The sequence below is a fragment of the Brassica napus genome, chromosome C5 (genome assembly GCF_020379485.1).
Source record: "Brassica napus cultivar Da-Ae chromosome C5, Da-Ae, whole genome shotgun sequence".
NCBI classification, from domain to species: Eukaryota; Viridiplantae; Streptophyta; class Magnoliopsida; order Brassicales; family Brassicaceae; genus Brassica; species Brassica napus.
The window spans coordinates 17,031,993-17,096,219 of NC_063448.1; the positions used below are offsets into that span (position 1 = coordinate 17,031,993).

A 64,227-nucleotide genomic window follows, 5' to 3' on the forward strand; every position below is an offset into this window, starting at 1 on the left:
TTGTTCATCTGGTGTTTATCTCTTCTTTCAATGTGGAATAGAGTTATATTCACCGGAGATGAAACAGTTCAGCAATACACTAGATCATCAGTTCCTTTGTTCGTGTTAAAGATTACAAGAATCTCTGATCTCTCTCTTGATCCTCAATCCATTCTGTAACTTCATACTTAGTCACATTACAACTTGGTGTGTGATCAAGCCGAATCACTAATAATACACTGGTTAAATCAACACAAACTGATTTAACCTGCAATGCTTAACCGAGATACTTATAGAGAATATGAAACATAGAGACATTTCTTCATATCTTAAAGTATAGATCATTGGTAGTATTTAGAATTAAATGACTTGTGTTTTTTTTTTTTTGCAACACAATATTTGACTTGTGTATTAATTCAATAATTATTCTTCCTGATTTATTTTGTCAACCAGGTTTTAAATTCGAGTTATGATCCGGCAGCGACATTAATATAACACAGTATACTATCTTTATACCAAATAGTCTTAATCAGTATGGTTGAACTGAATATTATCATTATAGTATCTGATCCATTTACTCCAACACATAGGTCTAGTGAATAATGGATATTTGATTCGTATTTGAAAGATGGTTTGTGTTATCACTTGGCTACAAAGATAGCGTCAGAAGTCAGCAAGTGGACTAGCACAAACGATGGGTTATCTACGGTGGACGTTCAGAGCCTTTTCACTTTTCTTTTCAACCCTTTTCTCCTTTTAACTGGTTGTCATTGGAAGCTGCATAGATAATGTTTCTGTGGTTTACTTAGGACAAAAGTTTGCATCAAATGTCACTTCATGGGATTTGTTTATCATCTAGGTTTTTTTATTTTGTAATTATTTTTGATTAAATATTTGTCATCAGAGTTTAGTGAGATAAATGTTTGCTAGCACTCAGAAAAATCATACTTTTACAAGTCAATAAATACCACTTTTATTTGGAATAAACTTTATAAATAAAAGAAAAGCGTAATAAGTGTCCCGATTAATTGTGTGGTTAAATGGAAACTGTTTTAAATCATACTGTGTGGATGTCCATAACCAGCCCATACTAGAGAGAGAGCCGGCGGCCAAGAGAGAGAGAGAGAGCCGGCGCCTAGAGAGAAAGACAACAAACCCTAGTTTGTCTTTTCCTTATTGGTTTATGATTTGTACTCTTTTCATATTTGTATTTCCTTTCTCTAGTCTTTTCATTATTCTATGACGGTGTAATTCTCTCTATATATAAATGGCTTCTTATGTTTAAGAATAAGAAGAATATACAGTTTATATTCTCTAGTTTCACAACACATTATCTGCACGATTACTCTAAGAACCCTAAGCTAAAATCCAAAATCGATAAACCCTAAAACCGTAGCCGACAAACCCTAATCCCGATGGTTCTAGAACCATCCCGATCGCGAACCTTCCCGATCCAAGCTTCTTCGCATCCCGATCAGTTCCAACTCACGGCGATCTCATCTTGGATAGCTAACGTTCCGAATATCAGCTTCAACCTGTTCGTGTCCTGATCTAAGCAAGAACAGCTCGCGGTCTTCTCTTGTCCAATAGACGATCTCAACCAGCTCGCATTCCCGAAGGACAGCTCGCGTTCCCGATCCAACAGACGACGTCTCAACTCGTTCCAGCTAGTTCGCGTTCCCGATCAGCAAGTCCAGCTCACGTCTCTTCTCATTGGTGGTCTATTCAACACATCTGAGGTTAAGCAAATCGAAATCTTAATGTGTTGAAATCGAAACCATAAACCCTAATTCGAAACCTTAATGGTTTTGAATCGAAACCTTAATGATCTAATGATCAAAATCGATTTCCTAAAACCCCAATGATCTAATGATCAAAATCGAAACCCTAAATCCCTAGCCGCATGCATGCATAATGCATGCATAATGCATGCATAATGCATGCATAATGCATGTTATGCATAAAATCGATCCAAACCATTATGCATGCATAATGCATGTTATGATTGAAATCGTTTGCTAGGATTGTTAAACCCATACTTGAATTTGGTTGATTGAATTGATGAACCGATTGAATGTTTTGAGATTAAGGAATCGCCTAGGTTAATTGTTCTCATCTTGTTTAAGACTTAACCTGACCGGCTTTGTTCATATGTTTAAAACCTTAATCGCATTGAATATGATCCGTTAAGTTGATAGTAATTAACACCTTGATGCATTGCTTGATTGCTTGATCACTTAGAAACCGATTGCTAAGATGTATGAACCGATTGCTAAGATGTATGAACCGATTGCATTAAGATCATATAGAAACCATTTGATAAGATTGTTCATACCTTGTCTTGGTCGTGCGGCTTATCTTGCATCATACTCGTATGAACTGAATGCATCATATCTGTTTGGTCGTGTGACCAATTCGCATTACATACATGATTGTCTTGTATAATCATAAGAACACTAAGAACATTATAATCTTTAAAGATCTAAATTATAAAACATATGATTTCAGATGTTGAAAATCAACAACTTGGATTTTGCTGCCCTAAATCTCTCTGGAGATAATTACTTGCAATGGGCACTTGATGCTAAGATCATCCTGAAATCCAAGGGACTCGGTGAATGTATCACCAAAGACAATGATGCTAGTGAGAAAGATCGATACATAGCCATCTTGATCATTCGCCATCATCTAACTGAGAGTCTCAAAGATCAGTATCTGACCATTGAAAATCCATTAGACCTTTGGACAGAATTGAAAGCAAGATATGATCACCAGAGAACGGTGATCTTACCAAAGGCTATGTATGATTGGAGGAATCTCAGGATCTAGGACTATAAGTTTGTGGACGAGTATAACTCAGCCCTATTTAAGATTGTTTCGAAATTGAAACTGTGTGGTGAGGATATAACGGATAAAGATATGCTTGAGGAAACCTTTTCCACCTTCCACACAAGCAATGTGTTGTTACAACAACAGTACCGTGAGAAGGGATTCATGACTTATGCTAATCTGATTTCTTGTCTATTGCTCGCTGAACAAAATAATGAACTGTTGATGAGAAACAGTAAAATGAGACCTCCTAGATCAACCCCATTACCTGAGGCACATGCGGCCACAGAGGCCAAGAAAGAAGCTAACCACGTCCAAGGAAATGGCCAACACGGCCGTGGTCGTGGAAAATGGCATGGACGTGGCCGTGGTCGAAATTCTTTTGGCCGCGGACGAGGAAATCAGTATGGTCGAGATCATGGTCGAGACCGTGACCAAGGGCACTCGTTTGGCCGAGGCCGTGGGACATCATTCAAACCGCAACACTCGACCAAATCAGTGTGCCATAGATGTGATATAGGCAATCATTAGGCTAAGACATGTAGGACTCCCAAACATCTAGTTGACCTATATCAAGAGAGTTTGAAAGGGAAGAATCCTGAAGCCCACATGACATATCAAGATGGTGAAGATGATTTTAATCATGACCAAGACGATCTTATAGATTATGAAACTTCATATTGTCTAAAAGATTGAAGTTGATTTTGATATTTGTGTTCTAAAACTTTTGTGTTCTTTTCTTTGGTGTTTTTCTATGTTGTCATTTCTTTGAACTTGTTTTATTAAACTTAATAAATGAATGATTTTTATGTATGAAGTTTCTAAGTATCATCCTACGAATCTTATTTTAGAAATGAACGAAAACAAGGATGTATACGTAGTGGACAGTGGGTCAAGCCACACGATCTTAAGAGACAAAAGATACTTCATAAACTTAACCCTTAAAAACGCCAACATCTTCACAATTGCGGGTATAGCTAGTCTCATAGAGGGCCACAACCAGGCTAACATTCTGTTGCCTATGGGTACGCATCTTGAAATATCAGATGCATTATATTCACCCAGCTCAAAGAGAATCCTATTGAGTTTTAAGGACATTTGAATGAATGGTTTTCATATTGAGACTAAGGGCGAATGAAACAAAGAGTTCTTTCAGATCTTTGAAATCGCCCAAGGCCATAAGAAAGTCTTAGAGACTATACCTGGACTCTCTACTGGTCTTTACCATACCAAAGTCAGTATGATTGAGGCCAATGCCACATTTAATAAAATAGCCATCGAAAATTTCAATCTATGGCACGACCGGCTTGGCCATCCCGGTTCGACCATGATGCGTAAATTGATCTCGAACACTAATGGCCATACATTGAAAGAGAAACGATTTGTTCCTAAGCATATAACGTGTGTAGCATGTTCACGAGGGAAACTCATCGTTAGGCCATCACCAGTTAAAGTGACTAAGGAAACGATTAACTTTCTGGAAAGAATACAAGGAGACATTTGTGGACCAATGCACCCACCTTGTGGGACTTTAGATATTTCATGGTCATCATTGATGCGTCCACGAGATGGTCGCTTGTCTGTCTCCTGTCGACCCGCAACTTGACGTTTGCGAGGTTGCTTGCTCAGATAATTCGGTTACGAGCTCATTTTCCAGATTTTCCTTTAAAGACTATACGTCTTGATAATGCTGGTGAATTCACATCCCAAGCATTTAATGATTACTGTATGTCCATGGGTGTAACTTTGGAACACTCCATGGCACATGTACATACACCGAACGACTTAGCCGAATCATTTATAAAACGCATACAGCTCGACCATTGCTTATGAGGTCGAGACTTCCGGTTTCTGCTTAGGGACACGCCGTGCTACACGCGGCTGAACTCATACGCATCAGGCCATCTAGTGAACATAAATATTCCCCATCACAATTGCTTACGGGTCATGAGCCAGACATATCCCATCTTAAGACATTTGGCTGTGCCGTTTATGTTCCAATTGCTCCACCACAGAGAACAAAGATGGGACCTCAAAGGAGGATTGGGATATATGTTGGATATGATTCTCCCACGATTATTAAGTACCTTGAGCCAACTACGGGTGATTTATTTAAGGCCAGATATGTGGATTGTCACTTTGATGAATCCGAACATCCAACATTAGGGAGAGATAATAATAAGCTGGTAAAAGAAATTACATGGAATCAAACATCCTTATCTTGGCAAGATCCTCGGACTCAAAAATATGATTTAGAAGTCCAAAAGATTATACATTTACAAAACCTAGCTCATCAATTGCCAGATTCTTTTGCTGACCCGAAAAGAGTGACAAAGTCATATATACCAGCTGCTAATGCACCAATTAGAATTGATGTTCAAGAGGGACACAATCAAGTTGCTAGATAGTCTAGACAACGTTTGAAACGTGGTAGACCAATAGGTTCCAAAGATAAGAACCCTTGGAAAACAAAGAAAGGTGCTGAATCCGAGGTTGGAATCCCAGACATGGCCGCGGCCGATCCTACCCGAGATGTGGCCACGTCCGACCATAAGGATTTAGACATGGTCGATGGTCCTGATGTACCAAACACTGATGCTTGGGACGCCAAACTTCATGGTACTGATGGTCCTGATAATAATGAGATCTCAATAAATTATGTCTTGTCTGGAATACAATGGAACATAAAGAATGTCGACATTGATGATATATTTGCATACAAGGTAGCACTTGAACTTATGAATTTAAACGAGGATCATGAACCCACGTCTATTTATGAGTGCACTCAACGATCAGATTGGATCAAATGGAAAGAAGCTATAAATGTGGAGTTAAATTCTTTAAAGAAAAGATGTGTTTTCGGTCCTATAATCCGAACACCATATGATGTTAAACCAGTTGGATACAAATGGGTCTTTGTGAGGAAAAGAAATGAACATGGTGAAGTAGTGAGATATAAAGCACGGCTTGTTGCACAAGGATTCTCACAGAGACTAGAAATCGATTATGAGGAAACATATTCCCATGTGGTGGATGCTACTACTTTTAGATTCCTGATAAGTCTGGCTATAAGAGAGAAATTAGACTTGCGGTTAATGGATGTAGTAACTGCATACTTATATGGTCCACTGGATAATGAGATATATATGAAAGTACCTGAGGGTATTGAATTGAAAGACAAATCGAGTTCTTGAGAACAACATTGTATAAATTTGAATAAGTCACTTTATGGACTGAAACAATCAGGTCGAATGTGGTACAATAGACTAATTGAGTACCTAGTAAAAGAGGGCTATAAGAATGACCCGATCAGTCCACGTATTTTCATAAAGAAATTCGAAAATAAAGGATTTGTGATCATAGTAGTGTATGTTGATGATCTGAATATCGTAGGAACCTCTGGAGAGATTTTCCAAACAGTTGAATATCTTAAGAAAGAATTCGAGATGAAAGACCTAGGAAAAACAAAATTCTGTTTGGGATTACAGCTTGAGTACATTAAAGATGGAATCCTTGTGCATCAAATGTCATATACAGAAAAAGTAATCAAGAGATTTAATATGGCCGAGTCTCACCCGTTGTCGAGGCCCATGGTCGTGAGGTCCCTCGGCCTGGACACTGATCCGTTCCGTCCTAAGATGGACGATGAAGATGTCCTAGGTCCCGAAATGCCATATCTCAGTGCCATAGGAGCTTTGATGTATCTAGCTAGTCACACACGACCAGATATATGTTTTGCCGTGAATCTATTGTCTAGATAGCTCTTGTCTGACCCAAAGGCACTGGAACATGATTAAACATATTCTTCGTTACCTGCAAGGAACGAAAGACTTGAGTCTATTTTATACTAACCAAAACAAAGAAAGTTTAGTTGGTTTTGCTGATGCAGGTTATCTTTCGGATCCACACAATGCTCGATCACAGACAGGCTATGTGTTTACACATGGTGGAACGGCCATATCATGGCGTTCCATGAAGCAAACGATCGCGGCCACATCTTCAAACCATTCGGAGATCTTAGCTATTCATGAAGCCAGCCGCGAGTGTGTTTGGTTGAGGTCCATGACCCAACATGTCCGAGTTGATTGTGGGATGTCCGAAGGCAAGGATGAACCAACCGTGATGTATGAGGAAAATGAAGCATGCATTGTTCAGCTCAAGGACGGCTACATCAAAGGAGATAGGACGAAGCACATCCTGCCCAAGTTCTTCTTCACACATGAACTTCAGAAAGCCGGCGAGGTTCAAGTGGTCCAAGTGCATTCCAATGACAACTCAGCTGATCTATTTACCAAGTCACTTCCTACCTCGACGTTCAGGAAGCTCACACATCAGATAGGGATACATAGACTGAAAAACCTTTAGTGATGTTCAGAACATGGGGAGTAATACGTATTGTACTCTTTTTCCTTCACCATGGTTTTGTCCCATTGGGTTTTCCTGGTAAGGTTTTAATGAGGCAACATCCAAAGCGTATTACAAACTCTGTATGATTATGACATCCAAGGGGGAGTGTTATAAATCATATTGTGGATGTCCATAACCAGCTCATACTTGAGAGAGAGAGCCGGTGGCCATGAGAGAGAGACAAAGAGATCCGACACCTAGAGAGAGAGACAGCAAACCCTAGTTTGCCTTTTCCTTATTGGTTTATGATTTGTACTCTTTCCATATTTGTATTTTCTTTCTCTAGTCTTTCTATTATTCTATGACTGTGTAATTCCCTATATATATGAATGACTCCTTATGTTTAAGAATAAGAATAATATACAGTTTCTGTTCTCTAGTTTCACAACAGAAACGTAACTATTCCAACGACGGCTCCCTCCGCTTTTTGTCGGTGCTTTATAAAGTTTATGTTGCTATATTACTAATTTGATATCGTTTCTTTTATTTGCAAGCATCATTAACGCCGCATGAATTACTTTCTCTTCTAGAAAATTCATCTGGATATTATAGGTTTACTTTGTTGACATTGTCATTCAAATTTTACTATGTATGAAGTATGAACCTGTTCTAACATGACTAATAATGTATCTAAGGATTGAAGATACACACATATGTTTATAGGATTGTATATATTTGTAACATCCCGAGTTGTGATATATGAAAATGATTAAGAGAATTGATTTGGCTAGTTATGTCACCAAAGTCGACTTATTTTTTCCGTCACGCATCCGTTTAGAACTCCAGAGTTAAAAGTGTTTAAGCTAGAGTAGTGGAAGGATGTGTGACTTATCGGGAAGTGATTTTCGATACCGTGTGAGTAAGACCAAAACACATGAAAATGTTAGGTGGTGATTGCATGGTTAGTAAACAATGATTTTGAGCCTTGGAAAATTAACACACCGACCGTTGGAACAAGATGGGACCCACATGCTGAGAGAGCGGGCATGGGGTGGCCCATTAGTCGTGGGCGGTCGGGGCGTTACAAGAGATATCAGAGCTGGTTAGCCTTCTCGGTTCTGACCCGAGAGGCGTCTTGAGACCTGTCGTGGGGCGCAATGAGGACGTTGCGTTCTTTGAAAGGAGGTGAATTGTAACATTCTGGTTCGTGGTATATGGAAAGACTTAAGAGAATTGATTTAGCTACCTATGTCAACAAAGTTGACTTACATTTTCCGTCACACATCTGTTTAGAACTCAAGAGTTAAGCATGCTTGAGCTGGAGTAGTAGAAGGATGAGTGACCTATCGGAAAGTGGTTCACGATACTATGTGAGTGAGGCCAAAGCACAGAGAAATGTCATGTGGTGATTGTAGGGTCAATAAGTATTGCGATGCGAGTCTTCGGAAAATTGAAGTACCAGATGTCGGATGGAATGGGCCCAAGGACCGAGGGAACGGGCGTGGATGGCCCATTAGCCGTGGGCGATCGGGGCATTACAATATTGTTAATTGTTGGATAGCAAAAATTAGTACACTTAGTAAGTTATGGGTAATGGTCTAGTCATTTTGAGAAATAACTATTCATGTTCACTATTTCAATTTCACTTGAAAGAGGTAATTTATGCTTTAAATATCGTATTATCCAGCCGCTGATAGCCTCAGCCACTAGAAGAGATTATATAGCAAATACCTGAAATTCGGGCAGTTTAAAAAAACTAATCAATGCATTAGGAGTAAATAATTGAGACCCATAATATAAAAGTCTATATATTGCCAACCCTAATTTTGTAAGAGGCCAAGGAAAACATTAAACTCAACTCAGTTAATGCTAATACAAGTATGCTGTAATTCTAGACACGATCAAGCACCAAGAATGCTAGCTATAATAATTATACATACATCCAATCACTGATCTTTTGAGAAATTAGTAAAACACCAGATAGAGATAAGAATTATATAGATAGTCATAACCAGTAATTTATAAGTTCATATGAACAACAAACTAGTATCTTGCTTAAGGGGATGATGAAACTCTTTGCACACAATTAGCAATTTACCAAGAGGAAAAAGCAATCAATACATGATAACGAAATGGGTTGAACAAAAGCAATCAATGTACAAGAGGCCGAAAGAGGGCAAAACAACAAATTTGATCGCACAATCGTTGTCTTACTGAACTCCAAACATGTCTCTTGCGTCTTCTATTTTGCTTTAATATTATAAACGATGCATTAACCATTTGGTTGATATATTTGCGTCTCTACAGACTATAATGCGTTAGAATGTAAAATGATCTACTTGTTCAAATAAATTACTATTAGTCAAAAATTAAATATGTGAATCAGTTTCTACCCAATGCAGATGCAAAGAATAAGATATCGCATCTGCTGGAATTGAAATGCTATATGTAACGGCACTTCTATGAAATTTTGGTTCTTATTGAGTATAGACATACGTATAAAATAATTTTACTCCCATAACGTGGGTGACGTATTGATATTAATCACTAGATACGAAAAAAGGATCTCCAATAAGTTTCAAATTCAAAGTCTACATCACCTTCTTAAATCACATTCACATAATTTGGTTACGACTCTTTATTACTAAATTAGGTTAGTAATTATTTATGTAACCAATCTCTCTAATTGAATTAATACAAATGGCTGTTTACGATTGTACTACCAACTTTATTTTGTCAACTTGTAAATACTTATTTTGGGAATAAATCAACATAACGATGAAGAAGTTGTTCTGGTTACCAGTTTGTGTTTTCCACTGGTAGAATTACATGTTCTCACATAAGAAAAATAAGAAATCACATTTCACTTTGTCAATTTACTATCTAAACCCAATATAACCGATTATTTTTCAAAAAGGGGGGGGGGGGGGGGGGGGGAAACAGATTATTTTTCCTTATAATCACACATTTTCTATTTTTCCTTATTTTTCCTAGTTCCTCCAACCTAAAATGTAACACGGTTTGACAAGGAAAATAACGTATCCTCTAAATTTTCTATATAGCCAGACAAGATAAACACAACAGTCCACATCTTTCCCTTTGGAGAAAACCTCCTCCGTCGTGCCATTTATTGTTAACTGATAGTTGTTGCTTCCTTATCTTGTTCTCTTATTTGCAAGTTAAACCAAAAATTGATTGGGAAGGATCATGTTCTTATAGTATCTTCTTTAATTTGTCAAATAGACATGGTTAGCTCTAAAGCAAATTATCAATTTTCATTAATTTTAAAAGGCAGCCACGTAGGTGCTCAAGTGCTTGCATAGCAAGCTTAGATAGCCAAGCAGTCGTTGATAATAAAAAAACAAAAGACAGCCAAGCAAGCAGTCATAACCGACGTCTAAACAGAAAACATGTTTCTTTTATAATACTATTTTATAATAATATAATAAAAAATGTATAATTAACATCATTTAAACTCATCAGCTAGCTAGTTGTCGCCATATCAATCATTTAATTTTGATACAATTCAGAATTATATATTAATGGTATAAGAAATATAAATGGGTAACAGTATTTTTTGGGTAGCTAACCGATTTTCAACTAACTTCACCTACCTACAACACAATCCAGTCCATTAATTCGTCTTAAAGATTATTGAGTTTTTAGTCATTTTTCTTTAAATAAATATCTGAATATAAAATTAAATTTCAGTTTTCTGTCATTTTAGATTTTAAAAATAGAAACATAAACATTTCATAATTATGACATTTATGAAAATTTATTTTAAAGAAAGAAAACACAACATTTATCTTATTACTTTAAGTTTTTGTTTGACAACATAGATATCAGTTAAAAAAAATATATAGTGATGTTTGGAAAAATAGATAGTAGTAAGTTAGAAAAAAAATGGGTTTATGCTATTAAAAAATTGAATTCCATTACATTATTTTAAAAAGTAATTGACTTATGTTACTTGATATACATATTCAAATCAAAATAATAATTTAAAATTGATTTATATCAAAAATTCAATCAAAAATATACATATATTTAAAAATAGATTTTTACTAACATATTTTTCAATAACTATTATAAAAATGTTTTCAATATATATAAGAAAAATACAATACAAAACCCAATTTCAAACATCATATTAAATTATGGTTTTTATATTTCACATCGAAATTTAAAAATATAATATATATGATTATTTATATGATTGTAGGTATAACATATTATTAATTATAAGATTACTTATTTGACGGCATGTATAAAATACGATTAACATATTTTGTAACCTATGATGACACATATAGGATATATAATAGTGATTAGGGGTGGACGTTCGGGTTTGTTTCTGGGTATGTTTGGGATTTTGTGTTTGGTTCAGATCTTTGAGGATTCGGTTCGGATTTAGATAACCAATTTTAATTATTTTATAAAATTTAAAATTTATTATATTCTTTAATTTTAAAAAAATCTATAAACAATAGAATATATTACATATAAATTTGAATATAACATATGTCAGAGTACCTAACTTAACATATAAATTAGTTTGGTTTAAATATTTGGATAGAGAATTAATAATTATTTAAGTTTTTTGGAGTTTTGAGTAAATTTTAACTATTTTAGATATTTACTTTTGATTATTTGTATATATATTTCAAGTATTTAAACGAACTTAAAAATATTATATATATTTTGGATGTTTTTATATATATTAAATCTAAAAATAATTAATATATATAAGTATATAAATCTATTTGGATACCCAAAATACTTCGGTTCGTATCTGATTAGGTTTCTGTTCTTCAAATACCAAAATTTTGAATAAATCTGATATTTTATCAATTTCGGTTCGGATTTGGTACTATTTATTCGGATTGTGATCGGTTCGGTTCTTCGAATTTGAGTTTTTTGCCACCCCATAACTAGTGACATAAAAAAGAAATAACATCATGTTGTGAAACTAGAGAATATAATCTATGTTTCTGTCTTATTCATAAACATAAGGAGCCCTTTATATTAGAGAATTACACCGTCATAGAATAATAGAAAGACTAAAGAAAGGAAATACAAAATAAGGAAAGAGTACAAATCATAATATAATAAGGAAAATGCAAGATGTCGATTCTCTCTCTCTCTCTCCTCACGGCCGACGCTCTCTCTCTCTAGCATTGTGCTGGTTATGGACATCCACAATATGATTTATAACACTCCCCCTAGGATGCCATAACCATACATGGATTGTAATACGCTTTAGATGTTGCCTCATTAAAACCTTACCAGTAAAACCCAGTGGGACAAAACCATGGTGAAGGAAAAAGAGTACAACACGTATTACTCCCCATGTTCTGAACAACTCGCGGCTGGCCTCATGAACAGCCAAGATCTCCGAATGGTTTGAAGATGTGGCCGCGATCGTCTGCTTCATGGAACGCCATGATATGGCCGTTCCACCATGTGTGAAAACATAGCCTGTCTGTGATCGAGCATTGTGTGAAAAATAACATGCATTAGCAAAATCAACTAAACCTTCTTTGTTTTGGTTAGTATAAAATAAATCCAAGTCTTTCGTTCCTTGCAGGTAACGAAGAACATGTTTAATCCCGTTCTAATGCCTTTGGGTTGGACAAGAGCTAAATCTAGACAATAAATTCACGGCAAAACATATATCTGGTTGTGTGACTAGCCAGATACATCAAAGCTCTTATGGCACTGAGATATGACACTTCGGGACCAAGGACATCTTCATCGTCGATCTTAGGACGAAAATGATCAATGTCCAGGCCGAGGGACCTCACGACCATGGGGCTAGATAATGGGTGAGACTCGGTCATGTTGAATCTCTTGAGTACTTTTTCTGTATATGCCATTTGATGCACAAGGATTCCATCTCTTATGTACTCAAGCTGTAATCCCAAACAAAACTGTTTTTCCAAGATCTTTCATCTCGAATTCTTTCTTAAGATATTCAACTGTTTGGGAGATTTCTCCAGAGGTTCCTAGGATATTTAAATCATCAACATACACTGCTATAATCACAAAGCCCTGGCCAAATTTCTTTATAAAAATACAAGGGCTGATTGGATCATTCTTGTATCCTTCTCTCTCTAGGTACTCACTTAACCTATTGTACCACATTCGGCCTGATTGTTTCAATCGATAAAGTGACTTTTTCAACTTTATACAGTGTTGTTCTCGAGTATTCGATTTGTTTTTCAACTCTATACCCTCTGGTACTTTCATATATATTTCATTATCCAGTGGACCATATAAGTATGCAATTACAACATCCATTAACCGTAAGTCTAAGTTTTCTCTTATAGCCAGACTTATCAGGAATCTAAAAGTAGTAGCATCCACCACAGGGGAGTATGTCTCCTCATAATCGATTCCTGGTCTCTGTGAGAATCCTTGTGCAACAAGCCGTGCTTTATATCTCACGACCTTGCCGTGTTCATTTCTTTTCCTCACAAAGACCCACTTATAGCCGACTGGATTAACATCATATGGTGTCCGGACTATTGGTCCAAAGACATCTCTCTTCTTTAAAGAGTTTAACTCCACGTTTATAGCTTCTTTCCATTTGATCCAATCTGATCGTTGAGTGCTCTCATAAATAGACGTGGGTTCATGATCCTCATTCAAATCCATAAGTTCAAGTGCTACCTTGTATGCAAATATATCATCAATGTCGACATTCTTTTTGTTCCATTGTATCCCAGACAAGACATAGTTTATTGAGATCTCATTATTATCAGGACCTTCAGTACCTTGAATCTTGGCGTCCCAAGAATCAGTATTAGATACATCAGGACCGGCCGCATCTAAGCATTCATGATCGGCCACGATCGCTATTAGGGTTAAGTCCCGGGATTTAGGAACGGCCGCGGTCGTGTCTAGGGTTTCAACAACCTCGGTTTCATTCTCTGCACCTTTCTTAGTTTTCCGAGGGTTCTTATCTTTAGAACCTATTGGTCTACCACGTTTCAAACGTTGTCTAGACTCTGTAGCAACTTGATTGTGTCCCTCTTGAACATCAATTCTGATTGGTGCATTAACAGCTCGTATATATGAGTTAGTCACTCTTTTCGGGTCAGCATAGGAATCTGGCAATTGATTAGCTAGCTTTTGTAAATTATAATCTTTTTGACTTCTAAATCAAACTCTTGAGTCCGAGGATCTTGCCAAGAAAAGGATGTTTGATTCCATGTAATTTTTTTTACCAGTTTACTGCTATCTGCCCCTAATGTTGGATGTTCGGATTCATCAAAGTGACAATCCACATACCTGGCCTTAAATAAATCACCCGTAGTTGGCTCAAGGTATTTTATAATCGTGGGGGAATCATATCCAACATATATCCCCATCCTCCTTTGAGGTCCCATCTTTGTTCTATGTGGTGGAGCAATTGGTACATAGACAACCAAATGTCTTAAGATGGGATATGTCTGGCTCATGACCCGTGAGCAATTGTGATGGGGAATATTTATGTTCACTAGACGGTCTGATACGAATCAGTTCGGCCGCGTGCAAGACCGCGTGTCCCCAAGCTGTGGCCGGAAGCTTAGACCTCATAAGCAATGGTGTAGCTATTAGCTGAATTCGTTTTATGAATAATTTGGCCAAGCCGTTCTGTGTATGTACATGTGCCACTAGGTGTTCCACACTTACCCCCATGGACATACAATAATCATTAAACGCTTGGGACGTGAATTCACCATCATTATCAAGACGTATAGTCTTTAAAGGAAAATCTGGAAAATGAGCTCGTAATCGAATTATCTGAGCAAACAACCTCGCAAACGCCAAGTTGCGGGTCGACAGGAGACAGACATGCGACCATCTCGTGGACGCATCAATGATACCATGAAATATCTAAACGTCCCACAAGGTGGGTGTATTGGTCCACAGATGTCTCCCTGTATTTTTTCCAGAAAGTTTATCGTTTCCTTAGTCACTTTAACTGGTGATGGCTTAACGATGAGTTTCCCCTGTGAACATGCTACACACGTTAGGTTCTTAGGAACAACTCGTTTCTCTTTCAATGTATGGCCATTAGTGTTCGAGATCATGCATCATGGTCGAACCGGGATGGCTAAGCCGGTCGGACCATAGAGTGAAATTTTTGATGGCTATTTTATTAAATGTGGCATTGGCCTCAATCATACTGACTTTGGTATGGTAAAGACCAGTAGAGAGTACATGTATAGTTTCTAAGACTTTCTTATGGCCTTGGGCGATTTCAAAGATCTGAAGGAACTCTTTGTTTCCTTCCCCCTTAGTCTCAATATGAACCGAGGGAACGGGCGTGGATGGCCCATTAGCCGTGGGCGATCGGGGCGTTACAATATTGTTAATTGTTGGATAGCAAAAATTAGTACACTTAGTAAGTTATGGGTAATGGTCTAGTCATTTTGAGAAATAACTATTCATGTTCACTATTTCAATTTCACTTGAAAGAGGTAATTTATGCTTTAAATATCGTATTATCCAGCCGCTGATAGCCTCAGCCACTAGAAGAGATTATATAGCAAACTAGAGGGGTGTCCGCGCTTCGCGCGAAATATTATTTTACTGTTGTTAATCATGACTTTATTGATGATATAATTACGTCTGTTAAGAACATTTGGTTTTTTATTTGTGTTATATAGTAGTAGGTGGTAGGTTAATATATTTTATGTTTGTTTTCTCACTAATGTATTGTTGTGTGTACTTGTTAGTGGTGCAATGAGTCTATGATATAAAGCATATTGTATTTTTTTCATATTTTTGAACATTATTCCTTTAAGATGTTTTTTCCTCTCTCTATATTTTGACATTTAGTTGTCACCATCTATGTATTTCGTTTACCTTTCCAGCGTACAGTGCTTCTCACCATCACCGAAAAAGACTCATCTCCGTGCTTGTTCTTCCTCGCATTCTTTCCCTGTGTGATTATCTAATATTTGTTGTAGATCTTGTTTATGAGTTTCCACTTGTGCGGTTGTTTCTCACGGTTTTGTAGGCTATTCCGGTTAATATTGGGTTTTCTTTTTTTTCTTAGATTTAAGCTGATGTTAGAGACTGCATATCCATGGATTGAGTCAGAGTTTATTCATCTTTGATATTGTCTTCCTTGTCGTTGGCTTTCCGTCGGTAGTCTATACTCGTCGTAGGTTTCAAGATTTGGTTTTTGGTGATCAGACTTCTATGCTCTCTTTCATAACTCAAAGACGGCTTCACAGTTTGCCGATTTCGTTTTGTCTTTCTTTTCCAATATGCTCTCTCATCTCGTTGCAGCTTTCATCGCTGCTCGCATCTCTGGTGTCTCTCAGTTTCGCCATGTTTGCCACTCTAAGTTTGGATAGTGCTTTATTTTTCGTGTATGCTTTGTGAGCTTGGAAGGTTATTTCTGGTCTCAAGCTTGGACTCTAGTTTCTCGGTGATTGGCTTCCGTTCTCCCTCCTTCAGGTTGTTTTTCTTCTTCTTCTGTTTCCCTTGGTATAGGCGTGCAGAATTAGTTTTGGAGCTTTGGTCCATTTTATCAAGAACGTTGTGGCTCTTCGCTGGCATGGATGCCTTGTATGTGCTTTTTTAGTTTGTGAGGTGTTTCTCACCTCTTAGTTGGTAGTTGTGCTTTCGGTACTTTAGGCATATGTATTCATGCTTCGTGGTGGTTTTGGCCTTCTAGTGATTATTCTTTCTCCAACCCACTTTTTTTATTCTTTGCGTTGGTGCTTGATCGTGCTCTTTTGTGTTCGGGGATTACTTTATCTCAGATTTTTATCTTCCTATCATTTTCTAACCTCTATCTGTTCTGGCCAAAACACTATATAGTAAGGTGAAGTAAGTTAGTCTTTGTTCTTGATCTCTTTTCAACTCCGGACTTTTATTGTGTTAGTGTTATTATGACATTTTATTTTTCTCTGTGATTCAAGAGATTTTATGTTTAAATAATGTGTTTTGCTTTAGTTTTTTCTTATTAGTTTGGTTAATTTATGATTTTTAATTGCAAAATAAATATATAATTTGTAACTAAAATAATAGAAAATAGTAAAATTTTATGTTATTTTAGTTGTCAATAAATTAAATATTAAAATATATTTGTATTACTATATTTATCTTTAATTTTAGTGATAAAAATAGATTATCAAACTTCATATGATGATGGTTAGTGCGAGAATGATTAAATAACAAAATTTCTCAGTTCAACACTACCTATCAAATTAAATCATATTCAAACTAATAGAAATGTCTGTCTTTTTATCTTTTTTTATTTATTAATTTATCATAAATATATGATTTTTTATTTAAGTTACATGGATAATTTTTTGATTAACAAAGTAGTGAATTTTCAAAGGAAATGGAAAAGGACACGTGGCAGCAAACCCCCCTGCCACTTGTCGGAAGAAGGGAAGAAGTCTACTTTATATATAAAGATACATGAAATTCGGGCAGTTTAAAAAAACTAATCAATGCATTAGGAGTAAATAATTGAGACCCATAATATAAAAGTCTATATATTGCCAACCCTAATTTTGTAAGAGGCCAAGGAAAACATTAAACTCAACTCAGTTAATGCTAATACAAGTATGCTGTAATTCTAGCCACGATCAAGCACCAAGAATGCTAGCTATAATAATTATACATACATCCAATCACTGATCTTTTGAGAAATTAGTAAAACACCAGATAGAGATAAGAATTATATAGATAGTCATAACCAGTAATTTATAAGTTCATATGAACAACAAACTAGTATTTTGCTCAAGAGGATGATGAAACTCTTTGCACACAATTAGCAATTTACCAAGAGGAAAAAGCAATCAATACATGATAACGAAATGGGTTGAACAAAAGCAATCAATGTACAAGAGGCCGAAAGAGGGCAAAACAACAAATTTGATCGCACAATCGTTGTCTTACTGAACTCCAAACATGTCTCTTGCGTCTTCTATTTTGCTTTAATATTAGAAACGATGCATTAACCATTTGGTTGATATATTTGCGTCTCTACAGACTATAATGCGTTAGAATGTAGAATGATCTACTTGTTCAAATAAATTACGATTAGTCAAAAATTAAATATGTGAATCAGTTTCTACCCAATGCAGATGCAAAGAATAAGATATCGCATCTGCTGGAATTGAAATGCTATATGTAACGGCACTTCTATGAAATTTTGGTTCTTATTGAGTATAGACATACGTATAAAATAATTTTACTCCCATAACGTGGGTGACGTATTGATATTAATCACTAGATACGAAAAAAGGATCTCCAATAAGTTTCAAATTCAAAGTCTACATCACCTTCTTAAATCACATTCACATAATTTGGTTACGACTCTTTATTACTAAATTAGGTTAGTAATTATTTATGTATCCAATCTCTCTAATTGAATTAATACAAATGGCTCTTTACGATTGTACTACCAACTTTATTTTGTCAACTTGTAAATACTTATTTTGGGAATAAATCAACATAACGATGAAGAAGTTGTTCTGGTTACCAGTTTGTGTTTTCCACTAGTAGAATTACATGTTCTGACATAAGAAAAATAAGAAATCACATTTCACTTTGTCAATTTACTATCTGAACCCAATATAACCGATTATTTTCCTTTTTTTTTGGGGGGGGGGGGGAAACAGATTATTTTTCCTTATAATCACACATTTTCTATTTTTCCTTATTTTTCCTAGTTCCTCCAACCTAAAATGTAACACGGTTTGACAAGGAAAATAACGTATCCTCTAAATTTTCTATATAGCCAGACAAGATAAACACAACAGTCCACATCTTTCCCTTTGGAGAAAACCTCCGCCGTCGTGCCATTTATTGTTAACTGATAGTTGTTGCTTCCTTATCTTGTTCTCTTATTTGCAAGTTAAACCAAAAATTGATTGGGAAGGATCATGTTCTTATAGTATCTTCTTTAATTTGTCAAATAGACATGGTTAGCTCTAAAGCAAATTATCAATTTTCATTAATTTTAAAAGGCAGCCACATACTTAAAAAAAAAAAAAGGCAGCCACGTAGGTGCTCAAGTGCTTGCATAGCAAGCTTAGATAGCCAAGCAGTCGTTGATAATAAAAAAACAAAAGACAGCCAAGCAAGCAGTCATAACCGACGTCTAAACAGAAAACATGTTTCTTTTACTATACTATTTTATAATAATATAATACAAAATGTATAATTAACATCATTTAAACTCATCAGCTAGCTAGTTGTCGCCATATCAATCATTAAATTTTGATACAATTCAGAATTATATATTAATGGTATAAGAAATATAAATGGGTAACAGTATTTTTTGGGTAGCTAACCGATTTTCAACTAACTTCACCAACCTACAACACAATCCAGTCCATTAATTCGTCTTAAAGATTATTGAGTTGTTAGTCATTTTTCTTTAAATAAATATCTGAATATAAAATTAAATTTCAGTTTTCTGTCATTTTAGATTTTAAAAATAGAAACATAAACATTTCATAATTATGACATTTATGAAAATTTATTTTAAAGAAAGAAAACTGAACATCTATCTTATTACTTTAAGTTTTTGTTTGGCAACATAGATATCAGTTCAAAAAAAAATATAGTGATGTTTGAAAAAATAGATAGTAGTAATTTAGGAAAAAAAATGGCTTATGCTATTAAAAAAATTAGATTCCATTACATTATATTAAAAAGTAATTGGCTTATGTTACTTGATATACATATTCAAGTCAAAATAATAATTTAAAATTGATTTATATCAAAAATTCAATCAAAAATATACATATATTTAAAAATAGATTTTTAGTAACCTATTTTTCAATAACCATTATAAAAATGTTTTCAATATATATAAGAAAAATACAATACAAAACCTAATTTCAAACATCATATTAAATTATGGTTTTTATATTTCACATCGAAATTTAAAAATATAATATATATGATTATTTATATGATTGTAGGTATAAAATATTATTAATTATAAGATTACTTATTTGATGGCATGTATAAAATACGATTAACATATTTTGTAACCTATGATGACACATATAGGATATATAATAGTGATTAGGGGTGGACGTTCGGATTTGTTTTTGGGTATGTTTGGGATTTCGTGCTCGGTTCAGATCTTTGAGGATTCGGTTCAGATTTAGATAACCAATTTAAATTATTTTATAAAATTTAAAATTTATTATATTCTTTAATTTTTAAAAAATCTATAAATAATAGAATATATTACATATAAATTTGAATATAACATATGTCAGAGTACCTAACTTAACATATAAATTAGTTTGGTTTAAATATTTGGATAGAGAATTAATAATTATTTAAGTATTTTTGGAGTTTTGAGTATATTTTAACTATTTTAGATATTTACTTTTGATTATTTGTATATATATTTCAAGTATTTAAACGTACTTAAAAATATTATATATATTTTGGATGTTTTTATATATATTAAATCTAAAAATAATTAATATATATAAGTATATAAATCTATTTGGATACCCAAAATACTTCGGTTCGGTTCTGATTAGGTTTCTGTTCTTCAAATACCAAAATTTTGAATAATTCTGATATTTAATCAATTTCGGTTCGGATTTGGTACTACTTATTCGGATTGTGATTGGTTCGGTTCTTCGAATTTGAGTTTTTTGCCACCCCCTAACTAGTGACATAAAAAAGAAATAACATCATGTTGTGAAACTAGAGAATATAATCTATGTTTCTGTTTTATTCATAAACATAAGGAGCCCTTTATATATAGAGAATTACACCGTCATAGAATAATGGAAAGACTAAAGAAAGGAAATACAAAATATGGAAAGAGTACAAATCATAATCTAATAAGGAAAATGCAAGATGCCGATTCTCTCTCTCTCTCCTCACGACCGACTCTCTCTCTCTCTAGCATTGGGCCGGTTATGAACCGGGCCGGTTATGGACATCCACAATATGATTTATAACACTCCCCCTTGGATGCCATAACCATACATCGATTGTAATACACTTTAGATGTTGCCTCATTAAAACCTTACCAGGAAAACCCAGTGGGACAAAACCATGGTGAAGGAAAAAGAGTACAACACGTATTACTCCCCATGTTCTGAACAACTCGCGGCTGGCCTCATGAACAGCCAAGATCTCTGAATGGTTTGAAGATGTGGCCGCGATCGTCTGCTTCATGGAACGCCATGATATGGCCGTTGCTTCATGGAACGCCATGATATGGTCGATCCACCATGTGTGGAAACATAGCCTGTCTGTGATCGAGCATTGTGTGGATCCGAAAAATAACCTGCATTAGCAAAATCAACTAAACCTTCTTTGTTTTGGTTAGTATAAAATAAATCCAAGTCTTTCGTTCCTTGCAGGTAACGAAGAACATGTTTAATCCCGTTCTAGTGCCTTTGGGTTGGACAAGAGCTAAATCTAGACAATAGATTCACAGCAAAACATATATCTGGTTGTGTGACTAGCCAGATACATCAAAGCTCCTATGGCACTGAGATATGGCACTTCGGGACCAAGGACATCTTCAACATCGATCTTAGGACGAAACGGATCAGTGTCCAGGCCGAGGGACCTCACGACCATGGGGCTAGATAATGGGTGAGACTCGGCCATGTTGAATCTCTTGAGTACTTTTTCTGTATATGCCATTTGATGCACAAGGATTCCATCTCTTATGTACTCAAGCTGTAATCCCAAACAAAACTTTGTTTTTCCAAGATCTTTCATCTCAAATTCTTTCTTAAGATATTCAACTGTTTGGGAGATTTCTCCAGAGGTTCCTAGGATATTTAAATAATCAACATACACTGCTGTAATCACAAAGCCCTGGCCAAATTTCTTTATAAAAATACAAGGGCTGATTGGATCATTCTTGTATCCTTCTCTCTCTAGGTACTCACTTAACCTATTGTACCACATTCGGCCTGATTGTTTCAATCGATAAAGTGACTTATTCAACTTTATACAGTGTTGTTCTCGAGTATTCGATTTGTTTTTCAACTCTATACCCTCTGGTACTTTCATATATATTTCATTATCCAGTGGACCATATAAGTATGCAATTACAACATCCATTAACCGCAAGTCTAAGTTTTCTCTTATAGCCAGACTTATCAGGAATCTAAAAGTAGTAGCATCCACCACAGGGAGTATGTCTCCTCATAATCGATTCCTGGTCTCTGTGAGAATCCTTGTGCAACAAGCCGTGCTTTATATCTCACGACCTTGTCGTGTTCATTTCTTTTCCTCACAAAGACCCACTTATAGCCGACTGGTTTAACATCATATGGTGTCCGGACTATTGGTCCAAAGACATCTCTCTTCTTTAAAGAGTTTAACTCCACGTTTATAGCTTCTTTCCATTTGATCCAATCTGATCATTGAGTGCTCTCATAAATAGACGTGGGTTCATGATCCTCATTCAAATCCATAAGTTCAAGTGCTACCTTGTATGCAAATATATCATCAATGTCGACATTCTTTTTGTTCCATTGTATCCCAGACAAGACATAGTTTATTGAGATCTCATTATTATCAGAACCTTCAGTACCTTGAATCTTGGCGTCCCAAGAATCAGTATTAGATACATCAGGACCGGCCGCATCTAAGCATTGATGGCTATTTTATTAAATGTGGCATTGGCCTCAATCATACTGACTTTGGTATGGTAAAGACCAGTAGAGAGTGCATGTATAGTTTCTAAGACTTTCTTATGGCCTTGGGCGATTTCAAAGATCTGAAGGAACTCTTTGTTTCCTTCCCCCTTAGTCTCAATATGAAAGTCATTCATTCGAATGTCTTTAAAGCTCAATAGGCTTCTCTTAGAGCTGGGTGAATACAATGCATCAGATATCTCTAGATGCGTACCTTTAGGCAACATGATATTAGCCTGGCCGTAGCCCTCTATGAGACTTTAGAGACTTTTATATCAAAAACTTTCATTCATTAATAAAATAAGTTCAAAGCAATCAAAACATAGAAAACACAAAGCAAAGAACACAAAAACATAGATGTCGAATTCAACTTCATTCTTTTAAACAATCAGACATTTCATACTCCATGAGATCGTCTTGTTCATGATTGAAATCATCTTCACCATCTTGATAAGTCATATGAGCTTCAGGATTCTTCCCTTTCAAACTCTCTTGGTAGAGGTCAACGAGATGTTTGGGAGTCCTACATGTCTTAGCCCAATGATTATCCATACCACATCTATGGCACACGGATTTGGTCGAGTTTTGTGGTTTAAATGATGTACCACGGCCTCGGCCATGACCACGGCCTCCATAAGATTTTCCTTGGCCATGGCCATATGAGTTGCCTCGGCCTCGACCAAACGATTTTCGGCCTCGACCACCACGTCCATGCCATTTTTCACGACCACGGCTGTGTTGGCTATCACTCTGGACATGGTTCGACTCTTTCTTATCCTCTACGGCCGCATGTGCCTCAGGTAATGGGTTTGTTTCAGGAGGTCTCAATTCTCTGTTTCTCATCAACAGTTCATTGTTCTACTCAGCGAGCAAGAGACAAGAGATCAGATTAGCATAAGTTGTGAAGCCCTTCTCTCGGTACTGTTGTTGTAACAACACATTTCTTGTGTGGAAGGTGGAAAAGGTTTTCTCAAGCATATCCTTATCCGTTATATCCTCACCACACAGTTTCAATTTAGAAACTATCTTAAATAGGGCCGAGTTATACTCGTCCACGGACTTGAAGTCCTGGATTCTGAGATTCCTCCAATCATACATAGCCTTTGGTAATAACATCGTTCTCTGGTGATCATATCTCGTTTTCAACTCTGTCCAAAGGTCTAGAGGATTCTCAATAGTCAAATACTGATCTTTGAGACTCTCAATAAGATGATGACATATAATTAATATAGCTCCATATCTATCTTTCTCACTTGCATTATTGCCCTCGGTGATACATTCACCGAGTCCCTTGGATTTTAGGATGATCTTAGCATCAAGTGCCCATTGCAAGTAATTATCTCCAGAGAGATTTAGGGCAGCAAAATCCAAGTTGTTGATTTTCGACATCTGAAATCATATATTTCATTCTTAGGATTTATAATGTTCTTATAATGCATACAAGACAATCAGATATATAATGCAAATTGGTCACACGACCAAACAAATATGATGCATTTAGTTCATACGATTATGCATGCATGATATGCTAACAAGCCGCACGGCCAAACAATCCGAAGATGCATAATGCAAGACAAGCCGCACGGCCAAGAGTATGAACAATCTTAGCAATCGGTTTCTATATGATCTTAATGCAATCGGTTATTCATCTTTAGCAAGAACGATTCTAAGTGATCATGAAACCTTAATAAAACAATCAAGCAATGCATCAACGGGTTTAGTTACTATCAACCTGACGATCAATTAATGCAATTAGGGTTTCAATATGAACAAGCCGGTCGGTTTCAAGTTTTAAACAAGATGAGAACTAATCAACGTAGGCGATTTCTATCGCAAGATAACATTCAATTAGTTCATCAATTCAATCAACCAAATTCAAGTATGAGATTAATCGATCCTATCAATTGGTTCTATGTGATGATAATCAGATTCAAAACATTCAATCACATAAACAATCAAATCAAATTTCGATTAGGGTTTGCATGGTATGCATGCGGATAGGCTTTAGGGAATTAGGGTTTCGATTTTAATCAAGCAATAAGATTCAATTTAGGTTATTAGGGATTGGATCTATTGCCTTAGGGTTTGGTTCTTAGGTTTTAGTTTTACCTAAACCTCAAGTCGGATTGAATGGACCACCGAATAGAACGGGTTGCTGTCTGTCGCGAACGGATTGAAGCTGAGACGAGTCGCGAACGGGAGCAAGCAGCTATCGGGTCGTGAATGTGCTGGCTATCGAACGGTATTGGGTCGCGTCGAGCAGGCTGAGATCGTGTCTCGCGAACAGGCTGAAGTCGCGAGCTGAGGAGCGGACTGAGGTCGCGTGCTGAGATCGGGAACGCCTTGAGTATGGGGTTTTAGGTTCTCGATCAGATTAGGGTTCGTCGTCGGGTTTAGGTTTTATCGCCGGGGTGAGGTTAGGGTTTTAGGGTTCGAACTTTAGCTTAGGGTTTAGAGTAATCGTGCTGATAACGTGTTGTGAAACTAGAGAATATAATCTATGTTTCTGTCATATTCATAAACATAAGAAGCCCTTTATATATAGAGAATTACATCGTCATAGAATAATGGAAATACTAAAAAAAGAAAATACAAAATATGGAAAGAGTACAAATCATAATCTAATAAAGAAAATGCAAGAGGTCGATTCTCTCTCACTCTCTTCTCACGACCGACTCTCTCTCTCTAGCATTGGGCCGGTTATGAACCGGGCCGGTTATGAACATCCACAATATGATTTATAACGCATCATATTTTTTTAAAAATACATCTGTGCAGGCACGCGGATAAAAATCTATTAGATTATAAGTCTTGACTTTACTGTGAACCTTGAAAGAAATAAACTCAGTTTACTATTGGGCCTTAGTTGGGCCGATATCTTAAGCCTACTACAATTTTCCTGATTTACCCAATCTGTCAAGGAGATCGTGGCTCACCATTGCACATATGTCACGTGTCATATTTGAACTGGCAAGTAGAAAAGTCATCCAAACAAAATATGTGGCCGTGGCATTTCACTACAATCAGAGCAACCTTTGCTTTCAGATTTTCTTCAAGCCATGGAAGCTAATGTCATCAAACTCCATGGAACTCCTTCCATCGTCACCGCCTCTAGTACAGCTCGACGTCACAGATCATCCATTCTCTCAATTCATTACCGGAACAAACGAGTTTCTCCGTTCTCGCTCACAGTCACAAGATGTTCCACCACCAGAAGTAACGAAACATGTCAAGATTCGAGCTTGGAGTCATCTTCTCTGCCGTCTTCGAAGAAAGGACTGGTTCTTGATTTAGGTACTGATTCGTGGGACAGCGAGGAGATTGGATCTCCTGTCGTGAAGAGATTTCTAAGTGACAACGAAGAGAGATGGTACATGTGGTACCATGGAAGAAGCACCTCCTCAAAGCAAAACCTAGTTTCAGATTCTGTCGGATTAGCGGTTTCAAACAATGGGATTCACTGGGAAAGAGGGAAAGGGATAGTTGAGTCGACGGACGATGTGGGTTTGGTCATGACCCCTTGTGAAGACTGGTGGGCTTTCGACAAGGCTAATGTTCGGCCCCGTGAAGTAGTGATAATGTCTAGCTCCAAAGTCAGAGCTGATAGCTCTGTTTACTGGATGTATTACACAGGCTACACGACCGAGACCGTTGAGTTTCAGTCCCAAGGTTTGAACTTTGAGTTGGGGAATCCAGAAAGATTCGAGAAAGCTAGCGTTTTTAGGTCACTCCCCGGGTTAGCGATCAGTCAAGACGGTAGGCATTGGGCTAGAATCGAAGGTGAGCATCATAGTGGTGCGTTGTTTGATGTTGGGTCTGAAAAAGATTGGGACTTTCTATACATTGCATCACCACATGTAGTGTTCCATGGAAGTGGGGATCTAAGGATGTATTACCATTCTTTCGACGCGAAAACCGGTGAGTTTTGCATTGGGATGGCGAGATCTAGGGAAGGGATCAAGTGGGTGAAGTTTGGTAAGATCTTAGGAGGAAGAAAATCTGAAAAGGAAGGTTTGGTTTGCTTTGATGAGATGGGAGGAAGGTATCCTTGCGTGACAAGGAACAAGAGAGATGGGAGTTATGTGATGGCCTATGAAGGTGTGGATAGAAATGGTAAGATGAGCATTGGCTTGGCGGTTTCGATAGATGGGATTAAGGATTGGAAACGGGTCCAGGACGAGGAAGCAGTGCTTGCGGTTGGTGAAGGCGGTGCGTGGGATAGCGAAGGAGTTGGGTGTCCTTATTTGATTGAGATGGATGGAGACTCTGATCATCAGTGGAGGTTGTATTATAGAGGTGTTGGTAATGGTGGTAGAACAGGGATAGGTTTAGCTGTTTCTGAGGGGAGTGAGATCACTAAGTTTACAAAACAGATGTGAGACTAATATGTCTTTTTGCTTTGAATTGGTAATGAAACAATTTGATTAAATCATTTGTCCTCAACTAAACAGATGCTAAATCTCTTACATGAGTAATACGTCAGATGAAATTAATGTTAAATTGCAATTTGCAGTGATTCTGAATTATATACTTTTATCAAAAAGACAAAGAAACTGAGATGTAATTGTTAAAGATGTTCATGACCGTTACAGCATCATGTGGGGACAAAAACAATAGTGTAAAAAAAAGCATAGCTACAAAATCCGACCGTTACAAAACGCTAACATTTATATGTTTCTGGAGGAAACACAATACGATTCTGCAAATCAAATCCAAAGCCAAAACTTTCTTTTATTAAATTAATTGACAAATTACAAGAAATCAACCAATGGGAGGAGAGCAATTTGAGCAAAAGGAAGGATCACCGGAGCTGTTGCAGAGCCTCAGATCCAAAGCGACGGAGCTTCTTTTCCGGGAAGAATGGGAAGAGTCTATCCAGCTTTACACCAAGTTCATCGATCTCTCCAGGACCAAAATCACAAAGCTTGCTGGATCCGACCCGGATTCGATCCATAAGCTCAAGAAATCCCTCTGCTTGGCTCTATGCAACCGAGCCGAAGCCAGAGCAAGGCTTAACGACTCCTCCGAAGCGATGCGGGACTGTGATCAAGCACTCGAGATCGAAAACACCCATTTCAAGACTCTCCTCTGTAAAGGTAAAGTCTTGCTCGGTTTGAGCAAATACTCATCGGCCTTGGAGTGTTTCAAAACGGCTCTGCTCGACCCTCAGGCGAGCGAGAGTGTTACTGAGTACATGGAGAAGTGCAAGAAGCTCGAGTTTAAGGCAAAGACTGGAGCTTTCGATCTGTCTGATTGGATCCTAAGTGGGTTTCGTGGGATAACTCCGGAGCTTGCTGAGTTCATTGGGTCGGTCGAGATTAAGAAGTCTGAGGGTAGTGGGCGTGGGTTGTTTGCAACGAAGAACATCGTTGTAGGAACTTTGATCTTAGTCACAAGAGCAGTTGCTACTGAGAGAGGGATCTTAGGGAGTGAAGAGTCTGGTGAAAAAGCGCAGATGATTATGTGGAAGAACTTCGTGGAAGAAGTTACTAAATCTGTGAGGAGATGTGACAGAACACGGCGACTTGTCTCGAGTTTATCCACTGGAGAAGAGGAAGAGAAGCTGGAGATTCCTGACATATCTCTCTTTAGGCCTGAAGAAGCATCTGAGACTTACGATGACTCGAAACAAGATTTGGGTATGGAGAAGCTGCTAAGCATCTTGGATGTGAATTCTCTGGTGGAAGATGCGGTTTCAGCTAAAGTTATAGGGAAGAACAAAGAGTATTACGGTGTAGGGCTATGGACGCTAGCGTCATTCATCAACCACTCGTGTGTTCCAAACGCAAGACGGGTTCACGTTGGAGACTACGCGGTTGTTCATGCGTCAAGAGATATCAAGGCTGGGGAAGAGATCACTTCTGCTTACTTCGACGTGCTTTCTTCTCCGCTGGAGAAGCGGAAAGAGATGGCTGAGTCATGGGGGTTTTCTTGTAAATGCAGTAGATGTAAGTTTGAGAGTTTATTGTCTGTTGCCAACCAAGAGATTAGAGAGTTCGAGATGGGTTTAGAGAGAGGCGTAGACGCGGGAAACGCGGTTTATACGGTGGAGGAAGGGATGAAGAGATGGAAGGTGAAAGGGAAGGATAAAGGATTGTTGAGAGCATCTTATTGGGGTGTTTATGAAGAGGTTTATAACTCAGAGAGGCTTATGAGGAGATGGGGAAGGAAGGTTCCAACCATGGAAGTTGTGGTGGACAGTGTCTGTGATGTCATTGGAAGTGATGAGAGGTTGTTGAAGATGTTGGTGGAAGGGATGAAGCAGAAGAAGAATGGAGGTTGTAGTAGTAGTAGCATTGCAGAGATGGAGAAAGTCTTGAAGCTAGGAAAGGGTGTTTATAGCAAAGTTGTATCCAAAAAGAAGGCAATGAAGACTCTTGTTGGCCTAGAGTGACAACTGCAAAACAAATCTTTTGTAACTGTAGAAGCTAATTGTTTGCAAGGATACTTTGCTTTCATGTAATTCCTTGCCTCATGGAAGAAAGAAATCACATCCAATGACATTATTATAAAGATAATCAAATGGAAATAACAATTGTTTGTTGGAAAATATATTTTAGATAAAGAATGTCAAAAGACTGGTTCTACCATATGGTAATATAAATTGGATGAGAAGTTGCACAAAAGAAAAAGGATGATGGAGAGTTTATTCGTCGATCCAATGGTCCTGATTAGCATTTCCTCCAGGTTTGTCCTGGAGCAACACCTCTTTCTGCTGTTTCAGCTGGTTAACAAGCCTGCGGACGCTAGGAGGATCCGTGGGGGGTTTCTTCTCTTGGATTTGCATCTCTGTTTTGGAACTAAGATACGGTTTAGGAGGAGGAGTCTTGTCTTGCAGTACCGCTAGCTCTTTTAGGCGTTTGTATGCTTTCTTCATTTCCTTCCTCTCTGCAAGGTACTCCATCTGGAAACAAACATCAAAAAATACATCAGCAAGAAGAAGAAAACATCTCAGCATCATTAAGATGACTGTGAAAAGAAAACACACAGTACATTAGCAACAGACATGGCGTCATCCTCGCTGATGCCATTCTTGGTCAGTTCAAGGACACGACAACCATATACCCGAGCTGGATCTGGAATAAACGCCGAAGCCCTATATGGTGAAGCATATAATATAAACCAATAATATTAGAGATAAATCCAGAAAGACACAAGAAACTTTTCCATTGAAGAGAGTCACATGGACAGTACTTAGTTCAGAACGCAAGAGACAAACTCATAATCAAAACCATGTTTGGTATAGATGCATAAAGATGGAGCCTTTACTTGATGGGGTCGACGAGTTTCGCTTCAGGATGCTTGCGTGCGAATCTACGAACGTAGGAATCTTCAGGGAGAACAATCTTCTTGAGGTTCCCATTAGAGCGAGGAAAGACAGGAGGTGGTGATCTGCCATTAACCCCACCACAACGCTAAGAAACTGAAACCATCTCAACTTTCTATGCAATCGAACCCGAAATAGAAACCCGATGAATCAATGAGGAAGTATCTAAGTGGAAAAACAGATGAAACGAGAAAGAGAGAGTTACGCTTCCATGGCTTTAAGCCAAACAGGCTCACGCATAGCCAATCCACCAACAAGCCTCCTGCTTTTGGATAGTAAATCTCCTTTCATCCACGACATGGTCTCTCGCTGACCAGATAGAGCTTTGCTTTGATCTGTAAATGTTTTTAATCCCGACGACGACGAGGGTTATCGCTTAAAACCTCTCACTCTCGGTTATGAATCAAACCGGGTCCATCACGGTCTATGATCGGTTATCTAGTTAGAAAGAGCGAACTCTCACGGTTCGATTCGGTTCAATTAAACAAAAACGGCGCCGTTGAGCGTTCATTTTACCTTTCATAATCTTGTCGAGTCTCCACTCTCCACTTCCGGCAGCTATTAGCTTTAGAGAGAAACTGCATCAACAATGGCGTTGAGACTGGCATCGCTAAAACGTGCCGCGGTTGAGTCATGCCGCATCTTCGAAACCCGAAGCTTCAGCCACGTCGCGGCTATGCCTCCGCCTTTTAACAGCGTCATCGATCGACCCATCGTTACGCCGCCGCTGATTTCACCTGAGTTCGATGAGAATCAGAGTCAATCGGGTTTGATCGATGAGAAGAGCTTCGGATTCGGGTTTCCTAGTTTCGCTTTCAGTGGATCCATGGACCTGATGGCTGTGCCCAAGAAGAAGGTTTGGGAAACCTTAGTCTCTCTTCATTGATCCTCTCCCTTCGTTTTCCACTGCTAAAAGATTGAAACTTTCTTTGGGCTTTGAGTTATTGTGACATCTGGGATTAGCTCGGATTCAGGGTTTCTCTAGGGTTTTAGGGGGACACGCTATTGGACTTGTTTCTGATAAAAGTTTTGCAATTTTAGATACAGTGTGTTATATTTCATCTCATAAATGTTGTCTTATTGGCTGCTTTTGAGTGTCCATGTTTAAACCGTTGCTTGTGTACCTTTGGGTTTTAGCTTACATTCTTAATTGATTTAGTTCTTTTATTTCATCTATAGTTTGTACCTTCTGGGTAGTTAGGAGTTAGTTAGTATCATATGAAAATGTGTACTTTTATGGTGGCCTTGTCCTATTGGAGAGTGATATAGTGGTTAATTGAAGCTGTTCTTCGTGAAACATGCAGGTTTCTAAACACAAGAGAGGGATAAGAAATGGGCCAAAGGCTCTTAAGCCTATTCCTGTCATCATCCGTTGCAGGTAAGACTTTGCCTTCCCTTGTTGCTTTATCTGTTTGATGGTTCTTAATCTATCCGTAGGTTTGAGTTTGGTATGAGATTTAGTTTTGAGGTTGTGAAGGATTTAATGTATGTCCCCTTACTACCATCACTTGGCATTCAAGTATAAAGGTAATGAGTTTTATGGAAGACCTTGACTTCTTTGGCCTTAGATATGCTTGATTTAACACTCGTTTCATCCTCTCTGATCAGAATTTTATATATACCCCGGTTTTAAGTGCACACATTCTTGTGTTTGCAGGAGTTGCGGGCGAGTCAAGCTGCCACATTTCTTCTGTTGCAGCGGTGAGCGGGTAAACCCCAGTGAGCAAGGCCACTAGAACTGCTCACCAAGATCTCCTATATGATTACTCCTTGTTGGATATCCAGAGGGGTACATCTTGGGTTTCTTAGTCCTAGACTCGAGTGATACTATAGACTTTGTTGACTCATATTATTTGGGTTTCAGCTGCAAGATCAATATGCTCATGCTTCTTTTTTTTGACAAGTTATGTTGTTGTCATTGCTTGTTGCAAAGTCTAGGCCAGCTCATTTATATATGTGCTCTCAGACTTAAAATCAACATCTACTTAAATAAAGAAAAATCTTCCCATGAAACCATCAATGCAAGGTTTATAGGCTTTCTTTATAGGTTGGCCGTCTGAATAACCTCAGTCTCTTATAATGTTGTTTCATGGTAATCTTTTTTTATCATAAGCCCTGTTCTTTTCTTAGACGCAGCGGATGCTACGGCAGCGTCCGCGTTAAAGAAAATACAAAGGAAACAGTTTTTTTACGGCATCCTCATTTAATTGGTGTCAGCTGCGTTTTATAAAAAACCACCGCATTTTTTCTGACGCCGGATTTTACGGCGTCACAAATCCCCGTTAATTTTAAGTGGCCATGTTGTTAGCGTCTTATTCTATAGACAGTGAAAGGAATGAATCAAGTGTATTTTTTAAGACGCCAGACGCTGCCGCCGCGTCTGCAAAAAGAAGAGGGCTATAGTATATTGTGTGGTTACAATTTGATGCTCTCGCAGAGTGTGATCACAATTTTTGGTAAAACATATATATGACACTTCTTTTCACTTGGAACCATACCATTTTCAGTTGCTTCTGGTTTCCTCAAATGTCACAGCAGAGAGCACAACAAAACCTAGGTAAGCTTGTTATATACTAAGCATCTAATTTTCATATCCTTACAAGGAGTCCCTAACAATACCAATATTAACACCTTGAGGAGAACCAATCCAAGAACTAACTATCTCGCCTCTCACTCTTCATCGTAGTTGAATGGCAAAGGAACTGATTTGAATGCTCTGAACTTCCCCACATTGTTCAAATGCTCGTTCTCTAACCTATGTTCACAAGTCATAACCCAAACAAAGCCAAAATAAGTAAACGAAATAATTTCTGACCAATTTATCGAATGGTTCTTGGTCAAGACGCTACCTGAAGAAATTCCAGATACCACGGCGTATGATCTCGAGAATAGCAAGAAGAGCAACCATTATTTCTCTATGCAAGAATGGGATATTGAAATCCAGAACAGTCTGCAACCATGCCAACCTCAACACAACGTTTACCACCTAGAGCAAAGAGAAGAGAGAAACAAAATTAATAAGAAAACCTAAAATCAAGATTCATTTTGTTCTGTCTTAGTTTTCACCATTGCAACGTAGTATACGGATTTGTGAGGAACAAGAAGCTTCTCTCTCAACCAACTTTTAGATGATTTGTGAAGCAGTCCCCAATCAAACACAATGTCCCAATATGTGCCGTAAAAAGTTGCCAAGGCAGAGAAAAACCAAGCAGCGTTTCTCCAGGAGTTTCCTCTGTTAAGGCTATAAGCTGTTCTCAAGCACACAGCAACTATGGTCAAGAAATACTTGAGGGCATTGTAGCCTTCTGTTGAATCTTTCTCTTCGATTAGTCTCCGAACACACTGAAGGAAACGTGACCAGTAAGGAATCACAGCGACGAAGAAGTAGAATGTGCTATAGACATGACTTGATCTGCAAGTGTTTTGTCTGAGCCTGAAGTCTCCCCAACCATAGTAACAAATGTACAACTCCAAACTTCTCAGTGCTTGAACCTAAGAAAAAGGGTTGGTTATGAAGTTGGAACATTTTGAAAACATGATCATCAATGTGAAATGAATCTTATGAACCACACAAACCTGGCTTGTGAATTGGTCCGCCAAGAAAAAATCCGGAAGATTAATCTGCAAGTTTGATAAGAAGAATTTAAGAGATTTAACCAATGTTTAAAAAAAAAAATCGATATGCGGTAATTAGACGCTTTATAAGAGATTATTGATAATAGGGGTGCCAAGACCGGTTTTTAAAACGTTTTAACCGGGATATTAAATGTCTAGGCCATTTTTTTTAACGTCTAGACCGATTTTTTAAAAAGGTTCAATAATCCGATTTCTCGCCTATACCGATTTTTGAAACGGTGATTTAACATTGTTTTTAGTGGGATGTGCTTGAGTAGTTACCTTATAGAGCGGTGCAGCAATGCAGCGGAATACAACCATGATGAAAAAGAAGCGGCTTGACCGATAAAAGATGTTGAAGGGACATATAGTAATTAGTATCACTAGCTGAAAACATTGTACACAAGAGAGCTGTTACTACATTTATAACAGAATGATTTTAAGATTCTCGTGGTTGTAATGATGAACAACTTACACCAACAATAAAAAGTGGAAGAAGTTCAGTGATTGTCTTGTAATCATTAGTGTTAGGATCCATCTCCATGTCAAGGTTCATTATAACAGCAGCTAGAGCAAGCGTGTTGAGACCAAAGCTTAGAAGCAGAACATGTCTATAACCAAGCTCTGTTCCTTCTTTGAACCCGAATATGAAAGGGTAATTCACTCGATATCTCTTCCAAAAGTATATATTTGAAGCATACATGATCATGTGCAGGACAACAAATCCAAACAAACTGTAAAGAGGGAACATTGTCTCCATGTAAATGTTTTTTCCGTCTGCCCCCATTATATTACGAGCATGTATCAACAAGGCAAGAGCAATCACTAGAGAGACTGAGCAGCCAACAAAAAAGCCTGAGAAAATAAGAACAAATATTAGAGATCTTGAATCAATTTGTCATGAACTAAATGTTATTAAACGTTTTTAATTAGTTACCACTGGAAAACGTTGTCCGATGTTTTTCTTTCTTCACTTTTGGTCTTAAGAAATTCATTGCTTTGCTTCGGTTCGAGCTAGAGAAATACTCCACGAAGATAGACTCAACTCTCACCATAAGTTTGCGGATCTGTCCAACGTAAGTAAAGTTTATAGTAGTATTGAAAGAACATATAAAGCAAGTTTATTTTAAAGAACATATTAAGTTTTATGTAGAGATATTGTAATAACCTCATCAGAGCTAGTGAGGTAGGACTTATCTACAGTCTCCATGTAAGTTTTTGCTGCATTTCTTGAAGCAATCTGATAGAGAATAAATACTGAAAACATTTTAATAAATATCAAGAAAACTTAGATACATATCTAGTTAATCAAGTTTTTTTTTTGATAAAAGTTAATCAAGTTTTTATTACCTTATCATACTTCTTCATGATCTTTGAAATCGCCAAGGCGTTCAAGAAGCTGAATAAAACAAACAACCTGTTATGAGTTGTTCTTACGCGAGTGCTTAAGAAACAATATGCATACCTGTAATTGTTGAGATGTCTAAGCTTGCGATAAAACTTGATGAAGACATCCTTAAGACGTTCTTCTATTTTCTTGAGACTCTCTCTTGTGAATTTGAGCTCTTCGTGGCTAGAGAGCTTGAGGACGTTTCTAATCCTGGACAGAGGAGTTTCTTGATCTTTGTTTAGTCTGATACGTTCAAGAACACTTAAAGCCTCTGGCATGTTCCCTCTCGTTGAATCTCCATGGTTGGATACTATGATTCCCATCACGTCAGCTAACGTCTTTCCTTCAAGACCAAACACAAAAATATTCAAACGTTTTGTTCTTCTTTCATACTAAACCCTAACAAACAAAATAATATGAGCGAACTTACTATGTTCCGTAGTATCCAAGGCATTCACATCGACTGATACTGTTTCAGAACAGATCCAAGACGAAGATGGTTGATCTACTTTGATTCTAAAAGCAATCAGAGCATCCATTTGCTTGTTCAAAACCATTGCCTCCTTCACCATTTCCTCCACTTTAGACTTGTAGAAATGGTTCACTTTATCGAACTCAAGATCTAGGGTTTTAAAGAACACAAGCTCTGGCTCTCTCCCAGCTTCTGCAACTCTCATGATGGACGTCTCGTATCTCTCAAACCCATCATCACCAATCATTTCACTCACCATTATGTCCTGGTTTTCAAGTTCTTCTGACGTGGCGACTCGGTTTGAACGGTTAGTCAGGCCGCTAAAGTTGCGGTGCACAGGTTGCTTGCGTGTTACGGCACCTGATCGCTTCCGTGCATTTTGGATTTCTTGGAGAATGGATTTGAGACAAGAATAATCCACGTAAGCTTGTTGCCATTCTGGAATCAGCTGCGCAGCAAACTCTTTCCCAAACTTCATTGTTTTGTTTTCTTCTCTTCTCTAGATTTCTATTTTAAAAACTCAAGAAACCAGATCATATCACAAAACCCTCTCTTTTGGTTGAGATTAATCTCTTTATGTACTTAACTGGGGAAAGTTGGCTGCTGAGTAAAGAATAAATATGAACAGATATTGAAGAATTGCAAGAAAAGGTTGAAGAAAAAGAGAAGAGTGGAATTGGCCAACGATTAGAATAAGAAAAAGTGGAATTAGTTAACCATGCAAATCTCGGAATCTATTCTATTCAACGAGTCTCTTCATATATACGTCCATTAGAGATTGACATCTATAGAAACAAAGGGTTATTGAGTCACATACAGCTTTTTTGGGGTCTAATCATATACAATTACAGCTTTGCAAATGGATTTAATTCCAAGTGAGAAAATTCAAAAGAATTGAACTGAATTTGGAAAAGACATTTGGTGTGGCGACGACGAAAATCAATAATTGGATTCTTTAATTACGCACGCATGCACGAAAAGTATTTTTCTAATATAAGTGGTTGGTCAAGTAATTTTTCATCAAAATACTATAATCAGATAAGAAAAAAGGGACAAAATAGTATAAAGTTAAACGCGTTGCTGTTTTTTCTTCTGTTGTACTGTAAAACGAGTTAATATTAACTGTGTATGAGGCCTAGCTTAAATATCAGAGAACAACAAAGACATGTGCATCCAACAACTTCAATGCTAGTGAGTAGTGACTTTTCTTTTTTTTTACAGGGAAATTATTAGGGTGTATATCCATAAAACGGATCTCTTCTTTTGTTAAACACCCATAAACGGATCAATATTAACTATACTAGATTCTTTCTCCGCGCTACGCGCGGATAATATATTTAAATTTGTTATATTTATCATTTATATTTGTATGTGAATTTTTGTATATTAAACTATATATAACTAATTTTTAATTTTTTTTTTAAATATTTTTAGTTCGAAGTAAGTATTTATATTATATGTAACACAGTTAACTAATACAATATGAAGCATCAAGTCCGAGATAATAGAGTTATATAAAAAAATATAATTATGTATAGAACATAAATTATCTTAGTTTAAAAGATCGGAATCTCATCTCGAATAAATTAACGAAAAGAAAAAGTACTCCAATCTATACTATTAAAGCAAAATCCTTCTTATGATTATGCCCCTGACTTTTAAAAAAATTACAAAACATACCATTGTTTTTTTTTAAATACCTTTAATGATTTACATAAATTTAAAGCCCATTCGATAGGCCCAAATTGAACCATTGTTAACCCATTAGGCCCATTCTGTTTAAAATATATTTAGTGAAAATCATTAAAAATATTGTTTTATTTTTTATGCAGGGATTATACATTTAAGAGATAAACAAATATATTAATCCATTATGCCAATTTGTGTAAAATATCTATACTTAAAATTATAAAAAGCCTGTTTTATTTTTAAAGTTGAGATTATACATTTAAGAACTAAACAAATTAATATATGTGATATATTTAAGAATTAAACAAACAACGGATTTGAAGTCCAATATGTGTAAACACAATTTTACTAATAACAAATAAATTACAATACAATTTATAAAAATAAAACCATATTAGATAATAAACTATTCAAACACATACTTCCACTAATTAGAATTACAATTTATAAAAATAAAACCATATTAGAAAATAGACTATTGAAACACATCCTCATCTAATTAGAAATAATATTAAAATTGAAAAATGACATTTTAATAGGTAAAATACCCGCCATTTGAAATAGCGGGTCAGTATCTAGTAACCTACTTAAAATATAAAGAGTTATTCTTGGGTTCACTCCCTACATTGGTTATTTAGATATTTTTAGGGTCATATACATCAGAACCGAATTCATCCAGACTCAAAATGATTCAAATCAAAACCTACACATAAATTTATAATATTCAAGAAAGGAGTAATTTTAAAACAAAAAAAACGATACCCGAAAGGAACAACTCGTACCTAAGTGGATATCTAGTGTTCATGTCTAACTGATTTTATAAACTAATAAAAAGACATTTTCTATGTGTTTTGCTAAATTAAGTGAAATAGAAAGAGTTTTTTTATTTAGTAAGACAATTATATTGAGTGAAAATTAAGTGACATTAAATGTAATTTATTTTTATTATTTTGATTTAAGTTATGATTTTCTTCACAAAATATATCTTTGAATTATATTTTTGGCTACATAATTTTTCACCGATTGAAATTAAAAAAAAATGTTTTAGTAAAACAAACTAAACAAAAACGTTTAACCTTATGCAAAACTCAGTTATTTTACTTTTTTTTAATTTTATAATTGGCACAATAATATTGATTAACCTAAATAAAAATCTGCACTATTATTATTCTGGTAATATAATTAATAATGTGAAATATTGTTAAGGTAATATAATTAATAAATTTGTTAATATGTGTGAAATATGGAAATACAATTAATGTAATACTATTATCCTCGTTTCCAAACAATTTTTGAGTTATATTACTATTCATGTTTCCAAACAGTACTAAAGTACACTTCAGTTTTAATAATATAGATATGATAATAACTTCCATAATCATGGCATAAGTACCCAATTAATAGTAAAATATAAGCTAAAATAGATAATTTTTATATATATTTATATTTTAAACCCAACAAAGCATTTGACTGAAATAAATAATATATAATGATCAAATCTTAGGGGTTTCTATGTTTTTTCGTACTCAGTATATATTATGTGTTGAACTTGAAAAAATGACTATAAATTAATAAGCTGTTAAATTCTCACCAAAATTTTGTGATTAATGTTTAGATATTTATAATATAATACAAAAGAATACAAAATTATTATATTAAACTAAATAATTACTCAAAATTTGATCTAAATAGATGCATTGTATTTTTAATATCAATTGTTAATTAGTAAACAATCACCTTTTTCAAGATTTTTATCTATATAAAATAACCCTTCTTTATAATAATATATTTCGTATTTTTCATATTATCTGTGCATAGTTGATACATCATATTTTCTGAGACTTAAAATCTTAAATTTTGTGGTGTATTGATATCAGTGAACTATTAATAAAACCACTAAACTAAATGAACTTCTAAAAATATATAATTTTTTTTAATGATAAAAAAGAATGTCTTTTTGTTTATTTTTCAAAATTGAGAATGATAAACTGATTTCAAGACAGTCACCGGCCTAATGAGCTATGATTAAATAATTACTGTGATATTTCTTGGTTTGTCAACATTACTGTAAAAAATTCTACACATATTAACAAAAGACAGCAAAAATGTCATTTTTCCATGGGAATATAAAGCTTTGCCAAAGTTGTGTAGTCCCGAAGTGATCTCCTCAAACCGTCCATGCTTCTCTCCACACATGTTTGTACAACACTGCCTCACGTTGAAGTCTATAGCTGACCGGTTCGAGGCGCAGTTGCAAAAACTGCTCTCAAACCCTAGGCCTGATCTCCAATCAGGAACCAGAGAAGCAATCTCTCCATCGATCATGTTAGCTATCTTTGTCACATCACGGTCGTCCATCTCCAGCTCTTCCACCATCTCTCTTGCAACGCAAATTGCCGTGTCGCTTTCTATGTCAAACGGGAAGTATATGTTCCTCACAAGCCCTGCAATGAGAGAAAACTGTTTATGGTCTGAAACATGGAACTTTTAGAACCAAAAAAAAGGTTGTCTGGTCACTAACCTTCCTTGTGCCCACAATAACACTTCGTGCATCACCACCATGTCCAAGAATTCAAACCTGTTTGTGAATGGAAGAAGACATTCAATAAAGAAGATGACCAAGGTGAGAACTGAGTAAAAAAATTAGCAGCAGCTACACCATGCCTAGTATTCAAAAAAATAAGAAAATAGCTTCTGTGGTAAATACCATGCCTAGTGGTAAATACATATGTTTACAATATCAAATTTTTACCTTCTAACATAGCATAGACTTCATTATTACTCTCCATGTTGTTTCTTGTCTGCTCTGCTGCCAATAAAAACAGTTTCTCTCTAATGGCGGCACCGACGTAGCGCGACTGACGCTTCTCTCTCTCTTCACCTGGTCATTCAGACAAAACTTGCAAGCCATATAAAAGCAACAAACATGACACAAACTTCTTTTTAACGCTAACGGCAATAAGTAAATGACGAAGACAAAGCCCTCAAGCAGATAATAGAAAAGTAATTACCTCTGTATTTTTTGTACTCTAAATCAACATAAGGTCAAAGAGAACACCAGGAATTCTTGAACACTTGCAAAAACCAAGAGACATCAATTACCCAATCATATACTCTCGCTCAGGAAAAATGTGAGTAATATGTTTAATCGCAAGGACTGATCCCATCACCTTGAACCAAAAAACAGAACTTTTACATCATCAGGGTTCTAGTAAACAACAATCCAAACCAAAGAAACAGTTGCAATGTGAACAAAATCATCTAATCATCACCTGAAATTTTGTAGTAGCTTGAGAATCTCCGATGAACTGTCCTTGCCTGAGATAAAATCAAACCAGGAAAAAGTTTAAAACTTCTTTACTCATATTCCCACAAGAAATTGATGATACAAAAAAAGAAGAAGAAAAAAACTGTTAACTTGTCTTTTTAGTGTTAGCTTCGGAAGTATCAGTTTTGACTGTTAAGGTGTCGTATTACTCATTCTCCATCACCATACCTTCCTTGTGAAAAACCAAAAACACAAATTAATCAAGACTGAAGCTTGTTAAAATATTAGATCACACCAATTATATAAGAAAGAACACGGGTAGAGGTTATATTATCAATGTGTTCCCATTTCGTTTGTGACGGAAAAATGAATTATCAGAAAAAAAATCTTATTAAGAAAGCAAGAATCAAGGATCCCCAATCAGAAAAAAAAACAGAGTCGACGTGAGATGATCATGCATGGAGCTTACTGGTCATGTGGATTATTAAGAAATCACTTAAATAAGCCAATAAGATGAAACATCAGTGGAGATTTGAATTATGACGCTGAAAAGAAACTATCGAATCCACTGGAAACTCCAGAAGGCAAAGCGGCCACATGATTGCAATTTACAAAGTCCGACCTAAGTGAGTTTCTGAAGGCATAACCTTGCTTCTCGATTACAGATCTCGCCTCTTGAATCTCTATCAACTGCTTGTTCTGAACCTTCTTTAGGTTCTCAAGAAGCTCCGTTTTGGCTCTGAAGTCTCCTCTGAGCTTCTCGTTCGCGGCTTTGACTTCGTCTAGCTCTTCGTACACCTTCTCCATCGTTTAAGCTAATAACACTTTCACTGTAACCACCTATAAAAGCAAACGAACAACAAATTGAGCAAATCGAGATCTAAACCCTAACCAATCTAAACGGAATCGAAATCATAAAGAAGGAATTGATGGATAGAGATGTAGTGGAGTTCTGGATCGGGAGAACTGAAACGATGGTGAAGAAAGGTGAAGACGAAGAGCGAGAAGCGTAGAGCCTCGTGTTATCCAATCTTGCGTTGAAGTTTTTTTTTTATTCAAACTGGGTAACACAGCCCAACACAGAACCGGAGAAGCCCATCAAACACAGCAGAGCCCGTAGAAAGAAAGAGATCTGCCACCCAGTTCTTTTGCCAGCGTGGATTAATGAAATGTTCTTATTGGCCAAATATAATTGATGATGTGGACATGCTAGAATCCCTTTATATTTGGCTTTTAGTATAGGATAGATGCACATATCAGTATTTACATCACGGTTGCATTTCTCATAACTCAAAGATATCCATATTTTGGGTCAATTAGAGATAGGGAGAAGAAATAAATTACTCAGATTGAGAAGAGAATATGTATTTGTGCATCGATTCAAGAGGATTGTCCCCATTTTAATTAACACAATATCAACATTTATAAAGATTACAGTAAATCATCTATAAATTAATAATGTTGGGACTTTGAAATTTTATTAATTAATAGAGATATTAATTTACAAAAAATTTCTTATTTAGATTTTTTATTTTAAGATATATTTATTCTATGATAAGAAAAATATTTAATTTTAGTTTATAGACATTAATTGTTATTTCTTGAAATTTGACATTTATATTAATTTTATTATATTATTTGGTGTATATAATATATATATTGCAAAGAACTTAAATATGGTTTAAGATATAATATTGCTAAATCTCATCAAAAATATATTAAGTGTTAAGAAAATATAAAGATAATTTCATTGTGAATATAAAACAAATAATATAATAATAGGTTATTATTTATATAAAATATGTATACATATAAATTATTAATTTATACTTTTAATGGGACCATATATTTCCATAGAATTTTCTAAAATATTATTATCTTATTATTTTATCGATTGGTGTCAAATTCTGAAACGACCTAAATTGGGACCTGTAAAATTTATTAATTTATAGAGATTATTAATTTATCGAGTATTAATTTATAGAGGTTCGATTGATTTTATAGTTAAAAACAAAGTTCACTGCATTAGTCTCCAAAAAATCAATAACACGATTTTTTTTTTGAGTTGAAAAAAAATCAGTAACACGAACTTCACTCACAAATCAATTTATACTACCCCTTTAGTTTTAGATGAAAATTTTATTAAGTTACAAAAAAAAAGTTTATTGCGCAGGTTCATTATGATCTAGTGTAGTGATTGGTGTGAGATTCTATGTTATCTTTTTAATTTTGATGGGATTGATTAGCACTAAACAATCTTTTTATTTAACTTGAGAGGTATTAAAAAGATAACTTAGAATCTATACTCATAATAATATGTTTAGTTAATCTTTACTATTAAAAGGGAATTTTTTTAAAAAATCTACCTATGTAATGTTGTTGCACCGATTTAATTTTGACCCAACCTATTCTACACAACCAATTTTATATTTATAAACTTAATACATTATAATAAGGCCCACCAAAACAAGAAACCAATGACTATTATTTCCAAAACCAAACATATCACAAATGTAAATTTTACAACGGCATACACCAAAATAATTACGTTTAATGCTCTTAATTATGTAATAGGTTAGACATGCAATATTATAACCTCTCAGGTTCACCTCCTATTGCAATTACGTGATATGCTAACATATTCATATTGTATATGATTAAGTGTATCTTTGATAAAAAAATACTACGATTTCTTTCTTTAAGTGTTTCAGAAATGAGTTCAAAAAACAATTTCATAGTTTTGTTAAATATCTTTATGATAATAATTATATAAATTGCATTGTTATTAAATTTTGAATACTTTACATAAATAGATTAATATTACATTTTCAACAGAGATATAGGAACCACTATATTTTGAAAAAAATTCACATCTTTAAAATTTGTATATCTCTTCAAACATAGGAGCCACTATATTTGAAATCTATATTTATCAAAAAAAAAACAATTATATTTTTTTAAAGGTTTGATTTTGATTTTTTTGGTTTTATAGATATAGGAACCTCTTAATTATTTGTGAATATCAATTTATTTTTGAGTTTTTTTTTTTGCTTTGGTTATGATTCACTGTTGGTTCTCGGTTTATAGTTCCATGTCAAACAAGGATGTTGGATGTTTTTTTTTTGCTTTGGTTATAATTTTCACAATATCACGTCATAAGACAGGTTATAACCTATAAATATAAATAAATCTTTGCGGTATATATTCCAAATATTTTCCCAAACTCAAATGGTAAGCATATCGGATCTGGACATATCAGTTCGGGTATTTAGGACCAAAAAAAATTTGAAATATCCAAAAATATAAATAATACTCGAAACACAAAAAAAATACTTAAAACTCCAAACAAATATCCGAAATGTTTAAATAACTAAAATACAAAATTTTATTCAAAATCTGACCCGATGAACCGAAAATACCCAAAATTTTATCTGAATACCCAACTTCTTTTTTTTTTAAATTGAAATTTTACTGAAACCCAAAAATATTGTAAACCCGAACCCAAAACTTAAACAAATATCTGTAATAACGGAAACATATTCAAAATACTCAAATATATTTAATATACACAAAATAATTCCGATCAGGTCTCAGGTAGGACCCTAACTCAAACAAAAACCCGGGTCCAAAAGATATACCTAATAGGTAATTTTCTCTGAACCCGGACCCAAAATAAACCTATGTTTTTGAGTCGGCATTGGTTTGGTTTTTGGTTCGAACATAATATCCAAGCTTAAGAGAAAGTTATATAAAAGTGTACATATAAAATCTCAGATAAACTACTCATAGAATATATAATTTTCAAGAATTCCTTTTTCTTTAATATAATACGAATTTATATTATAATATAATCTTAAAACCCGCGCTTTCGAAGCGCGGATCAAAATCTAGTAATTATTAAAATAAATGCTGAAGAAATTTCTATAACTGATTATGGCATTAGCTGTGAAATCTTGATTTTGTTGTTAAAATATCTGAATTCATGGAGAAAACATAAATGTAGATAGATTAAAATGATCTGGTTGAATATATCAGGGAAATTGTTCTTTTTCAAAAAAATATTTAGGAGACGTGACCAATCTATATATCCATCTAATAATATATAAGATAGCCTACAAAGATGAATATTTCTGGTATTTTAAAATTTCAAATTGTTTGAACAACCGAGAATCTTAATATCCTTTTTATGGGAAAACATAGATTATTTGTTGGATTTTTAAAGAAGATAAATTCATTCTATTCAAAATTTTAAATAGTAAGACACTGCCATTGATTTATTAACTAAATCATAGATTTTCAAAATAATTTTATATTGTATATTTTTTTTAAAAACTCACATATATAAACGATTTTTCTATTGGATATTGAACGCAAAATTTCAGTTTTTGTTGGAATGTATATTAGATGTAATAGGAATGTGATGGAAGGATATGTTAATAATAATAGAACCAAATTCTCAAAAAAATAAAAATATAACCGACTGCAGTATTATAGATTTTGTGACATAGAATACGTATAGGGTAGGAAGAACTCGTATAAACTGATTTTTTTTTTTCCATCAGGTTTATATTATTAAAAGCAAATGGGCCACGCCCAGATACAACAGAAACACCAAAGGCCCAAACATAAACGGGCTACAACATACGGCCGAAGCCCCAAACAACTTAGACGGCCCCTCGGCCCAACCTTACAAAACCGGACGATCAAGGCCCATGAGAGAAACAAGGAAGCAGAGGAAGAGACACGTGGGATGATCTACACCATTCAGACCGGCATGCGTTTCTCCGCCTCAACTTGCCCATCATCGACTCCGGAAGAAACCAGAAGAGATCGCCGGACCGCTTGTTTCGCCAGAGCTCAGATACCCGCAGAGCCTCCGCCGAAACCACCTATTTTCCTTGCTTTTACATCATGTCGGAGGTCTTTCTCAAACCATCGAGATCTCCTCCGCCACAACCAAACTTCCAACCACTAGAGAAGACATCGTTCTACCCGCACTGTCAACACGCGAAAGAGATCAATCGAAACACGAGATCATCTCCGCCTTTGAACCGCTTAAAACCCTAGACGCGCGCATCGAGAACCACCTAATTGTTGAGTTGACCGACTTCACCTCGGCGGAGAGCTTTCATCATCAAAACGAGAACTCCTCCGCCCTGGCCCAGAACCACCTAGACAGTAACCACTTCTAGCTTCGCACTAAACGAACAATAGTAACCTTGACCCAAAAGCTTCGAGTTTCTCATCGGCAGCACGGATCTATGAAAGCATCCGCACTCCGTCACCAAACCGGCGAAGGCAAATCTAAGGAAGACTCCCTTCCCGGGAACTTGAACCGGCGTCGGCGGAGCTGAAGGAGCCTCCACCCCCCCCCCCGGAGAAAAGCCGGCGACGACGGATCTGTGGTAGCCTCCATCTCCCGGAACCACAACTCGAACATGCAATCCGATCTTCTCACGCCACGGCCTCCACGCGAGCGCGTCGTCCCTCCAAGCGAGGAAACCACCTTGGATGATGCCTTCAAGTCTCTCGAGCATACTCCGCACCAAGCTCACAACCGGAAGACGAGACTCGAAACAAGACGTCTTGAGGCTCCTCCGGCAAGATACCAAGCGGAAGAAACACTCACGCCGTCGCTCCACTCTGCCGAAACTTCGCCGCCGAGCAGACTCGAAAGTGAAGAGCAGATACCGAGCAGAGGAACCTACCCACACAGCCACGCGCCACCAAAATTGATGGGTTGTACAATTTAGTGGATCCTATATTTGAAAGATTCATTTATTTTATAAATGTATAGTATAAGGGATAAACGTGTAGGAGTTTCCATGATTGATCTAAATTGTCTGTTCCAATTATACATTTAATAAAATTATTAGTTATAATTAAATGATTGTAAATAACTCAAAAAAAATTAAAGACATAATTCTAATGGGGATTCTGCTTTAATAGTGTACATATAACACGCGAATCACAATAATACACCACAACATGGTGTCTAATAACATGTGCAAGTGGAACGGTTGAACATGCCCGAAATATAAAAATAAGAAACAATAAGCAAAAAATAAGCAAAAAATTAAGAACAAATTAAGAATTTATAAAAAATATATAAATAAATTATGATAAAAACTTTTAAATTTTAGATATATTGCTAGATTAGAGCTTATAATTTTAAAGAAACATCAAACATAATTATTAACTTTTAAAATTTCTTCATTAAATCGTTAAATACACTATTAATATTTTTTTGAACAGGATCTAGAAATAATTTGAGACGGTCCTGCACCACACATTGCCCAACGATCCGCCCATTCCGATTATAACATTCTTGCAATTTTTTTAAAAATATTTATTCTATTTTCTGGCCAATGACTCTATAATTATGTAAGTTGTTTGAGTGCTCTAAACATCTACCCTAAGTAAAGGAAACAAATTCACAATTCGATTCCGATGAAACGAGTACTCTAAACATTATATAAAGCAGAGTTCATCGGATTTGTATAGTTCATCAACTTGAGTTCATAAACTCTTCGATTCAAAGTAGGTATGCTGACTGATTGTCCGATTCCGACTAACGGAGAACGCACGCCGGCGGACCGATGCATAGACTTTGCACTCGGTTTCACACTTTGCTTGGTCATCGTCATCCTGATTCACTATCTGAAGCGGTGCTGCAAGGTAGGCAGCAGGATTGAGTGGAGCTTCTCAGCTCCGGAACAGATCCAGCAGCTCCTGAAGATGAAGTCGTATGATTGTCTTGATGCTTATATACATGGGTGAGGCAATACATGATGACTTGTCTTGTGCTTCGAGAAGAATATATAAAAATATTTCAACTTGGTATTAAGCAAACTTCTTTGACTACTTTTTTACTTATTACTTAGACATACTATTGTAATTATAGTACTAAAACTTGATCCGTATAACCGTGTGTTTTTTAATTATTTATATACTTAAATATTTTAGTTTATACTCCCTCTTGATACAAATATATGATGTTTAAGGTTGTTCACACATACTAAGAGAAATTAAATTTTACTTTTATCTATTACTTTTTGGTTTTTCTTTTAATTAGAAACTATTAAAAAATATTTATTTGTATTCAAATAAAAAGACAAAATATTATAATAAATTTATGTAAAAGTTGATAAAATTTTATAGAATGGTCCAAATTAAAAAATCACGCATAAAAAATTTATCACTACAGTATATATATATTAAGCGATTTATTATAAAAATAGTATATGGTTGAATCTATAGTATTGGATTTTAAAATATTATATATTTATCAATACATGTTTGTTAACAAAATACCTATATAAATATTGATACATGTATAATATCTTACAATATTAAAAGGAGAATAAGCTCAAATGAGAGCTATGCCACATAGGATTAGAAAATCGACCAATTATGAAGCTCTATTATGCCATGTCACTCATTTTGCAGTCGAAATAGAATGTTAACTCTCATATGGGATGATAATAATGAAAATTGGCCCATCACTAAAGAGTCGAGCTCTCCATCCAATTTCAATTTCCATCACCTTAGTCTCTGGCTCTTACAATTCACGGGCGACATTTCCAATCGCTGCAATTAACCGTTTAATTATGACCCATTCGATGTCATTCAGTTACATTGTTTAATCCTACCTTCATGACTCACTTGCTCTCATTCTGATTTTTCTCTTCATCTCCCCAGAGTGCTTTCAGATGTGAGAGATGAAATATAAATATCAAAACTCTCTGCTTACAAAATAAAAATAAAAGTTGCATCCAAGAGGAAGAAATAAAGAAGTTCGAGTTTTAGGTCTTTTAGTTCTTTGATTCTTCTACTCTTCTGATTTTATTATTTTTCCATTCTTTGATTCTTTATTTCAGTTAGGTTCTTTGAGAGGCTTCAGGTAATTCTAAGACGAGGGATATGCTCTTATATCTTTGAGATCCTCTTCACTTGCTCAAAAATCTCTTCCCTTACAGGTATGGATCTCCTTGGTCGTTTATTTTCGTATTTAGCTGTCACTGCTATCACAAAGATTGAAAATATATGTTCTCTCTGTGTGTCATAGATCATTTGATTTGATTTGTAATTTGAAATTGCTCAGACTTTTCTCAGTTTTACACTATTGCGAGGGAATTTCAAGACTCAGCAGATTACTCAAGTATAAGCTTAATAATAATAATAAAAAAAATATTACCCTGTTTGATGTGTGTTTTGCTTCTCTGATCCAGCTATGGTTTTTATGACGATGTTTCAGGAAGTACGAGAATGCACTTGGACCTTTTCGATTATCTTCCCCTCTTCAGACGTAATTTTCAACTACACCATTTATCACCTTCTCCCTTTTTCCTGCCCAGGTCCTTAGTTCGGATTGAATTTGAATATGAGTTTTTGATGGGTCTCTCCCTCCTTCCGCTCTCAAGGTTCAAGTGCTAACTTCCAAATTACTATTAGGTTGCTTTCTCAAAGAACAAAATAATAACTTATTGGTTATCTATTTGGAGTATGTCTAGGTGCAACACGAAGGACCAATTTGTGATTTATGGTCTGGTCCCCTTGATCGATGTGGGTTATCTCCACTTGGTGATGGTTATCATTTGGACAGCTCAATTTCAGTGACAACAATGGACGCAGTCTCATAACAAGAGCACATCAGCTTCTCATGGAAGGATTTAACTGGTGGCATGTCATGTATGCTCATCTCAATTGCTCAAGGCTCTGCCAAAGGCATGATTGGTCAGTCTATCTTATCATAACTGTGGATTGAATCACTGATCTTTCAAAAAAATTATGGTAACAGGAAAAGAATGTGGTGACAGTGTTTAGTGCACCAAATTATTGCTACCGGTGTGGAAACTAAGCAACAATTCTAGAGATATGAGGAGCAGATTTCCTCCAGTTTGATCAAGCTCCTCGACAAGCCGAGATACCGCTGATCCTAAAACCTACACAACGGCAACTGATCAGCATGGAAAAGAGAATCAGGCTGGGTTACTAAACACAACCGAGAGCTTTCCTTTATCTCCATCTGGTATGTTTCTAACATCAATATTCTCCAAGCGAACTAGCATGTCTTTAAAAAAAAACACAAGACTGAATTATAAACAATAAGAAACCCTAAAGAAACTAACTTAACAACTTCCACCTCTTGAAATTGAATTAGATGTAGGGAATTCTCTTTTGCGGTTGATTCTTTGGCAAAACATGAGAAGCATAAGGCAAAGTTGTGTCCTGTGCATGTATATTGCACCGGCTTTCCAGTAACTTCTACCAAATGTTTCCTTCCATTGTACAGTTGTATTATAAACTAAGTATCGAGGTTGTTACCTTTTCCTCGGTTAGAATCTTTGTAATCATGCTTCTCCAAATTATTACAGTAAGCTACCGGGTGGAACTGATGTGTGTGCCAAATAAGATCAACATCATAAGTCGGAAAGCAAAACCATTTCAAAAAATGTTCCACAGAACCGTTCTCAGTTTTTAACATATAGAAACATCGTGGATTGTTTCCTTAGTCTCGCTTATTTTAAAACAGAACCAAAACTGGAGAAAACAACAAGTGATCAAAGCTCTGAGCTTTATTCAAAATGTCTCAATAAATTTACCATATTAACTTAAATTGGATTTTTTCCCGAAAATGAGAATTTTTTATACAAGAGGAACTTCAGGGTTTGGCTTGGTTAATCTTCTGGTCTTTTTCTGTGCTGAGAAAACATAGACCAGACAGCAAAGAATAAGGACATATTGGCTTCTTGGGATGATGATGATGATGTGTAGGTCTGCCATTGCCATGAGGAGCACGACAAAGAAATATAATAACCACAATTCTTTAAACTCTGATTAGTCTTAAAATTAGGCTAAATTGTTTTCACTGCGAGAAAAAGAAATCACAAGAAACAGAGCAGGGGAACAAAGGAAGTATAGTAATAGAGAAACTAGATTTTACCGTGAACTGAACCAGCATTCATGAGTAAAGCGTTAGTTCTTTTATGTTTTATTGTCTGACTTGGGTTGCCTAAATCATCTTCAGTGACAACCTGAATATTTTGCGTTGTACCTGCAAGAGTAGCAGGGAAAAAGATTCAGGTATTCGTTTCATGTATACAAACAAGGTTTTCATCAAATACGAGGAAATACAGAAATGATTAATTTAATTACATTGGAAATGCATAACACAAAGGAAACGCGTCGTTACATCTATATGTAGTTCCCTTTGTTAAACCAGTGTCTCGTGAAAGATTATATGTTCATATAAATAATTGTACTATACTTTTTTTTGGAGCAAATTGTACTGTACTTTTAGAATAAGAAATAGAAATAACTTGAAGCCTTTTTCAAAAAAAAAGAAAGAAATAACCATTAAAAATAATCTTAGTGACATGTTTTGTTGGATGATGTGCAAAAGAAATTGACATCCGAAAACTGTTTAGAAAACCAAACAATAATAAAAAATCTGCACGTAGAAGATAGTTAAAGTAATTTTCACGAAGTTTTGGTTTAAATAATAATAAAAAACTATATACAATATATTGTAAGTAAAGTGGTAAAATAATTTTTGATGTAATATTATTGCCAATAATGTAATCTACAGTATGTTTCTATCAATATTTCATTTTTGCATTCCCATAATTTTTTTTTTCGTTTTATAATTTTTTTTATAAAATATATGACATATGTATTATACATTCAAATACATAAATGGCAGTTTTAAAGTTAAAATACATTCATATAATTATAAAGTAATATAATCGAAGCTACCTTTGTAATAGTTGAATCTAGGTCGCAATGAGCTCCAACAAACTGGTTAGGGTGTGGCTTTACGTGCTCTAGAAACCACTGAAGCTCACATTGGGTGATTTTAAAATTTGTTTTTTTATTATTATTATTGGAGACTATAACATGACGATGAGGAAGCTGAATAAAAATAAATAAATCTTAGTTACCATCTAAATATAGATATGTTATCTTCTTATCTAGATGCTTATGTAAAACATATGTTGAATTAAGAATTAATCTTTGTTTTAGTTTAAAAATCATTAAATTTTCTTTTTAGTTTTATTGGCTTACGTCTTCAAAATAAAATACAAACAAACGTGTAAGCATAATTTTTTTGGTTTAATTTAACCGATTGATTAGGTTCATCAGTTTCACAAAAAGTATGGTTATACAATATTGGTTTGATATACACAACAAAACTATGTTATTAGCTTAACCAAATAAACTAAAAATAATTCTAGCTAGATTATTACAATAAAAATTAGTTAAACCAAAATTTTGGTTTAATATAGATACCAAAATTCTCTTACAGTCAGTTTAAAAAACAATTCTCTTACAGTTAATGAAAATGAAGTTCTAATGAATTAATTACTCACTGATTCACAAATATGCTAATATTTATATGGGATGAATTACCAACTTCTTTCAAATAATTATCAAAGCAACAACCAAAAAAATTATAAATGTAAAAAATATTTCATTAACCATGTAAGTTATATTTTAAAACTAATCAAAAGAATACAAAAAGTTATTGTTCGTCTCAACATCATCCAAAATATTTTACAACAACTTCATAAACATTATTCAAAGCTTCAAAGAAAAAATTAAAACTAAATAGAAAGCAAAAAAAACATCAAACTACATTATTCATGTTTACGGTGTTAGATGTGTTATTTTTTCTTATTTCAAAAATTATGAACCTACTTTATACTAACAAAAACTTTGTGATGGAAAAGTAAAAAATTAAAAGTCATAGTAAAAATTCAGAAAAAATAAAATAATGTACAAATATTCAGTTAAAACTGGTAAAAATACAATTATAAATATTTTAAGAAAATAAATACAAATAACAAATGTCGCCTATTAATTACAAATATAAAAGCAATAAATTTAAATATATTATCCGCGCGTAGCGCCGGTCATGATTCTAGTAATTAATAATAATAACATTTATTATGCAAATACAATAGTGTTAGGATTTTAATATTTGATTCGATTTTATTATTTGCAAGGTAAAATTCTAACATTATTGTATTTGCATAATAAATATTATTATTATTATTAATTAGATCAAATACAAGTATAAACTCTAGAATAATTAAATGTTATTATTATTAAGTAGCTTATAAATGGTTATATGCAAATATATTTATATATTGATAGAATATTATATTTTTGAAATTATGCATTTCTTATAATATCTTGATGGAATAAAAAGAGAATTAAATAGGTCGTTAGAATTTTATCACGAACATACAAAAAAAAAATATAATCAATTTTTTAGGAATAGTCCATTTAAAATATCATGCACGAAAAAATTATGACTTCTATTTTAATAATATAGATAGATAAAACAGATTTTTATATTAAAAAGCCTACACATCAGAGAAAGCGTGGGAGAGACTTTCTATAACACCGACACTAAGATATATTTTCCATTTTTCTCTTCTTTCTTTGTTTACTAGAATTATATTTTCCTTTTGTTTGTTTTCTGTTAAGTTTCTGAGAAATTTTCAATTTTCATTTTTCCGGCTTTTATAATTAAAAATATATTTGGTTTAGTGGTTAAACTCAACCTGGGAAGTCATGGGTTCGAGTGCCGCTGGGAAGTGATTATCTTGAAGGGTCTTCGGATCCAATACGGAGAAGCTTACTAACGTGTGGCCACTGATAGAATTTACATAGGGTGATCACCAGCCTTCCTGGATGCTTCGGCGGACTCCCCGGTTAAGCTCCGGTGGACGGTCATTGGCGCTAATCGAATCATCTCGAGGTTATGGATACCAGGATCATAAAAAAAAAAAATATATATATATAAATATAAGCAAACTTGATTTTTTTAAAACAAACTTCATTTTAAAGCAAACTTCATTGAAGCGCCTTTTTGTGAACCACGTACTAACCAAAGAAAAATATTCATCTTCATCTGAAAAAAAATTATTGGAAAGGCAATAAACGTGATTAAATCCCTTTATAATGTAAAAAAATATTGTAATATTGTTAACAAAACTCGGGATAGCACCATCCTCCTGATAACAAATTATTGGCAAAAACGAACTTTAATATTAATGTAGACTTCATCATCGATTTCCATGAAATCGCGTTTGTCCGATTATATTTAATACTCCATCCGTTTCAAAATAGATAATGTTGTGAAGAGTTTTTGATGTTTTAAAATACATAATGTTTGATATTTTTAAATTAGTTTAAATTTTATTGAAAACTGCGTGATCAATGATGTTTTCTAATATTTTTTATGATAGGCTGAATTATGTTTATTTTATATTTTTAGTGTTATTTTTTAGGAAAAAATGTATATCCTAATTTTTGTGATTCCTTCCAAAACATCGACTATTTTGAAGTAGTTTAGAAACGTTTTTCAAAAGTTTGTTTTGACTTTATTAATACGATGTATTTGTTTACTTTGTATTTGAGTAATTCATAGACACGATTGAATAGAGGAAATGTAGACGAAAAATAAAGTCAATTCGATGGATTTTCCTAAGGTCTGAGGGGTGCCGTATTTGTCGTTGAAAGCGAAAGTCCGAGATTCATTTAGCTGCTACATGTTTTAGAATAAACATAGAACTGAAAAATTCAAATTTATTCTCATATATTTATACTAAATTACGTACAGCTAGAGAACATCATATGTAGTTTGTCAAAAAAAAAAAAAAAAAAAAAGAAAAGAGAACATCATATGTGTGGCTTGTATTGTAAGTTCGATCCTAATCTTTGACTCTCCTTTTTCTTTTATGGGTTTGTAACGGGAACGTACATTAGGTCACGGGCCTCATGGCTGACTTCTCCACGTACGCGCCAATATTATTTCGTTATTTCTCATTAAGAGCATCTTTGTCCCATAAAAAAAAGAGTGTTCAGAGGCTGAGATCCCACCAAAAACCCAAGCACCGCTGTTTCTGTCTGCTAAATAAGCGTTGTGTTTGCTTTGTTGCTTGTACTGTTCGTGTATCCTCTTCTACGTTGATTACGTTACATATTATTTTGACCAAAACGTTACACATAATTTTCTTAACCAAAACGTTTAACCAAAACGCTATATATAAGGCCGAACGTTCGACTAGACGTGCCTCACTAAGTTTTGAACATTATCGTATAAATCGATTTCTTACAACTATTTGATACGCTGTACCATGTTCAACGACATGATCTCTGTACTCAAAATCATATATCATTTAAAGTAAAAATAGTCACACACACTAATCTTAAATCTGAGTTATCTCAGCTGGTTTAGCAAAGCAGCGTTGAGAAAGAAAGACGGACATCCAAATATTATCTTTTCACTGGCAGTGAGGACGACCTTGAAAGTGATTCTGTGGTTTCTGTCTGTAACTTTGAGAAAGTCGTTGGCGATGTTGACGCACAAGGTTGCAAGAGGGGTGTTCCAACCCGACTAGAATTTTCATTAGCTACTGTGATAGAAGCTTCCCAGTTTTTAACAAGCTCCAGCTCATGATCAGTACCTTGAGCTGGAGAGGTTTCAGGAACATCATCAAGCACTTGATGATCGTATTCTTCAACTGATGCGATTGTGCTTGTTTCTGTTCGAATAGTCGAATCATCTCCATATAAACCATGCCGTCTTCTTCTTCTGGTTGCTTTTCCCCAACCGTTTATTGTATCTCTTACCCTCTGAGGTAACAACGCTGCCTTGTAATTTGTTCCCATCTAGAAATAACATATGAAATCCATGATCATTTAGCTTGTGAGTTTTAAGCATTAACAAAGGTAGAAGCGCTAAAGGTCATGTTACCTGAGTGACAAGTGCATAGAGTGGCAATGTGCTGTAGCTACATAAAAACTGTCCAGCAAACCTACAAAAACATGCAATGTTGACCATCAATCTCTAAGAAAATATACACAACCGTATCATGATGGCTTAATGGAGGAAACTTGATTACCCTAGAATTAATCGCAAGTAGACAAGTAAATGATTCCTAAGGAAGCAAGAGTTGTATCCAAATTGCCACTGAAGAAACAAGAATAGATTATGTCAGTGTAAGAACACATTTTTAAAGCGTATGACTATAAAATACTATATGTTTTTAAATCATATAGAGCCATAAGATGAGAGATAGACAAAAACTTACCCAAAACCAGAAGAACGAAGCCAGCTCAAAGGCATTCTGTAGGCAATATAATGCACATAGGTCATATATCTACTAAATCAACAAAAAAGAAGAAGATCATTTGTGACTATTAAAGGTTCAAAAGATTTGGCACACCTGAAACTGAATGAAGTGGATAAGGGATAAGAGTAATTCTGGTTTCTTGAACCAGAAAAGTTCATCACGAGGTCTCAATTTAACACCAGAAGCATATTCTGTTATCCCAGCGTTCTCCAATACTAAAGTTGCGATTACATGTTGCAACTTTGCACCAACGAAAAGAACAAGCTGTTGAAATAAAAAAGGTGCAAACCATAGCTCAATAGACTAATCATATGAGACTCAATATCCAAAAAAAAAAGAGAAACATAAAATGAAAAATAGTTCTTACAGCTATTGGAATGATTGCTAACCAGAAATAAAGATTTGACCCTGCAATAGCATATCCAAATAAACGCTTAGACCACACAAGAATAGAGTATAAATAATTGCATCTAGAAGATTACTCACTAATAATAGAGAAACAACAACGAACAACATGCATGTGTTACCAAACCCTTGTTTCCAAGAAAAATAGCATTCATGTGTAACATGTGTTACAAAAATACGCACAAGAACTAGTCACCATGCATGCATGTATATTTTATGAATTTAAATTTTCTAACGCTAAAAAGGAAAAAAGTTAGCATTTTGCATTATATTTTAGGGTTTTTGCCAAAACTAACCCACAACTTGATTTTAATCCCAAACCTATACCCAAACTTGAATCAAATGCAAAACTAACCTAAAAGCCTAGTGAAATTACAGCTCAACCCCTTGTGACCAAACAAAATAACAGAAGCCATTTTTACGAATATAGTCCCAGTAAATCGTCTGAGTCGTCTGAGATGTTGGAAGTCGTCTGGACGACTGAAGTGTAAGTCGTCTGGTACCAGTTTATTTTAAAAATAATTTATAAATCTTGTAAAAAAATATTTTGATGCGTGAAAAATAAAAATCAAGTAATTATAAACAGTTTTAAGTGATATAAATTAAGATATGATAAAATTGATTTGTTTTGAAGATAGATGAGTGGAAGTAGTGAATCATGAAATACTTTGGTTTAGGAGTTTGGCAAACGTATGTTGTAGTATTGTATGTATTGTTAGGGTTAGATTTTGGAAAACTAAAATGTTTTTTTCAAAAATTAGTTTTCACCTATATGTGTTTATTTCTGTGTATAGTAAACACTTTTCAAGTTTGATTTGGTTTTATGAAGTGTTTAATTAGATAATTAAGTTTAGGGGTTATGTTTAGGGTGTGGACGACTTATATTTCAGTCGTCTGTTGAATAATTTACCCGGATGACGTATATTTCAGTCGTCCACATCGTACCGAACCTTTAATTTTACCAATGTACGTTTTAACCCAACCGGATCATTTTACTCGGACGACTTACATTTCAGTCGTCTGGTGAAGAAATTAAAACAGACGACTTACATGTAAGTCGTCCAAATATTTCCGCCTAAATTATTTTTAAAAAATTATTTTCCCGCTTAAATAATTTAAACCAGACGACTTACTTGTAAGTCGTCTGGAAAGTTTTCTATTTTAGTTTCCCGCTAAAAATATTTAATTTCCCACTAAAAATATTAAACTCTTCTGGACGACTTACATGTAAGTCGTCTGTTTTAATTTCTTCAACAGACGACTGAAATGTAAGTCGTCTAGGAAGTCGTCTGAGTCAAAAATATTTAACTTAGTTGGATTTTTTGTCTCCCTATATAAAGAAAAATTTACACATTCTCTCTCCTCCTCTCAAATGGCTGCAACAAAAATGTAATGTTCATCATTCTAAAACTCTCCAACCTCTCTCTAATCTCTTTGACTTGAAAACACCAAACTTTATATGAATTTTTCAGTTTTGTCTCATGTATTTCTTACTAATCTATCTCTTTTGCGGGTTTTTAATCAAATGGTACTCATCTTCCACTAATTTAAAGGTAGATCTATTAATTTTAGATATGTATTTTTGTGTGTTCTATAAATGTAGATTTATCTAATCTTCCACTCATTTTCTCTATTTTTAAGTCATTTGAACGTTTTTGGATATGCAGGTTTTTCAGATCTGGATTTGATATGCAGGTTTTTCAGATCTGAAAGACTTCTGAAATGACTTACTTGTTAGTCGTCTGGACTTCTTGGAAGTCTTCTGACAAAGTCGTCTGGACTTCCAGGAAGTCGTCTGGACTTCCAGGAAGTCGTCTGGATTTTTCTGAGCGTTTTTGTAAGTTCTTATGTCTGATTTTTCTTCATTTGGTAACTTCTTGTTGTATAAAGTTCTTACTTTTTTCCCAAACTAAAACTCTCCAAACCCACTCTAATCTCTTTGACTTGAAAACACCAAACTTTATATGAATTTTTCAGTTTTGTCTCATGTCTTTCTTACTAATCTATCTTTTTTGCAGGTTTTTAATTAGATGGTACTCATCTTCCACTAATCTAAAGGTAGATCTATTATTTTTAGATATGTATTTTTGTGTGTTCTGTAAAGGTAGATTTATCTAATCTTCCACTCATTTTTTCTGTTTTTAAGCCATTTGAACGTTTTTGAATATGCAGGTTTTTCAGATCTGGATTTAATATGCAGGTTTTTCATACCTGGAAGACTTCTGGGACGACTTACTTGTTAGTCGTCTGGAAGTCGTCTGGAAGTCGTCTGGAAGTCATCTGGAAGTCGTCTGAAAGTCGTCTAGACTTCCTAAAAGTCGTCTGGACTTCCTGTAAAGTCGTCTGGAAGTCGTCTGAACTTCCTAAAATTCTTCTGACAAAGTCGTCTGAACTTCCTGGAAGTCGTCTGGACTTTCTTAGAAGTCGTCTGGACTTCTTAAAAGTCGTCTGGTCTTGTCTACTCAAGTGGAATCCAAGCTTGTCTTTGTAGAGGAATGATCTATAATAGTTTTGTTTGTGGTCTGTTTTGTGAATTGCATGTCTACTCTTTTAGTTGTGATTTTTTTGTAAAATCAGTAATAATGTTTTTCAAGATGTATTAAATGTGCTAACAATGTGTTTACACATTTACAAATCAATGAAATAATAGACTTCAGTAGCCTTTTTCTTATCTTTGGATCTCTCATATGCAATAATAAACTTCAATGGCCTTTTCTCATCTTAATAAACAAGAATGTTGGTAGCTTCATATTGATACAACATTTTAAGAAGCATTTAACCCTTCTTCCAACTCATAACAATAGTCATCATTATTGTCTATAACAATAATACTTAAGAGATGGAAACAAACAATAGTAACTAGTCAAAGCATATCATATTTTTTTATAAGTTTGCGTTAAAAAACTTAGTCAAATTTAGTAAAACTAAGGGAGAAAACATATTTTGTAAATATGAGTTTTACATATCTTGAAGTTACTTATCACTCTTAAAAATACAAGTTATTCAAAAACTAACGTAGAAGACTTAAAAACTAGCGGAGAAGACGCGGACGACTTCAATCTAAGTAGTCCAGACGACCAAACTATACGTCGTCTGGTCAACGCAGAGGTTATTTTTGCAATTGACTTTGAAATCTGTTATTTCAGACGACTGAAAAATAAGTCGTCTACTATTGTTTGGTTAAAAAAAAAACTCCAAAAAAGCTAGACGACTTACATTTCAGTCGTCATAGGTTAGTTTTGCATTTGACTGGATTATTTCAGAAGTTTGACTTTTCTGGACGACTTACATTTCAGTCGTCTAGTGTAAATTAAAATAATAATATTTTTTTAAAAGTAGACGACTTACAGTTAAGTCGTCATAGGTTAGTTTTGCAATTGAAAAAAAAACTTCAAGATTTAATTATATACAGACGACTTATAATTCAGTCGTCCAGGATTTACGAGGTTTGACCAGAATCTCGGAAAAAAATCCTCGACGACTTACAAGTAAGTCGTCTGGTGGACGACCGAATTATAAGTCGTCTGTGTATAATTAAATCTTGAAGTTTTTTTTTTTCAATTGCAAAACTAACCTATGACTACTTAATTGTAAGTCGTTTACTTTTAAAAAAATATTATTATTTTAATTTTCGACAGACGACTGAAATGTAAGTCGTCTGGGGAAGTCAAACTTCTATAATTATCCAGTCAAATGCAAAACTAACCTATGACGACTGAAATGTAAGTCGTCTAGGTTCTTCGGAAATTTTTTTGAAACCAAACAAAAGTAGACGACTTAACTTTCAGTCGTCTCAGGTTACAGATTTCAAAGTCAATTGCAAAAATAACCTTTGCGTTGACCAGACGACTTCCAGGTAAGTCGTCTACAGCCAGACGACTTCCAGGTAAGTCGTCTACAGCCAGACGACTTCCCAAGTAAGTCGTCTGACGAACAGATCTGGAAAAAAACTCGATGTCATACCTTAAATTGGTGAGATAAGTTCCTTAGCATACATAAGACTTCTCCAAGCACACAGAATCACAAACGAAAGTCACCCACCCAGAATCGTTAGCTTCTATGACTCTATGAACCATAAAAATTTTAGAATCAAAATCTTGGGTTTTTTTAGCTCATTGTGGAGAGAAAGTGAGAGATATGTTGTGTTTAGTTCACAAGAATGGAAAACGAAGAAGGGTAAATCGATTTTGGGAGCATTAAGAGCTTCAAATTGGTTGTTCATGGTGGTTGTGGTATTGATGACAATGACAATCTTGTAATTACTTGAAGATGATGAGGGTGAGAGAGTAAAGATGTCGTTTTCGAAAAAAAAAGAAAAAAAAATTGATGGCATTTTCGTAAATTATATGAACTTGTGGGGTGAATAGGGCAAAACCAATTTTCAAAAAAAAGGAAGTTAGTTTTGTGTTTGACTTTAAGTTGTAGGTCAATTTTGCAAAAAGCCTTATATTTTTTTCGTATATGCATACCTTTGATGTTAAAAAGCATGAAAGCAACTACAAATCCCCAGAGTGGCCCACTGCAAAAGAGCATATTATTTAGTCAAATTTCAAAATAATGAATAATTTATCCTCTACTCAACATGATTAAATTTGATATAAATTTGATATAAATTAGCTCGGATATTGAAAAGACTAGAATTTTGACATTTAAACAAGTTAATAAGCTTGTAATAAGAGAGAATTTGTAAAATTCGGTCACTATAAAGTTAAGAAGTACCACACTATTTTTCTACAAAAATGTAATTCACCTGACACCGACAATCTTTTGAAACTCTTCCTCCATAGAGCGGATCATATAGCTATGAAAATCGTATGTCAATGTTAGGTGATGATTCTGTTTAAAGGAAAATACAAAGGATTATGATAGCGTAATATACATACGTTTCTTGAAAAATACCTATAGGAATGAAAATAAAAACACAAATTTTCTGAAAGTGAAGGAATAGTCAAAAAGTTATTAGCTATTTTTTAGATTATTGGGTTGTTCGAGACTCCGAATGCATATAAAAACGTTTGATTGCTTTTTATGATAAACTTAGGTGAGGTTTGAATACAGAACTGAGGAAAGGTAAGTTCTAAATCCTAAGTGTAATGACCAAGTGTTATAAGTAAAATTCACCATTTTCTACCACATTAAAAATATACTTTGATCAGTACATTAGTTAGGAAACTAAGAATAATGGAAAGTGAAAGCATTCAAATGACATAAGACTGTCACGCACCATGATGAATCCCTTGCGGAGTGTTAGATAGTCAGGACGAACAACGGAGTGTCCAAATTGCCGAAAGAAACATATCTGTAAGAAATAAGAATAAGTTTTGACTTTTTTTTTACGTCTGAATAAGTTTTGACTTAGCAATTGAAGTTTAACCACAACAAATAAATTAAATTCTGAATGAACTTTCCATCTTTAGAATTTAGGGTGTTGATAAAAAAAAGACCTTAGGGTTATTTCAATCACAATGTAAGAATATTACGTATACAATTTCCAATTTCTAAGGAAGTAAAAAACCTACCACCCATACAAGTAATCTATTCTTGACCAGAGGAGCAGATGTATGATATTGAACAAATGTTGTTTGCCTTCTCAATATCTTCTCACGTGCGACCACTGCCAGAAATAAAGTATAAATTTCTCTATTAAAAAAATTGTTATACATTTGTAGATATGAATTCTGAAGAAATCAAATTAAGCCTTAGACAGCAATATTAAGCATGTGTAGTATACCATAATATGAACTATATCTGAAATAAACTTTGTAAATAATTAGTTGTAAATTGCGACAATAAATAAAAATAAGGTGATTGCTGACTGATTTTAAATCTCACTATCAAAAGAAGAGGATTTTTAAAAAATCTACTTATGAAAGGTTATTGGGTCTATTCATTAGAAACCTAATAAATCTTTTTTATGTAAAGTCATATGGTTATTTATTTTGCTTTTTCCTAAATTGATGCAGTTTAATTATTTTTCTTTTATTATAACATATAATGACATTAATATTACTCTTGGTTCGGACATACCATATTTAAGTGAATAAACTATAATAAACTGAATAAAAATACTACATTTATAATGTATAACTTTCATGATCACTATAGTTGTCACGTTTTTACAAAAATTCAAGGAAAGGACCGTATACTACTAATTGATTATGCGTTATATGTTTAAAATACAAATTTGTTAACTTATAAATACAGATGACCACTATGGTTATGTAGTTCTATAAACATTGATGAATAGTATATGATCGATACTATTAATACATGCATTTCTGTTAAATAATTATGATATAATTAAATATATTAATTTCTGACAAAAATTCCGAAATATATATATATCACCAAATTATATGCTTATTCATATATCACCAAATAAAGATAATACTATACTAATTTTATTATTTACATTTAAAAAAGTTAAATACCTATACGTAACAAACTATCTAAACAAAAAAAAAAGAATATGCTGTGAATATGCTTTTTTTTTGTCTTCGACTTATACAGACTATGTAAACCAAACCGGATGACCTGCATCCATGTGGACGACGAAAGACGGTTGCACCCTAGCACTACGGGCTAGACTATCCGTCTTTAAATTTTGCGTCCTTGGAACATAAATGATTTCTGATTGGAGGAAACTTTCTTTCAGGGTCTTGATGTCTTCCAAATAATTTGCAAAAACTGGTCATTCTTCTGGTTTCGAAACCATCTTTACCAGTTGAGAACAATCTGTTGCAAACATAACCTGAAATTGACGTAAATTCCTCATGCATTCCATTGCCCAGAGTAGCGCTTCCATTTCCGCATGAAGAGGAGAGAGGCTAGCCCGAACATTCCTCGCCCCTAACAGTCCATCAAATCCTTCTAGATTGCTGAGCCAACCTTGTCCGGAAAAAACTATCACCCTCTTTCCAGGAACCATTTGTGAAACACCATCTTCCTGGAATTGACAGCAGAGTCGTAACCGCAACTTGTGGCACTGTCCTCTGCTCATTCAATATCTGTGCGTCAGCCCAGAGTGTTGATTCTGTTTCTGCCAATTTAAGCGTATCTATGGGATCAATGTCCAGATTACTAAAAAAATTATTATTCCGACCTTTCCAAATGTACCATAGAATCTAAGCAAACTGATGATCCTCCGTCTGTGGTAGAACTCTCCAGAAGAGATGGTCCATATTTGTGAATAAAGAACTTGTTGGAAAAATTTCTGGATTTGATGGTATCTTCGAGAGAGCCCAAACCTGAAGTGTTGGAGGACATTCAAAAAACATATGGTTTATCGATTCCTCAGGGGCTCCAAATCTTGCACAACAGATATCCCCTTGAATCCCTCTCCCTTGTAGATTCCTCTTCACTGCTATACACCCTGTCAATAGTTGTCGTAGGAAATGTTTTAGCTTTGGTGGACACCATATTTTCCAGCAAAAAGCCTTCAATTCATCAACTGTGGGCCCTTTCAAAGTGGTGATCTAGCCCTATCTGGATAAATCCGTTCTACCTGATATCCTGATTTAACTGTATATTTCCCACTTTTTGTGAAATGCCATCAATCCCTGTCTATCTTCTGAGTCCTACTCAGTGGTATACTTTCTATAAGTTTCGCATCCTATGGGTCCACCAAAACCCAAATTTCCTGCAAGTTCCAAGTGCACGAAGTAGAGCCAATGGGAGAATCCACTGTAAGGTCCGGGTATAAATTGTGTTGATTTTTATTAGCTGGTCTCGGGCAAGTGGTTGGGAGCCATGGATCATTCCATACAAATATAGAAGAACCTAATCCCACCCGTTTGATTAGTCCTTTGCTTACCAGAGATCTAGCAGATACAGTACTCCGCCAGCCATATGACGGAGAATATGAACGAATCGGTTCCAGGGGTGAAGTAATTCTTGCAATACCGACCTTTAAAAACTCTAGAGAATAATGTGTTTGGCTTCTCTATTAGACTCCAAAACTGTTTACCAAGCATCGGTGTATTAAAATCAGTGATGTCTTTAAACCCTAGACCTCCTTCGTCTTTATCGACACATACTTTGTCCCATGATTTCCAGTGCATGTCTCTCGTGCTTCCCTCTGGACTCCACCAGAATTGTG

General features: G+C 35.0%; 8 protein-coding genes and 1 long non-coding RNA gene across 14 annotated transcripts; 4 read left to right on the forward strand and 5 right to left on the reverse strand.

Annotated features, from left to right (window-relative positions):
- The first annotated feature begins 6,870 nt into the window (after positions 1 to 6,870).
- Positions 6,871 to 7,173, forward strand: LOC125587123. The gene has a single exon (XM_048757270.1). The coding sequence runs from the start codon at positions 6,871 to 6,873 to the stop codon at positions 7,171 to 7,173; it is 303 nt and encodes a 100-aa protein (XP_048613227.1).
- An 18,624-nt stretch (positions 7,174 to 25,797) lies between these two features.
- On the forward strand, positions 25,798 to 27,246 carry LOC106367488. The gene has a single exon (XM_013807277.3). It carries the CDS (start codon positions 25,874 to 25,876, stop codon positions 27,191 to 27,193), a length of 1,320 nt encoding a protein of 439 aa, XP_013662731.2. The 5' UTR covers positions 25,798 to 25,873; the 3' UTR covers positions 27,194 to 27,246.
- Positions 27,247 to 27,286: 40 nt separating this feature from the next.
- On the forward strand, positions 27,287 to 29,366 carry BNACNNG33180D (methyltransferase FGSG_00040). The gene has a single exon (XM_013807278.3). It carries the CDS (start codon positions 27,583 to 27,585, stop codon positions 29,206 to 29,208), a length of 1,626 nt encoding a protein of 541 aa, XP_013662732.1. The 5' UTR covers positions 27,287 to 27,582; the 3' UTR covers positions 29,209 to 29,366.
- Positions 29,303 to 30,544, reverse strand: BNACNNG33190D. The gene is made up of 4 exons (XM_013807279.3): positions 30,347 to 30,544; positions 30,084 to 30,206; positions 29,808 to 29,910; positions 29,303 to 29,718 (listed from the first exon to the last, which is right to left on the reverse strand). Exons 1-4 carry the CDS (start codon positions 30,439 to 30,441, stop codon positions 29,461 to 29,463), a joined length of 579 nt encoding a protein of 192 aa, XP_013662733.1. The 5' UTR covers positions 30,442 to 30,544; the 3' UTR covers positions 29,303 to 29,460.
- Positions 30,545 to 30,660: 116 nt separating this feature from the next.
- BNACNNG33200D lies at positions 30,661 to 32,154 on the forward strand. Of its 2 annotated transcripts, XM_048758637.1 has the most exons (4): positions 30,669 to 30,997; positions 31,446 to 31,519; positions 31,579 to 31,668; positions 31,799 to 32,154. In XM_048758637.1, exons 1-3 carry the CDS (start codon positions 30,731 to 30,733, stop codon positions 31,664 to 31,666), a joined length of 429 nt encoding a protein of 142 aa, XP_048614594.1. In that variant the 5' UTR covers positions 30,669 to 30,730; the 3' UTR covers positions 31,667 to 31,668; positions 31,799 to 32,154. The 2 variants fall into 2 exon arrangements, with proteins under 2 accessions (XP_013662734.1, XP_048614594.1); XM_013807280.3 differs by lacking the exon at positions 31,579 to 31,668 and having other exon boundaries at positions 30,661 to 30,997.
- A 657-nt stretch (positions 32,155 to 32,811) lies between these two features.
- On the reverse strand, positions 32,812 to 35,469 carry LOC106363335 (phosphate transporter PHO1 homolog 8). The gene is made up of 10 exons (XM_048757271.1): positions 35,222 to 35,469; positions 35,107 to 35,155; positions 34,925 to 34,996; positions 34,694 to 34,823; positions 34,232 to 34,611; positions 34,039 to 34,143; positions 33,718 to 33,762; positions 33,208 to 33,633; positions 32,991 to 33,127; positions 32,812 to 32,896 (listed from the first exon to the last, which is right to left on the reverse strand). Exons 1-10 carry the CDS (start codon positions 35,467 to 35,469, stop codon positions 32,812 to 32,814), a joined length of 1,677 nt encoding a protein of 558 aa, XP_048613228.1.
- Positions 35,119 to 36,908, reverse strand: LOC125587680 (phosphate transporter PHO1 homolog 7-like). The gene has a single exon (XM_048758636.1). It carries the CDS (start codon positions 36,094 to 36,096, stop codon positions 35,539 to 35,541), a length of 558 nt encoding a protein of 185 aa, XP_048614593.1. The 5' UTR covers positions 36,097 to 36,908; the 3' UTR covers positions 35,119 to 35,538.
- A 2,310-nt stretch (positions 36,909 to 39,218) lies between these two features.
- On the reverse strand, positions 39,219 to 41,798 carry LOC125587681. Of its 5 annotated transcripts, none has more exons than XR_007323976.1 (6): positions 41,045 to 41,798; positions 40,726 to 40,803; positions 40,580 to 40,625; positions 40,060 to 40,477; positions 39,829 to 39,885; positions 39,219 to 39,751 (listed from the first exon to the last, which is right to left on the reverse strand). It is a non-coding gene; the product is annotated as an uncharacterized LOC125587681 (long non-coding RNA). The 5 variants fall into 5 exon arrangements; XR_007323975.1 differs by having other exon boundaries at positions 40,060 to 40,206; positions 40,319 to 40,477; positions 40,726 to 41,797; XR_007323977.1 differs by having other exon boundaries at positions 40,060 to 40,188; positions 40,319 to 40,477; positions 40,726 to 41,792.
- A 12,448-nt stretch (positions 41,799 to 54,246) lies between these two features.
- LOC111205735 (MLO-like protein 14) lies at positions 54,247 to 56,284 on the reverse strand. The gene is made up of 7 exons (XM_022701911.2): positions 56,252 to 56,284; positions 56,092 to 56,157; positions 55,818 to 55,988; positions 55,683 to 55,718; positions 55,494 to 55,561; positions 55,346 to 55,406; positions 54,247 to 55,260 (listed from the first exon to the last, which is right to left on the reverse strand). Exons 1-7 carry the CDS (start codon positions 56,282 to 56,284, stop codon positions 54,865 to 54,867), a joined length of 831 nt encoding a protein of 276 aa, XP_022557632.1. The 3' UTR covers positions 54,247 to 54,864.
- Positions 56,285 to 64,227: the final 7,943 nt, after the last annotated feature.

What these genes read in the sequence shown, in the direction of transcription:
- LOC125587123 (XM_048757270.1), top strand. Translation starts at nt 6,871, where the DNA reads ATGACCCAACATGTCCGAGTTGATTGTGGGATGTCCGAAGGCAAGGAT.
- LOC106367488 (XM_013807277.3), top strand. Translation starts at nt 25,874, where the DNA reads ATGGAAGCTAATGTCATCAAACTCCATGGAACTCCTTCCATCGTCACC.
- BNACNNG33180D (XM_013807278.3), top strand. Translation starts at nt 27,583, where the DNA reads ATGGGAGGAGAGCAATTTGAGCAAAAGGAAGGATCACCGGAGCTGTTG.
- BNACNNG33190D (XM_013807279.3), bottom strand. Translation starts at nt 30,441, where the DNA reads ATGTCGTGGATGAAAGGAGATTTACTATCCAAAAGCAGGAGGCTTGTT. An exon ending in TGGCTTAAAGCCATGGAAGC is followed by an intron (nt 30,207 to 30,346) that starts GTAACTCTCTCT and finishes GGTTAATGGCAG; the next exon opens with ATCACCACCTCCTGTCTTTC. An exon ending in AAACTCGTCGACCCCATCAA is followed by an intron (nt 29,911 to 30,083) that starts GTAAAGGCTCCA and finishes TTCACCATATAG; the next exon opens with GGCTTCGGCGTTTATTCCAG.
- BNACNNG33200D (XM_048758637.1), top strand. Translation starts at nt 30,731, where the DNA reads ATGGCGTTGAGACTGGCATCGCTAAAACGTGCCGCGGTTGAGTCATGC. An exon ending in TGGCTGTGCCCAAGAAGAAG is followed by an intron (nt 30,998 to 31,445) that starts GTTTGGGAAACC and finishes TGAAACATGCAG; the next exon opens with GTTTCTAAACACAAGAGAGG. An exon ending in CCTGTCATCATCCGTTGCAG is followed by an intron (nt 31,520 to 31,578) that starts GTAAGACTTTGC and finishes ATCTATCCGTAG; the next exon opens with GTTTGAGTTTGGTATGAGAT.
- LOC106363335 (XM_048757271.1), bottom strand. Translation starts at nt 35,469, where the DNA reads ATGGGAATCATAGTATCCAACCATGGAGATTCAACGAGAGGGAACATG. An exon ending in AGACATCTCAACAATTACAG is followed by an intron (nt 35,156 to 35,221) that starts GTATGCATATTG and finishes TGTTTTATTCAG; the next exon opens with CTTCTTGAACGCCTTGGCGA. An exon ending in TTGCTGCACCGCTCTATAAG is followed by an intron (nt 33,763 to 34,038) that starts GTAACTACTCAA and finishes TCAAACTTGCAG; the next exon opens with ATTAATCTTCCGGATTTTTT.
- LOC125587680 (XM_048758636.1), bottom strand. Translation starts at nt 36,096, where the DNA reads ATGAAGTTTGGGAAAGAGTTTGCTGCGCAGCTGATTCCAGAATGGCAA.
- LOC111205735 (XM_022701911.2), bottom strand. Translation starts at nt 56,284, where the DNA reads ATGAATGCTATTTTTCTTGGAAACAAGGGTTTG. An exon ending in TTCTTGGAAACAAGGGTTTG is followed by an intron (nt 56,158 to 56,251) that starts GTAACACATGCA and finishes GTGTGGTCTAAG; the next exon opens with CGTTTATTTGGATATGCTAT. An exon ending in TACTTGCGATTAATTCTAGG is followed by an intron (nt 55,407 to 55,493) that starts GTAATCAAGTTT and finishes ATGTTTTTGTAG; the next exon opens with GTTTGCTGGACAGTTTTTAT.